General features: G+C 35.1%; 2 protein-coding genes across 8 annotated transcripts; both read right to left on the bottom strand.

The window, feature by feature from the left end:
* Positions 1 to 23778: 23778 nt before the first annotated feature.
* On the bottom strand, positions 23779 to 45339 carry LOC127086373 (uncharacterized). 7 transcript variants are annotated; one of them, XM_051027130.1, is made up of 14 exons: positions 44964 to 45339; positions 44644 to 44770; positions 43791 to 43858; positions 42802 to 42893; positions 41670 to 41815; positions 41105 to 41270; positions 40519 to 40632; positions 40015 to 40139; positions 39793 to 39908; positions 38452 to 38533; positions 37837 to 37896; positions 37647 to 37754; positions 29175 to 29220; positions 23779 to 24191 (listed from the first exon to the last, which is right to left on the bottom strand). In XM_051027130.1, exons 8-14 carry the CDS (start codon positions 40111 to 40113, stop codon positions 23977 to 23979), a joined length of 726 nt encoding a protein of 241 aa, XP_050883087.1. In that variant the 5' UTR covers positions 40114 to 40139; positions 40519 to 40632; positions 41105 to 41270; positions 41670 to 41815; positions 42802 to 42893; positions 43791 to 43858; positions 44644 to 44770; positions 44964 to 45339; the 3' UTR covers positions 23779 to 23976. The 7 variants fall into 7 exon arrangements, with proteins under 7 accessions (XP_050883087.1, XP_050883089.1, XP_050883088.1 ...); XM_051027132.1 differs by having other exon boundaries at positions 44653 to 44770; XM_051027131.1 differs by having other exon boundaries at positions 44644 to 44749.
* Positions 42852 to 59232, bottom strand: LOC127082041 (uncharacterized). The gene is made up of 17 exons (XM_051022263.1): positions 59092 to 59232; positions 58714 to 58981; positions 58537 to 58627; positions 58253 to 58380; positions 58078 to 58171; positions 57826 to 57964; positions 57586 to 57743; positions 57380 to 57500; positions 57126 to 57296; positions 56959 to 57018; positions 56731 to 56865; positions 44644 to 44724; positions 43954 to 44056; positions 43802 to 43858; positions 43320 to 43403; positions 43036 to 43094; positions 42852 to 42893 (listed from the first exon to the last, which is right to left on the bottom strand). The coding sequence occupies exons 1-17, from the start codon at positions 59230 to 59232 to the stop codon at positions 42852 to 42854; spliced, it is 1932 nt and encodes a 643-aa protein (XP_050878220.1).
* Between the last annotated feature and the right edge of the window lie 12857 nt (positions 59233 to 72089).

Here is a 72089-nt window from a genome sequence, read left to right as displayed (position 1 = left end):
TCAATCTCATTTAATTCCATACCGGGATTATACGAGGAGATTGTTGACGTTTTTCACCAAGGTGAAATTGCATCATGTGCCTAGAGAAGAGAATCCTTTGGCAGATGCTTTGGCTACTCTGGCCGCCTTGATTAAGGTGCAGTGGTGGAATCAGTTCCCCAGTGTCGAGGTAGGACGTCTGGATAGACCGGCTTATGTGTTTGCTGTTGACACAGCGCCTGATGATGAGAAGCCATGGTATTACGATATCAAGCGCTATCTGGAAACCCAAGAATATCCTGAGGGAGCATCCAAGAAGGACCGAAAGACTCTGCGGAGGTTGGCCATGGTGTTCTATTTGAATAAGGATGGGGTTCTGTACAAGCGTAATTTCGATTGGGTCTTGCTCAGATGTGTTGATGACAGAGAAGCAAGCCAATTAATGAAAGAGGTTCACGAGGGGTCGTTTGGTACCCATGCCAGTGGGAATGCAATGGTGAAAAAGTTGCTAAGGGCAGGATATTATTGGATGACAATGAAGGCCCAATGTTTCAACTTCGTGCGGAAGTGTCATAAATGCCAGATATATGCTGACAAGGTGCACGTGCCTCCAAATCCGCTAAGTTTGATGTCGTCTCCGTGGCCGTTCGCTATGTGGGGCATCGATATGATTGGGAAGATTGAGCCTACGGCTTCGAATGGGCACCGGTTCATATTAGTGGCTATCGATTACTTCACCAAGTGGGTGGAAGCAGCCTCTTATACAAACGTGACGAAGCAGGTCGTTGCCCGATTTCTCAAGAGAGACATCATTTGCAGATATGGGTTTCCCGAAAGAATCATTACTGATAATGGTTCTAATTTGAACAACAAGATGATGGCAGAACTGTGCCGGGAATTCAAGATCGAACATCACAATTCTTCTCCTTATCGTCTGAAGATGAATGGGGCGGTTGAGGCAGCCAATAAGAATATTAAGAAGATTGTCCAGAAGATGGTTGTAACCTATAAAGATTGGCACGAGATGTTGCCATTTGCATTGCATGGGTATCGAACCTCGGTGCGTACTTCTACTGGGGCAAGACCTTTCTCGTTGGTATATGGAATGGAAGTCGTGCTACCGGTTGAGGTTCAAATTCCCTCTTTGAGAGTCCTGATGGACGTAAAACTGCAAGAGGCTGAATGGGTAAGGACTCGGTATGAAGAGTTGAGCCTGATTGAGGAGAAGAGGCTGGCGGCCATTTGTCATGGGCAGTTGTACCAGCAGCGGATGAAGCGTGCTTTTGACCGAAAGATACGACCTCGTGTGTATCACGTAGGGGATCTGGTGCTGAAAAGGACCCTTCCTCCTCAAAACGATCGTAGGGGCAAGTGGACACCCAATTATGAAGGTCCATTCGTGGTCAAGAAGGTTTTCTCTGGCGGAGCCTTGTTGTTGACGACCATGGATGGCGAGGATTTTCCATCCCCTGTGAATGCGGACGCAGTTAAAAAATACTTCGTATAAAGAGACCCGCTGGACGAAAAGAATAAAATAGTCCAAGCAAAAATGGGCATCCCGGCGAACCGAAAAAAAATATAAAAAGGTTCGGGCAAAAATTAGGGATAAAAATGAAAAACTGTACACCCGGCAAGTCGAAAACCTGAAAAGGCGGCTTGGGCAAAAAAGGGTATTTCGGTGGACTGAAAACCCGAAAGGGCGGTCCAGGCAAAAGAGGGATTGAAACGAACAACCGCGTCTGGCATGATCGTTTACTTTGGATGACATGGGTAATCCCCGGTAGGGAGCAGTCGGAAACGTTTTGTTTAGAAGGCAAAAGCACGAAGAGTCTGAGGACATATGGGGTGTAACCGAGTTGGAACTCGATGAGATCTCGGTTTCACATTGCCATTAGGATAGATTTTCCTTTTGTGCGCAATTACCTCTTTTCAGGAATTGCTTCCTTTGTATTGCTCAGTTCTGAGCCACACTTTTTCAATCAATAAAATGCATATTCAGTCAAATAATTTTGTTTTTGTTTTTCATTATCGCTTTGATTGCAAAAACATCCAGTTATTTTTGATAAAGAGTCTTTGCATTTTAAGACATACAGGTCCCTTCCAAGGCATGCTTATAAGATTGAAAACTTGAAATCTTATTCGGAAGATTGAGTGACCCAAGTGTTGAAATTTTGGCACGTCTGGGCCACGTTTTTATCTAACGATCTCTTTTGCAGGTGTTGTTAGATATTTTTCACTCACTTGCAGATTAAGATGTGGAAGCTTTTGATAAAAGATCCCCGTGGAGTCCAATCAGGGACGAATGAATGGAAGAATGGTGGAAAGACGGCGAGAACGTACGACGATCCTGAATATTAATCAAGAAGACTCTTCAAAGTCTGAAGATTAGAAAGTTTGTACCAATCTAAGGAGTTCGCTCTCCGGGGAGTACGGAGCAGTCGAGAATACAAGGTGATGAATCAGAAAAGTCCAGACGAGTCTGGGAGTTCTCGAAATTGGAAAGCTGACATTAGGATTTAGATGGTGAATGCCATGGTTCGACGAGTCGACAGGTGTTCAGTACCAGATTTTCCTGGTCTCCCCTAGCAGGGTCGGGATAGTTATATCCCCAGCAGGTTGGAGATCGGTGTTTCCTCAGCAGCCAGGCCCGAAGGTTGCTATTTCCCAATGGAGGTGTCTATTGGTACTGGTTTCTCCAAGCAGAGTCAGGATTGTTATATCCCCAGCACGTCAAAGATTGCTATTTTCCCCGCAGAGTGTGTTGGTGGTTTCTTCCCCAGCGATGTCCCCCAAGCGGATCGGGTTCAGTGGAGTTCATCCCTGGTGAGGGTGGCCTATTTCCCAGCAGCGGTGCTATTCCCCAGCAGGGTGGAGATTAGAGTGTTGGCAAGTTCCTCAGCAGAGTGCCTCGAGCTCCCCAGAAGAGTCCCTTGAGGGGGATACTTTTTATGCATTCATCATATAGATAAGCATAGTATGTTGCATAGCTAATTGCGTGGCATTTCCATGATTATGGAGCATCACGCTAAAAATCATCATGCATAAGCATTGCAAGCATAAGCTAGTCTCAAGCCGTGGTTACTGTTTGAGGATTGGTTTCGCCAGGAGGTGAAGGTGTTACTATGAGGAGTTTGGCATCATGATTTTAATCAACAGTGTTCCCCAGTAGTGCGATATTGGAGGAAGGATTTCTGTCAGGCGGAGATGGAAATGATAATCAAGGAAGTTTTGGGGTCCAAAAAGAAAAGCAAAAAAGAGAAAGAAATAATCCCCAGCTGAGCGTAAATCGTTCGTTTGCTAGAGTTGAATAGAGGATAACATGCTCATGGCTTGTTACTCCCAGCATGGGTCGTTGTCACGCGTGCCGACTCATTTATCACTGTTCTTTATCTCTGCCGATGCTGACCGGCATGACTAATTTTCGGGTATGCAGACCGATACGGCATTCAGGCCAGGTTTCCGGTGTTCAGACCGAGGTGGTATTCAGGCCAGTTTCCGATTTTCAGATCGAAGAAGTTTCTGACGATCAGGTCGAAGAACTTGTGGCATTCAGGCCAGGTTTCCGGTGTTCAGACCAAGGTGAGTATTCAGACCAGTTTCCGATTTTCAGATCGAAGAAGTTTCCGACGATCAAGTCGAAGCACTTGTGGCAGTCAGGCCAGTTTTCCGGTATCCAGACCGAAGTGGTATTCAGACTGAAGTGGCGTTCAGGCCCGTTGTGTGGCATTCAGGCCAATCTCTCGGTGTTCAGACCGATATCAATACTCTCATATTCTGATACTCAGTATTCAGGCTTATGAGCGGCGTTCAGGCCATGGTTGTCCCTGTGTTATCATTTGTTTTGGTATACAGGTCAACATTCTTTTCGGTATTCAGGCCGACTTTATCCGTACCAGACGGATTTTTCTTTTGAGATTGCTTCTTCGCCGTTTCTGACAGGCATTGTTAATTATTTTCCCATCAGAGTGCAAATTATTCGTCTGTTCTTGGTATTCAATCACCCTTCACCATGATCATCTGAAAGCCGAGGCTATTCATATCGACGGGTTCATAGTGGATTGAATAGGGGCAGCTATAACACCTCAAAATTTGCCCTCCTCTCTTGGGACTAGCTTAGCATATTGCATTGCATTTTTTAGGGCATTAGGCATTACATCTTTTGCATGTCATGTGGAAACAATGAGCAAGTCATCCTCCTAGGTCTTTCTCAGAAGATGGAGAGGTTAAGAGATGCAAGCCTGAGGGTCTTATGGAATTGATCATTAATCATCTGAGGTTTGTGCTTCAATTAGGGTTCTTGGTTTCTCAAGGAGATTGGGTATTATCTTGGTTGAAAGGGTATGTCACCATCATTATGGTCTTGTCATTTTCAAGGGGTTCATTACTCCTGATCAGATTCCTTGGTATTAGGGTTTTGACCTCTGGTCAACCCTAATCAGTTGCATTATACCAATCCAGGTTTTTCAAGGAGATGGAGGTCATCATGTGATTTTATTGAGCTTGTACAAGCTAGGGTTTCATTTTGGAGTTATTTCATCAAGTGGTTGAGGCTCAAAATCATCTGTGCATGACAAAATCATCTGAAACCCTAAAAAGTCAACAAAAGTCAACTGTAAGGTCAACTGTTGGATTTGGAGGTGGGAAGTGATTAGAAATACTTCATTCATGTTCAAACAAGTCTCATTTGACATTTCAAACATCAACTTTGAAGAATTTGAGGTCCAGTCAAAACTTGCCAAAAATAGAAAGTGACCTATAATTTGAAATTGCCAAAAATGGAAAGGTTTTCAACTCAAGATTACATCATCAAGAAAGCTTCAAATGAAATTTTGTTGAACATGAAAGTTGTAGATCTTTCTCTCCCATTTATAAAAAGTCCAAGATCATCAATTTCTCATGTGTGGTTAAGGAGATATGATCAAAACTTGACCAAGTGTACTTGAAGATTCAAATGGGCATAACTTCTCAACCAAAACTCCAAATTGGATGGCTCTTTTTGCATTGTTCTTATTTTGACCTCTAGTTTCCAAATCTTGCATTACATGACATGCATTACATTCACATGAGCATTTGGAAATTCCTTTGATTTTTGGAGGGAAAATATGGAATTTAAAATTTGTGCATTATTTGAACATGCTACCATTGCATTTGGCTCCAAAACAGCATTTTGAGTGGAATTGGATCAAAATTCGTGCACTATTCACCATGCATTTTCATGCATAGGGTGAAAATCACAATTTGCCATAACACTCCATTTTTGTTAATTACACTTTGCATTGGCTTAAACTTGATTAAAGGGTGATTAGTGGAGCCTATATAAGCCTAATCTCTAACTGTTTTTCAGTTAACAACTCATAATTTCAGATCTAGATCTCAATTTCTCAATTTTCTCTCTCAAAAATTTCTTCAAATTTCTTCAAACAACATTCATTTCTCTTGCTTGATTCATCATCCTGAAGTATTATCAAGGAGATTTGCACGTGGAATTGAAGAAAACAGTGCAAGGTTGAAGCATACATCAAGATTGAGCAACAATGATGAATCAAGGTTCTGGCCAAATCGTGCACAATTAATCCTCAATTTCTCTTCCAATCACTTGTACAAGTATTATAGAGGAGTATTGAAGCCATCACAAAGCCTGAACCAAGCAAATTCCAGATTTGTTCTACAAGAGGTCACCAATCAAATCTCTCAATTCTCAATTATGTTATGATGATGTTGTAGATCTCTTTGCGCTGGTAACACTGAGCTTTGAATCGTGATTTTTCATGCCATATTCATTGAGTTATGGTAGATTAAAGTTCTATGCATGAAATTTGATTTGATCGATTCTATGTGTATGTGCTGATTCATGTTTAAATGTTCATTGATCTTGAATCTCCATTGAAGGATCTACGCATTAGTGTGTCTAATCATGAATTCTGGGACAATTGTTCTTGAGCGTGGTACTGTTCATGCATGGCGCGAGGTAGAAGATGAACTCTAACCTTAGGCCACGTTTTTGATCTCTCTGAAACACTTTTTCGTTGCCGTAGGTGTTAGTCTAGGGTTAGTACGCGATTGGTCCATGTATGCGCTTGTTTGGCAATATGAGTGGTTCACGCGCGTTTGACTTGCCACGCCTGCATTGACTTGCCAACTAGATTAATGAAACGACGCGTTTCATGTGTGTTTTGGCACCAGCGTTTGAAATGTGGTCGGGTTCGATCCTTGGCTTCATCATTTGTCAAATCATTCATTCATTTTCTCCTATTTCATATGCCATGGCTTCATGTTTTGTTTTCAAATTTTCTTCAACTTCATAAATTCATAATAAATAGAAAAATCATCCAGATCCATTCCAATTTTTTGCATTGTGTTGCATTTTTTGTCTATTATTTTTTGATCATTGATTCAAAAATTGTGCCTGGCCTGGAAATTATTTTGCCTAGAGAGTTTGAATACATGTCCATTTTGTACCTTGCCTTGATCATACCTTTGTGAAATGATGGATTCTTATCCAATGCTCATGAAATTTTGCATGCTACAATTAGACTCATTGCTTGACATTTTGGTGTTGATTTGGTTTTTTTACCATTTACCATTTCTATTTTATGATCATGCTAAGTTAGGTGTGACAATTTGTGTCACACCTTATGAGGATCAACTTGATGGATGTGTTTGCCTTACCAAATGATATCCAAATGTCCTGATTTTTTGTGTGATGTTTGATATGAATGCTGTGAATATGCATGAATTCTCTTGGAATTGTTTGAATCATTTCTGATTTAATTGAGATTTTTCATTCTGGGTGATCACTTTTGAGCTTTAAAATTGCCTTGAACTTCAATTGATCATGAAATGAATTTGGTAATTGATATTGATGTGAGACCTTTTGTATTGTTTCAAGATGTGATTGAAGTTGTTTCATGTTAAATTTCATGTTATGTTTTGAATTTTTTCCCCATCTTTGACCCTAGGCTTTGACCTAGTGGTTGGTTGCTTATGTTTGAGCTGTGATTTCAGGTTGAGCATTCAAGTTCCATAGTTGATGATGCTCTATCACTTGAGCATTTGATGTTTACTTTTGACTACTAACCTTGTGTGTTTTGTAGGGTTGTTAACTCATTTGAGTTTGACTTGTTGGCTTATGCCTTTGCTCATTGGGTTTGACTGTTTGATATTCATGATTGTCTGTTTGTCTGTATAGTTGAACTGACTTGTGTGATATTTCAACAGGTACATAAGTTGCTTAAGTTCAATTTGAACTTGCTTTTGCTTGGTTGCTTAACCACTTAGGTATAATATCTCTGACTTCATGTAGTTTGGAAGACCTGTCCTGTTATGTGGGAAGGCACCTGTCTGAAGCCCTCCTTAAGAGGCAATGTTTGTGAATGTTTATTTTTGTGCCAAGCAGGAAAAGTCCTCTTATGAGGCAATTGGCAGATATAAGGGATGTGCAATCCATCCCCTGCTATTCAGTTGAGTCATTAATCCTGCTCACACCACTGTGTTGATGCACTTTGAATCAAAACCCAAGATCCAGTTGTGTCAGTCATGTGGAGTAGAGTCCCACATTCTGGACTCCCACACTTTCATTTGTTTGAAGCTCTCCCAGGCCAGGGATAAGAGCTGTGAGGTCTCATCCTCACTTCCTATTTCATTTGCTTCACCCTAACTCTCAATGTTAGGGTTAAGAGCTAACATCACCCTGATACAGTGGCTTGTTTGTTGAGGTTGACATGACCCCTTGACTAAAGCCTAGCCTTGTGTGAGCCCATCTGTGTGTATATAGTGTGTGTGCTTGCTTTTGTGCTTTTGACTGTTTGTGCTGTTTAGGATAGCTTGCTGCCTGTGCAAGTTAGATGGAAACCTCAACCTAGGACCATTGTGGATTGCATGATAACTATTAGGCTCGAGTCAGTCTCCCTTCTAGTTTGTCATTTCCCAGTCTCTGGTTAGGAGAAAGTTTCTCCTCTGTTAAGGGGAACTATGTTGCCCTGATCCTCATACCAGATGAGGTACGTAGGCAGGAGATTGTGCGAGATCTCTCCGGGCACCCTTTTTTCCTTTTGTGTGTGTTTGTTTGACAGTTATTAGGCTCGAGTGCCAGACTCCCTATTAACTTGTTTGTTTGTTAACCTTTGTTGTGTGTGTTAGGAGATGGATGTAAGACCAGCGATTGGCATTCCGTATCCTATTGGTGTTTGTTGTGTGCTTGGAGTCTGACGTAAGTCCAGCGATTGGCAGTTGGTTTCCAGTGTGGGTTTGTTGGTTCGGAGTCTGATGTAAGTCCAGTGATTGGCATTCGGTTTCCATGTTTGCCCGTGTGTGTGGAGTCTGACATAAGTCCAGCGATTGGCAGTCGGTTTCCTGTGTTTTTGTTTTGTTTAGCGTGCGTGAGCCGAACTACGGTAGCTCTGATTCTCATTCCAGATGAGATACGTAGGCATAGGATGCGATATCCTATCGAGCCCGTTTCCCCCTGTCCCGAACTACGTTGACTCTGATGTTTGTGTCTGACAAACTACGTAGGCCCAGGATGCGATATCCTGCCGAGTTACCTTCCTCCGTCTTCCTTCCTGTGCTTTGTTCCGGTGTGTGTGCATGTTTTGAGCAGTTTTCTTTTGGCAACCTCATTCTATCTTTCTGAGCGTGGATCCCGTCGAGTACGACGGATGCGTAGGGATGCTAATACCTTCCCTTCGCATAACCCACTCCCGATCCCATCGATCTCCGGTCGTAAGACCATTTCCTTTCCAGGTTTACTTCGAGCATTTCCTTTCCCTCTTGTGGGATAAATAACGCACGGTGGCGGCTCTGTTTGTTTTGTTTTGCCCGCCGGTTGTTTTTCGTGAATGCGACACTAGCAAACTTCCAACCCGATGAAAAGATTGACCTTGAATCCGTAATATAGGTGGTTCACCTCTTTTTTTTAACACTATTATCCAACTTTGCACTTGTTGATGTAAATGAAAACATCATGTTTGTAAATGCAAATTTATTGTTGAAACTTCCTGCTAACTATATTGTATTCATCAAATAGGAGACGTGATAGTATCTTAGGTGGTTGTTTAAGTAACAGAAGTTCGACCTTTCCATTTCCACGATATAATGAAAATTTGGGATTAGATAAATGAATTTTTTTTTGTTCATTTTCTCTTGATACCACATCATGGTTTTACAATAACGACACTCGATCAGCCCAATGTCATAATATTCTGCAAATACATACATATATAGTGTTATAGACAGCTTGCTGTGTTAAAATAGAAGGTTGTTATTAGAGTACGATGTACCTTCAGAAGTTATAGGACTATTCCCATAAATTGAAAAAGGTTGTTGGTAATCCTCAAAATCGGAACTTGATTCATCCTCACATTGATGAGCTAGTATATAGTGAATTTAAACTGTTAATAGTAGAAATGAATCAAAAAAGGATCAAACTACATTGCTAATGTATAGGTGATTGGAATATTAGATAACATAATTGTTATGTGATTACAAGTTATAAAATAGCATGCATCCCACTTACTTGCAAAAGGGTCATAGTCAGAACCGTCGTCGTTGTCGCTATTAAAATTGGAATTAACAATTGGTGTAAAAATAGGACACATTGGCCCATCTCTTGGAATGGAAACATACTTGGGCACTACAACTTATTTTTCTGCCTCTATAACCGGATGCGATAAATCAATGTAGGATTTCCTATAACTTGATTAATGTATACACATGAAGTTGTTAATACTATATTGCTGCAAATTCAGGTGCAAGACAGCAATCATGTAATACCAACAAACATTGGAATCAATTAATATATTTTGAAATGTACCTATGGTGTGATGAGCATGGAGATTGCATGACAGATGTCGCATTAAGTGTGTCTATGTTGATTTCGTTGATTTGTGGAAGATTTTATGTAAGATTCATTGCTAGATTTGGAACTCCCAATGTTTTTCTTGGCCGACCACGAGGGGGTTTAACCGTTGGCGGGATGTTGTTTCATGAAAAACAATTACATGTAGGCCATGCATAACTGCATTTTTATGTTTTATACTTCGTAATGGCAATAAGTGAGTCCCAAATATAGAGGAATTATGCATATCCTCGTGTTGTTATGGTCATGGCAAGAAGGACAGTAACAAAACATAACTTCCTTCATAACTTATAAAGTTTATTCTAAGTGATAAAGACAGACGAAATATTGATGATATTTAATTACGAAAATAAATGAGTAAGCTGCATACCTCTGTGGGATTGACAAAAATGGTTCGATGAGATCATATGAGGTATGTTTATTATGTATATGTTGAGGCACTATAGCCGGTAGAGGCGATCTTTGAATATGAGTTATGTTTCTTTTGTGAGGTCTTCCACGAGCGCGTTTAGGAATTCATAATGAGCTACAATCAACAAAAAAAACAGAGTCACATTGCTGAGGCATAATAAACATACGTCCTTAAAAGAAAACCATGACAATATAAGGTACTATATGATTGTCGATTTGCGGACCTCGTGCCAGTTTGGTTTCCCTCTTCTGAAGCATGGTACTTCTCCACCATATGACTAAATAGGCTTGAGGATGCATGTTGAGGAGTCCTTAACATAAACCAAACATAGTACATTTATGAGAAATCAAATGAAAACCAAAAAAATATGAATTGGATTCAATGGTTCAAGTACAGGTTACTCCTAGACAAACTATGCATATCTTATAGAAACCTCTAGTCAAGAATCAAATACATAGGCAACAACAAATAGTGTCAACTCATTATCAGGTGTCTTAATTGTTGGTGTAAGCCCTAGAGGCCAATACTTTTGGTACTTGTATCGAATTAATAAAAGGATTTTTCTTTATTATATTTGTTTAATAAAGTCCCTGGAATAGATAGTCCGTTTAATGGATCAAGTGTGACTTGATCATGAGATCACATTAAACATAAGGACACTATTCTTAAAGTATCCATAGTCGAGCTTTATTGTGAAGTGGGATAACATTAAAGCATTGAGACTATTATGTATATAGACTGATGATCACATCTTATGGATCATGGATAAAGGAGTTATCAAGTCTTAAACATAGGTATGAATATTAAGAGTAATATTTATACTGGATTGACCCGCTATGAGAATACTATATAGAAAGTTATACAAAGTGTCATAAGTTATTCTCATGGTGATAATGGTGTATACCACTCTTCGACCTGAAACCACTATGGACCCTAGATGTAGAGTCGAGTGCTTTATTGCTGATCAAACATTGTCCGTAACTGGATAACCATAAAGATAGTTGATGGGTACTCCACGAAGCATGCTGAGGGACATGAGTGACTTAGATGGAATTTGTCCATCCTGCGTAACAGGATAAATGTCTATGGGCCCAATATTGAACTGGACAAGGATGACACGGTCTATACCTTGTGTTCAATATAGACATAAGGGCAAAAGGGTAATTATACACATAATTATTATCACGGAAGGATTTGTCAGATCACATGACATTTTCGTGTCTTGGGTAGCAGTGATGTGTTGTTAGATACCGCTCACTGTTTATTATGTTAAATATGTGATTTAATATAATTGCCAACGTCGCGAAAACCTATAGGATCACACACAAAGGACGGATTGATGAGAGATAGAGTAACTAAGGAACACCGTAAGGTACGGTGCACTTAAATGGAAAACGAAATATGGTAAGGTACCACACGCTTAAGTGATTTTGGGCATATTATAAGGTATGGGCCAAAATACACTTAAGCGGCCTTTTTAGCTTGAAGCCCACACAAGTGGTTCTATAAATAGAACCCTTGGGTAGAAGCATTGTCACTTTTGCATTCCATTTCTCTCTCTCTCAATCAAAGCCTTCATTCATAGCAGCTAACACTGAGATTGAAGGGATTCGTTCGTGTGGACTGAGTAGAGGCGTTGTCATCGTTCAACGTTCGTGATCGCCACAAGAGGTAACGATTCTATCACTGATCATGCCCATTCATAAGGATCATTAAAGGAGAAATTTTTAAATTCCGCTGCGCCTTGGATGGCAATTCTCCTTCAGTGGTATCAGAGCCACTTACGAAACCATGAATCTGATAACTGTTTATTTTCTGTATTAATACGATTAAAGACAGAATGAATCAAAGGTTAAATTGAGATCGATCAAGTTATATATATGATATATGTAATCCTGATGCAAAATACATTATATATGATATAGTGTTCTTGTTTCGTTCATTCAAACACTCAATGGTTGTTTTCCTTTGAGCGATCAATGGTCGTTTGCTTCTTGATCCGACATTAGTATGGTGAAGCAATGACATGTTGATCAATCATACTGAATCAACAATCGAGATGTGTTTGACGGTCTGAAATTGGTGCATCAGGGTTTGTGACGGCATAAGGGTTGTGTTGTCAGAGAGTTATGCGATTGGGGTTGTGACTGCACAAGAGTTGTGCTTTCTAAACACCTTTTTGAACAGTGTTAACCGGTTAACGCATATGGTTAACCGGTTAACGCAAGACGGAATACTGTTTTCTAAAAGATTTTCAAACAGTGTTAACCGGTTAACGCATATGGTTAACCGGTTAACGCGAGACGGATTACAGCTTCCTAACAGTTTTCAACAGTGTTAACCGGTTAACGTACTTGGTTAACCGATTAACGCAAAATAGAATACAAATTATGAACAGTTTTTCAAACAGTGTTAACCAGTTAACGCATATGGTTAACCGGTTAACGCAAGGCAAAATTCACCCGTTCGGCTAACTCTGCGTAATGTGATCGGTCATCGAGATTTAATTTGGTTTTAATTTATTAAAGGAATCAAAATTGATAATAATAATAATGTGTTTATTATTGTCTTGTGGTGATCAGTTATGGCCTTAGTTTTCCTTTATTTTGTTTTGAGTTTTAAAATACGACCTGCGTGTCGTGCCTCTCTTTTAATCTCTCAATGTAACTTCTTTTCTCATCTCACTCCCTCGTATGTAAAACGAGTTTCTTTGTGTAATGTAATGTTATGAAGAAAGCAAAGAAGCCAGTGCCAAAAGGAGGACGACCTTGAAGATCTTGCTTGGAGAAGCTTAGATCGTTATTAGGTTAGCTTAGGTTCTCTCATTGGCTTGGGAGAACAATTGCGCTAGGGGCCATAACTGTTTCATTATATATGTATGTTGATGCATGTGAATGTATATTGATGCATGTGAGAGACAATTTATATGATAAATAAGCCGGTGAGATCAGAACAATTGCAATTCCCTCTAACTAAAATATTAAGTTTATGCTTTTCAAGTTTTAGCACTCATCAAGACTAGTATCGGATAATGTAGGTTTCGCCTACGCGAGGTGCATGTTCTATATTGGTAGGGTGCGATGGGATAATTGTAATATCCAACTGCTAAAACAATGGGTCAAACTTAACTAAACAAATTATAATAATATTATATATGTTTGCTTTCCAAGTTTTAGCACTCATCAAGACTGGTATCGGATATGTAGGTTTCGCCTACGCGAGGTGCATGTTCTATATTAGTAGGGTGCGATGGGATAATTGTAATATCCAACTGTTAAGACAATGGGTCAAACTTAATTATAATAATATTATATATGTTTAGAAGCAAGACTTGGAAATGATCCATATGATGGATTGGAATACGGAGTTATTCACCCAACTGAAATTTTCGAGAGTTGTATGAGATACAATTGGAAGGAGTTCCTACATAAATAACCTAGTTTTGTGTAATCCTCCTACGCGGACTTAGAACGAAGTGAAATATGGATCTCGACCCACTAGAAAATCTTCCAACGGGATTTTCCGAACCAAATGATGAGGGTCATTTGTTTTGAGTAAAATAGTGGGAGCATGTTTAATTAAAGGCCTAATCAAATATGTTAATGATACTTATATTTTCATTAATCTCAACAAACAACAAACATTTTGCAATCAATCCTTGACAAAGATAAATTGTCTGGGACAAATTTTCTGGATTGGCACCGAAACCTGAGGATTGTCCTCAAACATAATAGAAAGTTGTATGTCTTGGAGACACCTGCTCCTGAAGAGGAACCTCCTAGTTCTGCACCTAAGACAGAAAGAGATGCTTATAAAGAAGCATGTCGATGATGCCAATGAAACTGCTTGTCTCATGTTGGATGTCATGAACTCAGAGTTGCAAAAGCAACATGAGAACATGACAGCGTTCGATATGATCGAACACCTGAAGATGCTCTATCAAGAGCAAGCAAAGAATGAGAGGTTTGAAGTTTCAAAAGCCCTTTTTCAAAGCAAGTTAGCTGAGGGAGCCCCTGTAAGTCCCCATGTGCTCAAGATGATTGGGTATGTGGAAAACCTTAAAAGGTTGGGTTTTTCCCTCGAAAAGGAACTTGCGATTGATTTGATCTTGCAATCGTTGCCAGATAGATTCAATCAATTTGTCCTAAATTTCAATATGAATGATATGGACAAATCTCTTCCTGAACTGCTCGTCGTGTTAAGAACTGCCGAGCAGAATCTGAAGTCAAAAGGGAAGTCCATTCTGATGATCGGAAATGGAAAGAGACAGAACAAAAGGCCCACTAAGCAGGGTGATAAAGGGAAAGGCAAGGAAGTTGCCAAACCCAAACCCATTGTTGCTGCTTTGAAGCCTAGTGGAGGCATAGCAAAGGTAGGCATCTGCTTCCATTGCGGTAAGACCGGACACTGGAAGAGAAACTGCCCAAAATACTTGAAAGATGACAAAATCTCCATTCACAAGAAAAGGTGAAAGAGCTAATGATCTTTTGGCCCTCATACATACTGATGTATGTGGACCACTGAACATACCAGCCAGAGGAGGTTTTCAGTACTTCATCACATTTACTGATGATTTCAGTAGATATGGTTATGTGTATTTAATGAAACACAAATCAGAGTCCTTTGAAAAGTTCAAGGAATTCAAGAATGAAGTACAAAACCAACTAGGTAAGAATATTAAAACTCTTCGATCAGATCGAGGTGGTGAATATTTAAGCCTAGAGTTTGATGACCATCTGAAAGAGTGTGGGATCCTATCCCAACTTACTCCTCCTGGAACGCCCCAATGGAATGGTGTATCTGAGAGAAGAAATCGAACCCTGTTAGACATGGTCCGATCCATGATGAGTCACGCCGATCTTCCAAACTCCTTTTGGGGACATGCACTATTGACAACAGTTTACACACTTAACCGTGTTCCATCCAAAAAGGTTGAGAAGACACCATATGAGATATGGAGTGGTAAGAAACCACATATGTCTTACATGAAGATTTGGGGTTGCGAAGTTTATGTGAAACAACAAATTTCAACTAAGCTTGAGCCCAAATCTGACAAATGCTTATTTGTGGGGTATCCTAAAGAAACAAGAGGGTATTACTTCTACAATCCTTCTGAGGACAAAGTGTTTGTCGCTCGAACTGGAGTTTTCCTAGAAAAGGATTTTATTTCCAAAGGAATCGGTGGGAGGAAAGTAGAGCTTGAAGAAATTCAAGAATCACAAAGCGTCGATACACCTATGGAGGAATTAGAGCAGGAAACACAGGTAGTTGTGGAAGAGCAACCTGCTCAAGTAGAAAAAGACCAACGTAGGTCAAGCAGGATACGTCACCTACCTGAGAGATATGGATATCTCATAACAGATCAAGGTGATGTATTACTCATGGATAAAGATGAGCTTGTGACCTACCAAGAGGCCATAACTGGTCTCGAGTCTGAGAAGTGGCTAGAAGCCATGAAATCTGAAATAGATTCCATGTACACAAACCAAGTTTGGACCTTGGTAGAGCCTCCTGTAGGAGTTAACCCTATAGGATGCAAGTGGGTCTTCAAAAGGAAGACTGACATGGATGGTAAGGTACATACCTATAAGGCAAGACTGGTTGCAAAAGGATATAAACAAATTCATGGGGTTGACTATGATGAAACCTTTTCACCAGTTACAAAGCTTAAATCTGTTCGAATTTTACTTGATATCGCTGCATATCATGATTATGAAATATGGCAGATGGATGTCAAAACTGCTTTCCTTAATGGGAATCTTCTTGAGGATGTGTACATGACACAACCTGAAGGATTTGACATACCAGAAGAAGCCCAAAAGATATGTAAGTTACAAAGGTCAATCTATGGATTGAAGCAAGCTTCCAGAAGCTGGAATCTTAGTTTTGATGAAACGGTAAAACAATATGGATTCATCAAGAACGAAGATGAGCCTTGTGTCTACAAGAAGGTTAGTGGGAGCATGATCGTTTTCCTGGTATTATATGTAGATGACATATTACTCATTGGAAACGATGTCCCTACCCTGCAACAAGTAAAGTCTTGGTTGGGGAAATGCTTTTCTATGAAGGACCTAGGTGAAGCAGCCTATATATTAGGAATCAGAATCTATAGAGATAGATCACAAAAACTGCTTGGCCTAAGTTAGAGTGCGTACATAGACAAAGTACTGAGACGCTTTAATATGCATGATTCCAAGAAAGGATTCATACCTATGCAACATGGCATGTGTCTATCAAAAACACAATCCCCTTCAACTAAGGAAGAAAGGGATCGCATGAATAAGATTTCATATGCATCTGCAATAGAATCTATCATGTATGCCATGTTATGTACTCGACCAGATATCTCGTATGCTTTAAGTGCAACAAGTAGGTACCAATTTGATCCTGGTGATGCCCATTGGGTAGCTGTCAAGAATATCCTTAAGTACTTGAGAAGGACTAAGGACTCATTCTTGATATATGGAGGTCAGGAAGAGTTGGTTGTAATTGGATACATCGATGCCAGCTTCCAGACAGATAAGGATGACTTTAGATCGCAATCTGGTTATGTGTTTTGCTTAAACGGTGGCGCTGTGAGCTTGAAAATTTCAAAGCAAGATACAGTTGCTGATTCTACGACCGAGGCCGAGTATATTTCTGCCTCAAGTGCAGCAAAGGAAGTTGTTTGGATCAAAAGGTTCATTAGTGAACTTGACATAGTTCCTAGCATTGTGGATCCCATTGGTCTCTATTATGAGAACAATGGTGATATCGCACAAGCTAAGGAGCTTAGATCTCACCAACAATCCAAACACATACTTAGGCGTTATCACCTCATTCGAGAGATAACATATAGAGGAGATGTGAAAATATGCAAAGTACCTACACTCGACGATATTGTTGACCCACTGGCAAAGCCTCTTGCGCAGCAGAAGCATGATGGCCATACTAGATCAATGGACATTAGGGGTATGCCTGATTGGCTCTAGTGCTAGTGGGAGATTGTTGGTGTAAGCCCTAGAGGCCAATACTTTTGGTACTTGTATCGAATTAATAAAAGGTTTTTTCTTTATTATGTTTGTTTAATAAAGTCCCTGGAATAGATAGTCCGTTTAATGGATCAAGTGTGACTTGATCATGAGATCACATTAAACATAAGGACACTATTCTTAAAGTATCCGTAGTCGAGCTTTATTGTGAAGTGGGATAACATTAAAGCATTGAGATTATTATGTATATAGACTGATGATCACATCTCATGGATCATGGATAAAGGAGTTATCAAGTCTTAAACATAGGTATGAATATTAAGAGTAATATTTATATTGGATTGACCCGCTATGAGAATACTATATAGAAAGTTATGCAAAATGTCATAAGTTATTCTCATGGTGATAATGGTGTATACCACTCTTCGACCTGAAACCACTATGGACCCTAGATGTAGAGTCGAGTGCTTTATTGCTGATCAAACGTTGTCCGTAACTGGATAACCATAAAGACAGTTGATGGGTACTCCACGAAGCATGCTGAGGGACAGGAGTGACCTAGATGGAATTTGCCCATCCTGCGTAACAGGATAAATGTCTATGGGCCCAATATTGAACTGGACAAGGATGACACGGTCTATACCTTGTGTTCAATATAGACATAAGGGCAAAATGGTAATTATACACATATATATTATCACAGAAGGATTTGTCAGATCACATGACATTTTCGTGTCTTGGGTAGCAGTGATGTGTTGCTAGATACCGCTCACTGTTTATTATGTTAAATATGTGATTTAATATAATTGTCAACGTCGCGAAAACCTACAAGGTCACACACAAAGGATGGATTGATGAGAGATAGAGGAACTAAGGAACACCGTAAGGTACGGTGCACTTAAATGGAAAACGAAATATGGTAAGGTACCACACGCTTAAGTGATTTTGGGCATATTATAAGGTATGGGCCAAAATACACTTAAGTGGTTCTATAAATAGAACCCTTGAGTAGAAGCATTGTCACTTTTGCATTCCGTTTCTCTCTCTCTCAATCAAAGCTTTCATTCATAGCAGCTAGCACTGAGATTGAAGGGATCCGTTCGTGTGGACTGAGTAGAGGCGTTGTCATCGTTCAACGTTCATGATCGCCACAAGAGGTAACGATTCTATCACTGATCATGCCCATTCGTAAGGATCATTAAAGGAGAAATTTTCAAATTCCGATGCGCCTTGGATGGCAATTCTCCTTCATTAATAGGTCATATGTATTTATTTTTAGGCATAAATAAAAACGGTTCCTATCAGGCATTTCATTTTGCCTCAAAACTTAGAAATGCATGTTAATATTCTAAACATTGTCAATGGTTTTAATGAAGTTTTCAGAAATTTGGACTATATATATGAAACAAATTATTACTAAGTACATCAAAATTATAGAAGTCTGAAACAGTAAAGAAACATCATAAATCCAATATATAAAACAACCTAAATAGTTTTATGCAACGTAACTTACCATGGTGTTGTTGAAGAGTTACCATTGTCTACAACATATGGTTGGTTCACACAACTTGTAGTGCTGCATGAAAAATGAGGCTTAAACGTAGACACTAATAATCTCAACACCATAAAATGTACAATAGACGAAGTGCTAAGTGATGTAAATTATACATTGAGAACACTTAGTTTCTTGCAATAGAAGAATCCACAACATCTAATATGGGGTTGATACGGAAGGCTTGTGTTGCATTAGGTGTTGCCATATTAGAATGTGAGTAATTCTCATTTGTTTCACAAGTGACGCCATTTGAGAACTTTGACAATAGATTAGTTCCTAAAGAGTGAACCTTGGAGTATTTTTGGTAGGATGAAACATATGTCTGATATGGCAAGGCTCTGAGGCTAGAACTCTTGCAGTAAGTAATCTACCTTCTTCAACAACTTAACCAACTGTTTTTTTATTTTGTTGTGAATGAGTGGTCTCAGATAGTGGTGTTCTACTTGGGATGACATATGGGGTAGGTTGTTGCTCATATAAGGTATGTTGTTGCTTAGGTGTATTTCGTAGCCGCTGAGAACGCGTCTCTTTTATGATCAGTGCCCTTCTCACCCTTGCTCTTTTTCCTGAGACAAACTTCGAGCCATGATCCATTTTGAGCAACATATTGATATTAGTGCAATGGCTGCAAAATATTAAAAAAAATACAGTTTGTCAACAACCATGAATGCTTGCTCATATACATAGATTATTCATTGAAATCTCAAATAGTAATACATATCATAATGCATAATCCCATTTATGAGATTCAAAATTGAGTAGTAATCTGGAGTATGCTTGCTCTGCATGAGCATATTACGTAAACACGCATATCGGAGTGTCTTAATGACCGAAAGTAATGAGTTACGAAATAAATATTGAACATTAATACAGTCAGAAGTTTTGCATTTATATCCATTGTTATAAGGCAAGGTGGCATTAATGATACATTCTAGACTGTGGATGTATAAATACCACTATTTAGCATACGCCGCACTAAAATGAGGATAAGTTGACCATGGAATAACCGTAAACGGTAGGATTTTCTTTCTAGGTCTTATCCATACGAGGGAAAATTCATACATAGCTACACCACTACTTCAGATTACACAAAATGTGTGATTATGTTATCAAATCTAATAACTATAATGTCAAAATTCCTTTGGATAAGGTTAGGTTATAAATGTTGAAACAAAAACAATGTTGTCAAGGTGCATATAAACATGTTCCTTAATCATAGTGTCTCAATGTGCATATAAACAATAACACAATGCATCTCATCCATGTATGTAAAGAATCAAATTTCCTGACAGATAATAATGCAGTTATAAGAATGTCTCCATTATGTATGTAAAGCATCGAAGTTCTTGTATTAAAATTTATGAGTTACTCACCTTAGAAAATAAGCATGACAATTGCAGAAAACCCACCTTGAATCTAACATTCTTGTGTTGTAGAGGACCTAAAGAAAATATTCTTAATATTAAGAACATCCTAATGCTTTCCCAATCGATTATTGAATTGTAAAATTATATTTGTTGCAAGATTTTAGGAAACAATGAGGACCAAATTGTGATATAATAGTAAATTGTATTAACAAAGTAACCCCTACAATAACTAAAATCAACTAAATTGTTTTATATTGATGTGAAAGTAATCGCAAAAGGTATTTAGTCTAATATAATGAGGTTTAGTTAGTTTAGTATGAAATAATGTTGTTGTGCACTCCATCACAATGCAAAAAGAAATGGTTAATACATGTAGGGCAGTGGTAAATACATATATTACTTTGTAAGTATTGTATTATTGCCTAATTCATAGCATGTAATGATAGAAACATGTCTTGCAAGTGAGGTTGCAATTCGATTCCATTGTTCACGATGTCATAATGAAATATAACAAAAAATAGTATTATATCCTTCGTAGACTCGAAAGTAAATCTAAAAAGATATTGCACAAAGCCTAGCATATTTGGTATTCATAGATGGTTGTAGGAGAAAAGGTTGATCCACCTTGTATCAAGACATACCTAAATTCGTGCAAAAACTAACAGCGTGAAATTAAAGGAGCAGGTTGATGTTGGTTCTATTAAATGGTGAGTTGATCATTAGTAGTATGTAATCCCAAAATCTAGCAGTCTGGTTGGTTGTCTCTGTTTGGTTTGCACTTAACAACCTGTAAAACTATGTTAGTACAATGCACCAAAAAAAAACAAATGAAAACAGCAGAATATGGTGTGACATAAAGCATCAGGAAGTAGATGGTCATAATATAAATTTATACATGGTAGAGTGTTAAAAAGGGCAACGTTATTCATAGAACCTTGAACACAATGTTGAACTAAGTCTAAGATTTAAAATGACGATTATGTAGTCATTGATCGTAGAAGTGTTAAACAAAAAAAAATTCAAGGAACATGGGTTGCCCTTGTGAGGTAGCAATTGAGTCCTATCATTTAACTATGGGGCATTTATTGATTAATTATGAATGTATAAGTGGTGAAGAAGTAAGGTTGTTGGACTGAGCCTACTATGGTCGGTAAATGCATATATTTGGGTGTATGGCCATTACGAGATGTTGCAATCCACTTTTCTCTTTCATAACCCAAAGGTCAACAATTCGAATTAGCATTTTCCACACCTGATTTTCTTTCACCAAATCCTTGATGAGAATATGTGGTCTTGACATGGTTGCTTATAAATCTTGCAAAATGTAAAGAACTCGGCATATGAAGATAAGTTAGACAAAACAATTGAGAGATATATGACACATAACATGAAAAACAAGAATAATATGAAGAGCATAGTAAAATCACTGATACAACTAAAACCACTTACAGAGCAAAGTAACATGCTATATGGAAAAATACCAATTAGATCTAAAACCAAAGACAGAGCAAAGTAACATGCTACATGAAAAACATACAAGTTACATATAAAATCAATGACAAAGCAAAGTAACAGGACTTGCAGAGAAAAGATTTCATCAGCTATGAAGAAAAACACAAATCCATTTCACTCCAAATAAAACTTGCTTCTGATAACATATATTATTTAAACACAAACATTTTAATATAAAAAGATTTAATTACAAAAACTCAATTGCTTAACACTGGTAAGACGAAACCAATAAATAAACAACAATGGTAGTGAATGTTATATCACAAATAGTCGTGCAAATTAGTCGTGCAAACCTTTCTCAACTATTGTGTTTGAGCGACGAAACAAATTGTCGGTGACACCGTGAATGAGAGGAGATTCTGTCTGAGAAAGAGAGACACCGAAAATGTAAGGAGATAAATGAAGGTGATAAAGTTGGAGAGATAGTCTTGCCGTGTGATTTAGTTTCGGTGGGAATGGAAAAAGACTTTGGTTTGAGATAGCCAAAGAATGGAAGGGCACGTAAGAGACATTTGGCATCTTAATAGAGGTTTAATTGAGATTAATTTTGGACATTTGTTGTTTACGATTTGTCCAATCGATAGAGTAAATTAAAATTAATGGAAGGGCACGTATGTTAAAGCATGTAATAAAATTTTGAAGGGTTGTTAATGGATCAGTTTGTTTTTGCTTTAAAAAAATGGATTTTTTCTTTGTATTTTTTAAAATAGATTCTCCAAAAATGTTTTTCAAAATATTAGAAATTTTTTTAAATTTATTTTTTATAAATTAAAAGATTGAATTGTTCTTTCAATAACATAAATATACATTATTGAAGATCAAAACATAGTTAAAATCACAATTTTTTCAAAAAATTGTATCTCAAAAATGATTTTTATGAAAAGCTATTTGAAATAGCTTCAAAATTAAGTGATTTTTTGAAATTTTGATATCCAAAAAAAATTTTGATAAAATGATGAAATAACTAAAATAACATTTTAAGAATAACTATTCAAACCAAATTTTCATTTGAAGCTTTTATGAAAAGTTTCTTTGTAAATTTTTTTTACACTAAAATATATAACACTATAAAAATTATTTTAAAAAAAAACTAAAACAAACGGGCCCAATAGATTGTTCTATCGAGTTATTTAAACTAAACTGGACCGGATGCAAATATTTTAATATTTATTTAGTTTTTATTAATATATATTCTTAATATTTAATTTGTTCTAATTCGGTTTATTAGTTTAATTAAATTGTTTATTTTTAATAATTTATTTGTTTCAAACAATTATTCTATTTTATAATTCTAATTTTAATAGATTATATCTTGCTTGCTTCAAAGCTATAAATCCTATTATTTATAGTATTTTAAAAATATTAATATAATATAAAATTTATAATTTACAATTTAAATATTAAAAACATATTTAAATTAAGAGTAATGCTAATTTGTGCAAATAAATTTTTCACTCAATCAATTCAAACTCGCAAACACTCCTAAAAGCATAAATTTGATTTAGTTATTTGGTATCGATTCTAAATTACTCCTTCCGTTCATTTTTAAATATCATTTTTTGACTTTTTACACATACCAAAATAACTAATAATTATTATTACTTTTTAAACAATGATTATTTTTTTCCTACAATACCCTTAATCTTTTAATAATTTATTTAATTTCTTCTCTTTATATAATAAATGATTAGGGATATTTTTTACAATACTACAATTAATACTACATTGAATTTTAAAATGACATTTAAAAAGAAATAATTTTTTTAAAAAAAAATGATAACTAAAAAAGAACAGAGAATATAATACATATCTTACGCGACATTCTATAAATCAGGATTTAGATGTTTACTTTAAAAAGTTATGATATATAAATAATTAATTTTATCTTTTGGTACACCCATGTATTGGTATTATTGAAGTACAATACAGCTAATATATCATGTACCTAATTTGGGCACACTCACACACATTTTCAACACTTTTGTTTATTACTCCCACCTATATAGAACATAAGAAAAAGTTACTTTTTTTTTTAATTCATTATTCAATGTATCTGACAAATATATTAATTATTCTATGAATTAAAAAATAACTTTTCTTATATTAAGAACCAGTGCGAGTAATTAAAATAAACATGGGTTCCACTAAATAATGATTTCTGTGGTTCAACGCATGAATTTTAATCGATAATTGAAAATGTGTGTTCCTAATATTATTCATCTAATTTTGCACATTTTCCTCTAAAGGAATTTCATTAGCTTTTGAGAAGCTAACTCCGATATGAAAAGAAAAATAAAAAACTTTATTTCCTAATTTAAACTTTAAAATTCTTGGGTGAGTAACCGCTTCTCTTCCTCTTCTAACCTTGCAAGCCATTTGAGTCCAAGATCACATCCTGCTTTTGCAGCTATCTGAAATTTTTCTTTAGCCATCTCTATAGGATCAATTGCAATACTTTCTTTGCTCTTTCCTCGTTTATGAGCAACGGGACCTCTCTTCAAACTGAATTTTATTATTGATTCCGGAATTTTGACACCTGAGGCATAATGTCCTTTCTTTTATTAGTAATCATACTCTAAACAAAACATCTTAAAGCTGCATGCAATCCACCAACCTTATCCAGACAGAAAACATAAAAATACAGTGAAGCAAGCCATCTAAAAACAACACAGATTATTTGTTAATGTGTCTAGTAATCTTGTTTCCCGATTATAACTCCCAAACCATAGTTTGAGACCGTTGAATTTGAGTTTTAGATTAAATGATGAGAGGAATAATAAGAGCTTGAATATTATTGCTAACATAATATTGACCTGATAATAGCTCGATACAGAGACTAAACAGTAATTTCGATTTATAGAGATACATTAAATAACTAAGAAAGCATTTATTGTTCTTCCCAACTTCATGCTTGTAATAGATAGAGATATCATTATATATAACTATTGTAATGATAGAAAGCGGTGTTGGAATAAAAGGGTAACTTAGTCAAATGCTTGTGTTGCTTAAAAACGCAAGCTAATAAATCCTCCTTTGCTGTGAAGAATGTGAAACAAGCAAGTTATTAACTAATGTGTTAGAAGTTAGAACTTCTGTTTATCAACAATATTGTCACAAGTAGTCTAGAATCTCCAGATCAACTCATAGACTAATTTTACTATGCCTGTTTTAACTCCATGCTTTTTGTCATCCCAGAATCACTCCAACTTTGCTATATCGCAAGCCTATCTGATATTACTTTCCTCTATACCAGAAGCCAACACCTAAGCTATTCATGTTTCTTACATATTTTTTGGGTGAATTATGGTAGAGACTCGAGCGATATGCATTATTTCTATAATCCTATTCATTTCATTACTTTTAGTTTAAGATAACATCGTTGAATCATCTGACTCGATTAGGAAGCTCTGTTGTAGAGTGTAATTGTTCTTCTGTGCGCATTCACCCACTGCTAATAAGTGTTCAATAATGTACTAAAAAGCTTTGGTGTCCGATTAATCTATAGACATTTTAGCCTCTTTATTTTTAGCCATCACAATCAAGTAGTCAGAACCACATTCCAATTCGTAGGTGTGTGCACGAGAACATGATGTTGCCACCTCTAAGCAGGCTCATGCCTGGAGAAAGTCTCATATGGTGTGGGTGCCGCAGCATTGCTACGCGAAGCTGTAAAATCGGCGAGATGGTGTAATTCTGGTGATTCAGCAAATATGTGCTATAATGGACGCACGGGTCAGGTATGCGGCCTTGTTCTGGAAAAATGCAGACTTGGGTTTTAAAAACCCTAAAAATATTTTCACAATAAAAATGAGTCTGATACTTTGTACTCTCTTTTTCTTTCGCAGGGCAACCAGTATTCTCTTTTACCTATAGGAAGAGTACTTTTTTTATTCTCACTTCTATTAAAAAGGTATAAACTTCTAACTTGTGACATTGATAGTCTGTTGATAGAGATATGGATAACGAGGTCGGCCTCAACTATGCACCTAAGCCAAAAGTGTGAAGGGTCTATACTAAAAGAATAAAAGGAATAATTATAGGAGTTTGTTATTGTTATCATAGGAGTTTGTTATTATAGGAGTTTGTTATCATAATTAGAGGAGTTTATTATTATAATTAGAGGAATTTGTTTCGATAAAATAGGAATAAGCTTGTGGCTATAAAAGAGGACAGAAAGGGTAGGAATGAGGTATCTCGGAATTCTATTAGGATTCACCATCTTGGTGAGGGAAGCACCGTGTGCTTAGGGGGCTGATAGGTATTCACCATCGGTTGTTATTTTCATCATTATTATTTTGTATCTATTCATCCACGATAGTACAATTGAGTCATTCTTTTATTGTTTCATTCATTTATTCTCTATTATTCAATATATTCATATAAGAACTCATCAATTGGTCCGACCCACCGGATCCGAAACCCGCACCGCGTCTGAGAGCGCTAGATGCCACGGAAACAAAAAATGGGAGACAGAATTGAAGCATTGGAGGAACAAATGGGTGAAGTAAAGACGACGTTATAGTCATTGATCGAACAAATGCAGACTCAAAGCCTGGTCATCGGTGAGATGAGCAAGCAACTGGACAAACAGAAGACAGCACCGGAGAATGACACGTCTGTCGAAGTATCGTCTTACAACGCATCACGTCTTCGAAGGTGATGATCCAGTTGCATGGATTACGCGCGCAAATTTATTTTAATGTGCGGAACACCCCGGATGAAATGCGGGTTAAGCTATCACATTTGAGTATGGACGGTTCAACTATACATTGGTTCAATTTACTGCTGGAAACAGAGGATGATCTCTCTTGGGAAAAATTGAAGAAGGCCTTAATCGTGCGCTATGGCGGTCGACGCTTAGAAAATTTGTTTGAAGAATTGTCCACGTTACGACAAACCGGAAGTGTGGAGGAGTTTGTGGAAGCTTTTGAGCTTCTATCATCGCAAGTGGGTCGATTACCTGAGGAACATATTTGGGTTATTTCATGAGTGGTTTAAAACCACAGATCAGAAGGTGAGTTTGAACATTGAATCCTATCACTAGGATGCAGATGATGAGGATGGCTAAAGATGTTGAAGGTGAACTAAAAGAAGATGGCGATGGGGAGCGATATTATGGGAAGAAGGTCGTTTCTGATTTTGGGGGCCGAAAAGATTGGGCTGGATCCTCACCCAAATATCGTAATGGGTTATATTTTAACCCTAGAGATCTGACCCGATCGACTAATACGGGTTGGTCCAACCCGACTCCAAAAACAGGTTTGGTGGGTTCCATGCAAAATTCCTCTTCGTTGTTGCTTTCAACAGGTAAGAAAACAGAAAATGATCGGCACACTAACTTTTCTGAGCGATGGAAAGGGGTTCGAAGTGTGCACAGTGATGAGATGGAGGAAAGACGAGCTAAAGGTCTATGTTTCAAGTGCGGCGGGAAGTATCACCCCACTCTTCACAAATGCCCTGAAAGATCAATAAGGGTTTTGATTCTAGGAGACGGCGAGACTCTAAACGAGGAAGGCGAGATCGTATCCATGGAGGCTCATAATTCCGAGTGAAGAGGAAGAGGAAGCGGAGTGTAAGTTCATTGGGGTGTTGGGAAGTATGGGTGAGCATCGAACTATGAAAATTGAAGGCAAATTGGGGGATGTTGATGTGGGTGTTTTAGTGAATAGTGGAGCTAGCCACAATTTTATTTCTCCTAAAACCACTGCTGCTTTAGGCTTGCAAGTCACTCCTATGGCTGCAAAGAGCATTAAGTTGGGAGACGGACATAGGGTGTTTTCTCAAGGGGAGTGTAAAGGAGTTAGGATACATCTGGGTCCAATGGTGATAGTGGTGGATGCCTCGGTTCTAGATTTAGGAGGACTGGATGTAGTACTGGGAGTTTCATGGTTGAGTACTCTAAGGAAGGTCGTTATGGATTGGAAGGCTCTCTCAATGCAATTTTGGCATAAAGATGAGCTAGTAATTATGAGCTAGTAATGTTACAAGGGCAGGGAGGGAAACAAGAACAGCAAGGTTTCCTCAACAATTTCTTGGAAGATAGACATGAGAGAATGGGTGAAGTGTGGAGTTGGTCCAAAGGTGAAAAGAAACTAGATGATGCTTATCTGAGGGGACAATTTCCCGAATTTAGCCTCGAGGACAAGACTGGTTTTAAGGAGCGAGGTGTTGATAGAGATATGGATGACGAGGTGGGCCTCAACTATGGACCTAAGCCAAAAGTGTGGAGGGTCTATACGGAAAGAATAAAAGGAATAATTATAGGAGTTTGTTATTGTTATTATAGGAGTTTGTTTCGATAAAATAGGAATAAGCTTGTGGCTATAAAAGAGGACAGAAAGGGTAGGAATGAGGTATCTAGGAATTCTATTAGGATTCACCATCTTGGTGAGGGAAGCACTGTGTGCTTAGGGGGCTGGTAGGTATTCATCATCGGTTGTTATTTTCATCATTATTATTTTGTATCTATTCATACACGATAGTACAATTGAGTCATTCTTTTATTGTTTCATTCATTTATTCTCTATTATTCCATATATTCATATGAGAACCCATCATTTGTTACGAGCTGTGTTACGATCCCTTGACCTACGATCTTGAGCCCCCTTTCCCAATCCTGGGTAGGACCTAGATTCTGACTACCTCTTTTATATTCTCAATTTCAACCACATTTTACATGGAACTGGTAGGCATTACGTGTCTATAGTTTCTGTGGAAATATGCCCCCATAAATGCTGAAAAATGTGCCACAAATACTGATTATTGAGCATTACTTTATTTCCTAAAATAAGAGGTATTAGGTAATTGTATTACCTTCTGATAGGGACTTGGACAGTGGGCCTGATGCATTTACTGATGTGTGTCTTATTACCAAGAAGCCTATTACTTGAAAGGTTTATTCTGGAAGAAAGGTGGGGCGGGAGAGAAAAAAGGAGAGGCTGGTGAGGGAGACGGCAGTAGGAAAGCCGCGATTCGGTTAGAGGGTATTTGGGCAGAGATTCACATGAGGGAATAATCATAATCATGCAGTCATCACTCTGTTCTGGTTAGGAGAATTGATATTCACAGTTGTATGAACAACCTGCTCTATTATCCCATTACATCATAAATAACACACTATTTCACTCCATTGCTACTGTTTTAGTCATGCCTTTAATGTAACTTCTCTTGTGATTGTTCTGTTTTCATCACCTTCTCTCCTCATTAATTGATTTCAGTTTTCATTTTCCTTGTTTATCAGGAATTATTGTATTTCCTTTTTGGTTCCCTTGACTGAGGAATTAATGTACAAAAATAAAATTTTACATATTCATCCAATCACATCTCACCACATTATATTTATTTTAGGAACTAACACAGTAAAGTAACATAATAATAATAACAATAACAATAATAATAATAATAATAATAATAATGAGATGAAATTTGATGCATAGGTAAAACTTTTTTACACCTACAGGCGACAATACACACCAAATAAATCCTAAATAAAATGAGGAGCACAGGAAGATAAGCTGACCTTTAAGAAGAAGAGATCCATACGCAATAGCTGCCCCAGCATGACCCTACAAATATATGGAATAAAATTTTTAAAAAGCATGGAAAAATCTTTAAACAAGCAACTACAAGGTAACCCAGCTCACATTTGTAAATGACATGAAAGCAATAAATCTATTCTGCTCAACTCGTATAGATTAAGATAAGTTTTCTTTATAATAATCAAACACCTTCATGTGTAAGATTTAAGCACTTAAATTGGCTGAACTGACAAATTAGATCATTTTATAAGTTATCAAAGGGAAATAATTGAGTAGTCATTAGCTAGGGTAAAACGTGATCATGAAAAATATATATCTAATACTTTAATCAAAATTCTTCTACCATTAATTGTGATTCGTCTAAAGGGTCGTCAAGGTTCAATATTTACTTCCTCGCTGATTACATGCTGATAGAGATATGGATGACAAGGTAGGCCTCAACTATGGACCTAAGCCAAAAGTGTGGAGGGTCTATACTAACAGAATAAAAGGAATAATTAGAGGAGTTTGTTTCGATAAAATAGGAATAAGCTTGTGGCTATAAAAGAGGACAGAAAGGGTAGGAATGAGGTATCTAAGAATTCTATTAGGATTCACCATCTTGGTGAGGGAAGCACTGTGTGCTTAAGGGGCTGATAGGTATTCACCTTCGGTTGTTATTTTACTGTTTCATTCATTTATTCTCTATTATTCCATATATTCATATAAGAACCCATCAATTGGTCCGACCTACCAGATCCGAAACCCGCACCGCGCCTGAGAGCGCTAGATGTCACGGAAACAAAAAATGGGAGACAGAATTGAAGCATTGGAGGAACAAATGGGTGAAGTAAAGACGACGTTACAGTCCTTGATCGAACAAATGCAGACTCAAAGTCTGGTGATCGGTGAGATGAGCAAACAACTGGGCAAACAGAAGACAGCACCGGAGAATGACACGTCTGTCGAAGTATCGTCTTACAACGCATCACGTCTTGCTTGGAAGAAAGTGAAGTTGTCAGTCTTCGAAGGTGATGATCCAGTTGCATGGATTACGCGCGGAGATATTTATTTTGATGTGCAGAACACCCCGGATGAAATGCGGGTTAAGCTGTCACATTTGAGTATGGAGGGTTCAACTATACATTAGTTCAATTTAATGCTTGAAACAGAGGATGATCTCTCTTGGGAAAAATTGAAGAAGGCCTTAATCGTGCGCTATGGCGGTCGACGCTTAGAAAACCCGTTTGAAGAATTGTCCACGTTACGACAAATCGGAAGTGTGGAGGAGTTTGTGGAAGCTTTTAAGCTTCTATCATCGCAAGTGGGTCGATTACCTGAGGAACAATATTTGGGTTATTTCATGAGTGGTTTAAAACCACATATCAGAAGGCGAGTTCGAACGTTGAATCCTATCACTAGGATGCAGATGTTGAAGGTGAACTAAGAGAAAAAGATGACGATGGGGAGCGATATTATGGGAAGAAGAAGGTTGTATTTGATTTTGGGGGCCGAAAAGATTGGGCTGGATGCTCACCCAAATATCGGAATGGGTCAAATTTTAACTCTAAAGATCTGACCCGATTGACTAATATGGGTCGGTCCAACACGACTCAAAAAACAGGTTTAGGGGGTTCTGATAGAAACCGGCTCTGAACAGAATAATTTAGAGAATAGGAATACTTTACTGATAATAATTTTGGTGGAAGTTCAAAGACCAAAATATTAGGCTTACAATAGTTATAGGAAAATAGTACAAAATATTATGACACACACCAAGATTCGAGAGTTTGGTTCTCTCCCTCCCAAGTGTCTAACACTCACAACTGCAGGATGATCAAAACACAGTTCTGTTTCCCTTCTTATATTGCCTAAGTTCTGTAACTGTTCTTAATAATAATTGTTACTCTAGTAATAATAATAATTGCTGCCCCTTAGAATCTGTAACTGCTAAAATGACTGTTTATATGTATTTTTTTTATTGGACAACATTTATCTTGCTTTACTGGTGCCCCTTCCTCTTATAAGTATTCTTTATAAGAGGTCTAACAATACTCCCCCCTAAAAGAGACACCTTGTCCTCAAGGTGAAATGAAGGAAATTGCTCTTTGATGACTTCAACAGGTTCCCATGTAGCTTCAAATTCTGGTAGGTCCTGCCACTGAATAAGTACTTCAGTTGAGCCATTAGCATTATTCTAGACAGCACTTACTGCAGCAGGTGATACTTGGAGTTCTAAATCCTCAGAAAGCATTGGCGGAAGAGGTTGTCGATTGCTTGTTGGAGCCAGGGCTTTCTTTAGTAAGGAAACGTGGAAAACCGGATGGATTTTGCTCTCTGGTGGTAAATCCAATTCGAATGCCACTGGTCCTATCTGTTTGATTATTTGATAAGGTCCATAGAACCTAGGACTTAGTTTCTCATTCCTCTTCTTAGCAAGAGACTTCAACCTATAAAGTTGCAGCTTAAGATAAACCCAATCACCGGTAGAGAGAGTAACTGATCTTCTGGACTGATCTGCATATGTTTTCATCTGAACTTGGGCTTTCACTAGATTAGACTTTAACTCATGTAACATTTGATCCCTCTCTTGAGTTAACACATTAACTTCTTCCACAATTGAAGGAATGGTAGAGCCCTTGCGTAAATGGGGAGGGTCTCGACCATAGAGAGCTTTGAAAGGAGTCAATTTCAAGGAACTATTATAGTTGGTGTTGAACCAATATTCTGCCCACCCTAACCACTTTGTCCACTGCTTCGGTTGAGTCCCTGTGAGACACCTCAGATAGGTTTCCAAACACCGATTTACTACCTCGGTTTGACCATCAGTTTGGGGATGATATGCGGAGCTAAATTTTAACTTGGTACCAACCATTTTAAACAACTCTGACCAGAAATGGATGAGAAATATTTTATCCCTATCTGACACAATGGTTGATGGAAAACCATGTAACTTAACCACCTTTTTGATGAAAATTTCAGCAACATCCTTAGCGATAAAAGGGTGACTTAAAGCCATGAAAGGAGCATATTTGGTAAGACAGTCTACTACCACCAAAATCACATTTTTGCCATGTGCTTTAGGTAACCCTTCTATAAAATCCATTGAAATATCAGCCCACACTTGAGTAGGAATTGGCAGTGGTTGCAATAGTCCAGCATGAGACAAGGTTTGATATTTATTCAATTGGCAAACTTCACAAGTGGAAACATATTGCTGAATATCTTTCCTCATTCCTTCCCAGTGTAGAATTGCTGAAATTCTTTTATAAGTTTTGAAAAATCCCGAGTGTCCTCCGTGGCTGAATCATGGAATTCTTTTAAAAGCTTCGGAATTTTGGAAGACCTTTTAGGTAGCACTAGTCGTCCTTTGAAAAACAACTTCCGACCTCTAAAAGAATATCCAGGGTGAGAGTGGCTATCCTTCAGCAAGTCTTGAATGATTTCTTGTAATTTTTTATCATTTTGAATTTCAGTCTCCCACTCCTCTAATTCGTCAAATTGGACTGTGGATAGAGCTGCATAACTCATTCTTCTCGAGAGTGCATCAGCCACTCTGTTCTGTTGTCCAGGCTTGTAGTGAATTTCAAAATCAAATCTCATCAACTTAGAAGTCCACTTGAATTGTTCCTCTCCTAGAACTCTTTGGTCACAAAGAAATTTGAGGCTCTTTTGGTCCGTAAGGATGATGAAATGCCTCCCCATCAAGTAATGTCTCCATTTTTGAACAACTGTCACAAGGGCCATCAATTCTCTCTCGTACACTGACTTGGATTGTGCTCTATCTGATAACGTTTGACTATGAAAAGCCATTGGTCGACCTTCTTGCAATAAAACAGCCCCTAATCCTTTGTTAGAAGCATTCATTTCTATGGTGAAGACTTTGGAGAAATCTGGAACTGTTAGTATGGGTAATTCTGCCATCAATTTCTTCAATTGCTCAAAAGCGGCATGGGCTTCGTCATTCCAAAGGAAACAATCTTTTTTCAGCAATTGGGTCAGCGGTCTAGCTATCTTGCCATAATCCTTCACGAACCTTCTATAATAACATGTGAGTCCTAAAAATCCTTAGTGCTTTGAGATCTTTAGGAATGGGCCACTCCATCATAACAATTAATTTTTTTGGATCAGCTGCTACTCCTTGCTACTCCTTCCCCTGAAATGATGTGACCTAAATACTCTAATTGAGTTTGGCCAAAAGTGCACTTTTTCAGGTTCACAAATAGTTGGTGCTCCTTCAGTAGCGCCAGAACAGCTTGCAAATGCTTATGATGTTCCTCATTAGATTTGCTATAGATCAATATATCGTCAAAAAAAAATCTTCTCAAGTATGGTTTCAACATTTCCTTCATTAACGATTGAAATGTGGAAGGTACGTTAGTAAGTCCAAACGGCATAACAACAAACTCATAATGACCCTGATGAATTCTAAAGGCTGGCTTTTGAATATCCTCTTCCTTTATCCTTATTTGATGATAACCTGATTTTAAATCCAGTTTAGAAAAAATATTTGCTCCCCCTAATTCATCAAGTAGCTCATCAATAATGGGAATAGGGAATTTATCGGGAACAGTAATCTTATTTAAGGCTCTATAATCTACACAAAAACGCCATCCTCCATCTTTTTTTTAACCAGAATAATAGGACTAGAGTAAGGACTTACACTAGGCCTAATGACACCAGATTTTAGCATATCATCTACTAACCTTTTGATCTCATTTTTTGGGTAATGAGGATATCTGTAAGGTCTGATATTGGGAATATTCGCTCCTTCCTTGAGTATAATAGCATGATCTTGTCTCCTTGACGGTGGCAGCCCCTTTGGTTCTTGGAACACCTCTTCAAATTCGCTTAAAACTCCTTCTAGCCAGTTAGGCGGTGATATTACTGAATCTGTTCCAGCCTTTAACATCTGGTATTCTAGGAGAAAAACTTGCCCTTCATCACGCATGGCTTTTAAAACAGACTTGAAGGATGTTGCTGCCCTCAATAATTCAGACTCTCCTTTCAACACATGATAGCGATTACCCCATGGGATCTTGATAGTTAAATCTTTGAAATTTGCTTTTATTTCTCCCAAACTGGATAGCCATTCCATTCCTAAAACACATCCACTCCACCTAATTCAAAGATGAAGAAATCCTGCTGAATGTCCAACCCTTGAATGTTGAGTTTCAGTTGGGGACACACTCCCTTACAAGAAATTTTTCTCCCATCCCCCACCTCTACGTAGTAAGAGGGTGTTTCTTCTACTTGCCATTTCTCTTCTTTAACAAGCACAGAAGAAATAAAATTATGAGAGGCTCCACAATCAATCAATACCACTACTTGTTTGTCGCCAATTCTCCTGCGGAGTTTGATAGACTTCTTGGTAGTAAGCCCTGAGATGCTATACATAGATAATTGCAAGGTTTTCACTTCTTTTGCTGGTTCTTCCTCTACTACTTCTTCCTCTTCTTCTGATTCAGCCCCACTACCTTCCTCCATCAAGATCACCCATAATTGTTTATTTGCACAGATGTGCCATGGTCCGAACTTTTCATCACACCTATAGCACAACCCTTTCTTATACTTCTCTTGTAATTCTACATTCGTTAACCTCCTAAAACTTCTCCCTTTAGATGAAAGATTTGTTCTAGAGTCACTTGTAGTGCTACCAATTGATGAAGCAGCCTGGTTTTAACTTTTAGAATTTCGTGCCCATGTCACTGTTTTGGTGCTATTATAGGTCCTAAAACCAGATTTACTTCCAGAACTTGTTCCACTATTACTCTTGTTCAGCAAATTATTGTTTTCATCAACCCCTTGAGCATAGTCCATTAATTCAGACAATGTCTCCACAGGATGCAATTTCAACTCTTGCCCTAATAATATCTTTAAGTCCATTCAAGAAAATACTTTTCAAATAGGATGGCTCTGTGCATTTTAGAGGGCCAGGATACATTTCAACTTGTTCTCGGTATTCCTCCACAGTCCCTGTTTGTTTGAGACTCAACAATAATTCAAAAGGACTTTGAATCATTGATGGTTGAAACCTTCTTAATATGGCAGTCCTAAAATCTTCCCAAGTGGGATTCTGAGACGAGAATTCCCACCATTGATACCACACCAGTGCCTTGCCTTCCATAGCCACCATCACAGCTTGTAATTTCTCGTTCTCACTCATCTTCTTCAAGTCAAAGTAACGTTCCACCCTGTTCAACCAACCATAGGCGTCAGTGCCTTCAAAAACAGGTATCTCCAATTTTCTCCACCGTTCTTCACGTTTTCAAAGATGGCTAGTGTGTACAGAAGCGCCGTCATCACTGCCGTTCGGACTCCCCGGTGTTGTTCGCATTGTGCGACGCATCAGGGCGGTTAATTCTGCTACTTGCTGACTCGTTTCAACTCTTTCCTTGCGATCATCTTCGAGGATTTTTTGCACATTTTCCCGCATGGCTAATAACCCTTCAAATCCACGTTCGAGAATTTCCAATTTGGCCTCCATTTCCCCTCGCGTAGATACCATAAAGCAGTCCCGGAAGGAAACTGCTCTGATACCCGTTGACAGAAACCGACTCTAAACAGAATAATTTAGAGAATAGGAATACTTTACTGATAATAATTCTGGTGGAAGTTCAAAGACCAGAATGTTATGCTTACAATAGTTATAGAAAAATAGTACAAAATATTAGAACACACACCAAGATTCGAGAGCTTGGTTCTCTCCCTCCCAAGTGTCTAACACTCACAACTGCAGGATGATCAAACACAGTTCTATTTCCCTTCTTATATTGCCTAAGTTTTGTAATTGTTGTTAATAATAATTGTTACTCTAGTAATAATAATAATTGCTGCCCCTTAGAATCTGTAACTGCTAAAATGACTGTTCATATGTATTTTTTTTTATTGGACAGCATTTATCTTGCTTTACTGGTGCCCCTTCCTCTTATAAGTATTCTTTATGAGAGGTCTAACATATTCCATGCAAAATTCCTCTTCATTGCTGCATTCAACAGGAAAGAAAACAGAAAACGGTTGGCACACTAATTTTTCTGAGCGATGGAAAGGGGTTCGAAGTGTGCACAGTGATGAGATGGAGGAAAGACGAGCTAAAGGTCTATGTTTCAAGTGAGGCGGGAAGTATCACCCCACTCTTCACAAATGCCCTGAAAGATCAATAAGGGTTTTGATTCTAGGAGACGGCGAGACTCTAAACGAGGAAGGCGAGATCGTATCCATGGAGGCTTATAATTCTGAGAGTGAAGAGGAAGAGGAAGCGGAGTGTAAGTTCATTGGGGTGTTGGGAAGTATGGGTGAGCATCAAACTATGAAAATTGAAGGCAAATTGGGGGATGTTGATGTGGTTGTTTTAGTGGATAGTGGAGCTAGCCACAATTTTATTTCTCCTAAAATCATTGATGCTTTAGGCTTGCAAGTCACTCCTATGGCTGCAAAGAGCATTAAGTTGGGAGACGGACATAGGGTGTTTTCTCAAGGGGTGTGTAAAGGAGTTAGGATAAATCTGGGTCCAATGGTGATAGTGGTGGATGCCTTGGTTCTAGTTGGTTCTAGATTTAGGGGGACTGGATGTAGTACTGGGAGTTTCATGGTTGAGTACTCTAGGGAAGGTCGTTATGGATTGGAAGGCTCTCTCGATGCAATTTTGGCATAAAGATGAGCTAGTAATGTTACAAGGGCAGGGAGGGAAACAAGAACAACAAGGTTTCCTCAACAATTTCTTGGAAGATAGACATGAGAGAAGGGGTGAGGTGTGGAGTTGGTCCAAAGGTGAAAAGAAACTAGATGATGCTTATCTGAGGGGACAATTTCCCGAATTTAGCCTTGAGGACAAGGTTGGTTTTAAGGAGCGAGGTGTTGATAGAGATATGGATGACAAGGTGGGACTCAACTATGGACCTAAGCCAAAAGTGTGGAGGGTCTATACTAAAAGAATAAAAGGAATAATTATAGGAGTATGTTATTGTTATTATAGGAGTTTGTTATTATAATTAGAGGAGTTTGTTTCGATAAAATAGGAATAAGCTTGTGGCTATAAAAGAGGACAGAAAGGGTAGGAATGAGGTATCTAAGAATTCTATTAGGATTCACCATCTTGGACTAGACGTGAAACTCTGACAAAATTTTAACTTCTAGAAATCAGCGCATGAGTAATCAATGAAACCCTATTGTAGTTCATAACTCATGAAACACTTATACATAGCTTTTCATGAAGGTATAAATACTCCGGCCTATTCGAAAACTTTGTCAGGTGATTTAACGTATGTGCTTAAAGAGCAAGTGCAAACTAAATTTCATAACAGCATAACCAAACGACATACAATGTATGTTGAACTCAGTCTAACTCACCACACATGAAAAAAAAAATCAATGGACAATTTGTCCATAAATATTAAGAAAAAATGTTCAAAGTCTAACGCTGCATGGTTTTGAAAGAAAATTATTTGTTTAACTTTGATTAATTGATATATTACCTTCTCTGAAGCCCTATGGAAACACCACAACGCCGATGCAATATCTTTCTTAACACAGTCGCCAGTCAAATATACAGCACCCAAAAGGTAAAGAGCATCTGGATGCAACTAGAACATAACACACACCAATAAGGATTTTGTCATACATTCTGAAATCATGGCAAGATCCAACTTTCATAGAGTAACATACCTGATCCACAGCTTTCTCCAAATAATAGAAAGCTTGTTGATCTGAATGGACATCATCATTCTGTCTCCAAAAAACATATATATTTAAAAATATCTCATTTAAAAAAAATCTAACAAAAATCCAGGACCTCCATTTTTCCTAAAGTATCCAGTTATGAAACATTAAGAGAAAAAAACTCAAGAAAGGTAAAAGATTACATAGCCAGAAGTACTCTACTCAAGTTCATCTTAGAAGTCAAATACATAATTGTACAGATGAAATCAGGCAAGAAAAAAAAAAACCACTACTAATTCGCCATTAAGAACAAATAATATCCCAACCAAGCCGGTTTGTATGCACATCAACCCACTATTGTCCTCCCCAAGGTCATATACCTCATCTGTTAACCCAAAACATTATAAAATACAACCAAAATCTACAATAAATAAATCCACAACACAATAGTAATGGATAGTCGTTGTGTCATGTGTGATAATGATTTAAGGAGGCAAAGAAAAATTATTCAAGTAATCGACTGAAAATCATGATTCAGGTCATTTACTCAAAATCTTTAAGTTTGGCTATAAAATGTACTATAACAGAGTCCTCACAATATAAGGTGTAGAGTAGCCCCACCTCTACTCTTAAATGACAACCCAGTGCATATTGTGCATCAGCATCACCCATATCAGCTGCTTCTACCAATAATGCTGCCGCGCTGTTGCCAAGGGAAAAAGGAAAATATGACTACATATTAGCAGTATTTTCATGTGACTTGAAAAAGAAACAAATTCAAAAAACTCAGCATAGCATCAGCGGAAAGGTTTAAATCAATGGGAACTTAGAACTATTTAAAAGGAAACAGAAAGAATAGGAAACAATCAAACGACAAAACTAATATGGATGCCATTGATGACAAAAGGAAGAACCAGTTGTGCTTTAAACAGCTACTTCATCATATTGCAAAAAATGAGATTTATAATATGTATTGAAGTACTCAAGTTCATGTAAATTCTGAGGTTTACTTTTCCGTTCTTGTGGATAGCTACTCAGCTGAGTTCACATCATTAAGAGGACCAGCACCACTTCATAGCTAAGCAGAGACTCCGTGTAAGGATTTTTATGATAATAATAATCAGCTTCGTCTATACCACGTTAAAAAAGGAGGTCCAAAAATAACTACCGATTTTGTGGGACCTTTTTTCTCTACAAATTTGCCTTAGAGAACACAATTCTTTTCCAAATTTAAATTCCAAAATATGGATTTCGAAACTGAAATTTAGATAACAGATATTATGAAATTGAAAACAAGCAAATCAAATTATACACACACACAACTAATGTCCACCTTTGTGCTAGTAATAATAAAAATAGCAAATTACATTGACCTCCCTTGGATCTATCTAAACATCATAAACACCTTTAGTTTTTAGATTGACACCAACCTCCCTTAATTTTTGTCAAATGCATTTTATCTTTTGTATTTTAAAGCACATTAATTTTGTGTTTTTATTTTCTATCGCCCAAATTTCATACCCCTAAAATCATACATGAAGATAATTGTAGAATATAAACATAAACACCAAACAGAATAGCACTATATAATGAACTTTGATGAACAGATTGATGTCCAAAATAGAGATCAGAGTAATGGAGACAAAGAGCTTTACAAATTGTTTCATTAGTGGAATATTGAAAAGAAGATGTGTAATAACTTTGATGATTTTTTGTTTCCTTTTACTAACGATAGTTTGATGGGGTTAAAATGAGGGAGGTGGGTGTATTTTGGAAACTATAGGGGATATGTTTAATATTTTAACATATTTCAAGGGAGGTCAGGATAATTTTCCCTCACAAAAATAATGAGAGATAATAAACTATAGATATGTTCTTGGCATAGTAAATATGCATTTCTTTGATGGAAAATAGGTAGAGCATGAAGAAACAAGACATAATGGTGGATAAAAGTTGACTTACACAGCCTTATTTGCTCCAGGAACATGGTATTTCATATGCAATCTGGACAGCCAATACCTAGCATGAGTATTGGTGTTATCCGCCTCCAAAGCAAGCTCAAAATTCTCCTTTGCTTTCTATTTATGAATCCAAAATAAGCAAGGGTCTATTTATTGCTCTCTCATATAAAACCTTGAGATAAAGAAGCATATGGTGGCAGCAGGTCAAGAAAGTAGTGATTACATTAAGAAGAGGGATGAGACGCCTATCATTGAGCTCACAATAATCAATGACTCTATCAACCTCCTTCAAAGCATTCCAGCCTTTGGCAATGAACTCCATGGCTTTCTTGTTCCTGCTATGCAATCCTCTCTGCATATAGTTTCCACCTTTGATAAGCAAATATGTTGAAACACAATCATAGTCTAGCTATCCAGAGCACCACACTTTAATTTTATTTTATTGTAAAAGGAAAATGTTAGTGGTTAGTTTGTTAGGGGAAAGGAGAAATTGTTAGCAACTAAACCCTGAACCTCTATCTCAATACTCCTTCAGTGTCCCAACTCATATCACCGGGCTACACCTTTGGGGACACTGAAGCTTCAAATTGATTATGTGTCTCACACATGTTTGAGTCTGATACCAACACGATAACGACATATGTTAGTACATTCAATTACTTTATTTTTCCCCCCAAATTATGATTAATGTGACAGTATGGTGTTTAATTTGTAAAAATGTAATAACATGCCTGTTGACTGAATTGGAAACGAGAAAAAGTGGAGGGCTTCGGAATGAACTTGGCCAATAATGCCCTAGGCAGCATCTTCTTAAAAACAATGTGATATCAACTGAGTTTTCCTGTAAGATAGAAACAACATGAGCATAAATCTGTCAATACAGAACACTATATTGGCGGAGCTTGACTATAAAACTTGGGTAGCAAAAATAAACTAAAAGTTTGACTACTCAACAATATCAAATCAGTTCAATTAGAAGTAGAAAAGTACCCAACTTATACAATGCAAGAGCAATAAATTACGCTAAAAACAGAAAATTATCCAGCCCCAAGTCATACCATCACAGTGAAATAACTCAATAGCAACAACATCGATGAACAACAGCAACAGAAACCCAGTATGGAGAACAGATAGGACATCGATACACAACAAAAACAACAACAACAACAACAACAAATCAAATCGCAGAAACCCAACAGCAACAGAAACAAATCAGTCGCAGTGAAGAACAACAATAACAAACTGTCTCATAAGTTCAACAGGGGAACAACCAAGCAACAACAAGAAGTTAATCACAAGGGAAATGAACTTACTGTTCCTTGAAGGACGAACAGACACGACAATGGCACGAGGTACAGAGATGCTCACAGATGGAGAGTAATGCGACGGCGGTGTAGCAACCAGAGCGGAGAGAGCCAGAGTCGCAGTGTTGCAGCACATATGAAAGTTAGGACTGAACCGGCTGTGCGGAAGAGTTTGCTGAGTGAGGATGATGAGATGTCGCGGGTTAAAAAAATGGAATAGAATTTTGCACATAGAGGTGGAGCCAAAGGTGGCTGTTGCTACTAGGAAGAAATGTGGTAAATCAATTGGTTATTGGTAAAGACGGACAAATTGACTAGGTTTATGTTTGATTATGTTGGTTTTTTTAGTATTAAATGTTGAGCAACAAGCTTGAGTTCATAGATAAATCATGTGTCTAGTGTGCAATTCGATTCCATTGTTCACGATGTCATAATGAAATATAACAAAAAATAGTATTATATCCTTCGTAGACTCGAAAGTAAATCTAAAAAGATATTGCAAAAAGCCTAGCATATTTGGTATTCATAGATGGTTGTAGGAGAAAAGGTTGATCCACCTTGTATCAAGACATACCTAAATTCGTGCAAAAACTAACAGCGTGAAATTAAAGGAGCAGGTTGATGTTGGTTCTATTAAATGGTGAGTTGATCATTAGTAGTATGTAATCCCAAAATCTAGCAGTCTGGTTGGTTGTCTCTGTTTGGTTTGCACTTAACAACCTGTAAAACTATGTTAGTACAATGCACCAAAAAAAACAAATGAAAACAGCAGAATATGGTGTGACATAAAGCATCAGGAAGTAGATGGTCATAATATAAATTTATACATGGTAGAGTGTTAAAAAGGGCAACGTTATTCATAGAACCTTGAACACAATGTTGAACTAAGTCTAAGATTTAAAATGACGATTATGTAGTCATTGATCGTAGAAGTGTTAAACAAAAAAAAATTCAAGGAACATGGGTTGCCCTTGTGAGGTAGCAATTGAGTCCTATCATTTAACTATGGGGCATTTATTGATTAATTATGAATGTATAAGTGGTGAAGAAGTAAGGTTGTTGGACTGAGCCTACTATGGTCGGTAAATGCATATATTTGGGTGTATGGCCATTACGAGATGTTGCAATCCACTTTTCTCTTTCATAACCCAAAGGTCAACAATTCGAATTAGCATTTTCCACACCTGATTTTCACTACAACAAAAATGAGTTTAAGCAACGACCAAAAACCGTAGCAAAAAGTTTAAAAACCGTAGCAAAAAGCTAAAAAGCGTAGCCTATTACTTTAGGCGACACTTATCCAGACGTGGAATATGCAGCCGTTGCCTATTCCCATACACCACGGTTTTTGGACTTTCACCCACGAAAGAAGAAAACCATCGCGTAAAGTATGTCAATAGGCTACGGTTTTTGAATAAGATTTAGACCGCGGTTTTTATTAAGCTACAGGTGTAAAACTGCAGTGTATTCATTAGACCACGGTTTTCTGAGACGGTTTTAATTCATGCTTCTTGTTTAGACAACACAGTAAAACCGTTGTATATTCTCTATATACAATTTATCAAACTATTTACTACTTTCAGCTAGACTATTTGTTTAAATATTAATTACAAAATTTATCAAAATTAAATATATTAAACTAGTTTTTATATATTAAATATTATAAAATTACAAAGTAAACATCCAATCTATCTGTATATCATTACCTTAATTATTGAAATAATTTTAAAAAAATCCAAGCCTTCTATGTATTCTTTTAGCTTTGTTCAACATCTTGAGGCTGATCTTTGTGTCCAAACTGCAAACAATATAAAGAAACAACATTATATGTAATAGTAATAGCACTTGAAAAAGTTCAAGCTAAACAGATTAATATTTGAATTGGTATATTGATTATATAATGAATTGCTGTGCTAAGTTTCAAAAGAGAGTGGATTTACTCCAATATTAAAAGTAAGAGAACAAACCAAAGCAACGAAAAACACAGCAAACACTACATCTGTATCAATTCAAACCACCAAATAACTATTAGATATCCAAGAAAATTATACATAGAAAAAGTATTGTCAATATATCTAAAACATAGCTATAGGAAGTTCACGTTTTATTTATACTCACTTATACAATTTTACAGTCATAAAGAAGTTGGTAGAACTTAATGACACAGAGGTTTCAAGTGCATATTGCTAATCTAATGTTAAGGGTATAGAATACTAAACCATACACTCCAAAATCTTAATACACATATTAGTTGTATTAGTAGGCTTCTTGCCTCCATTAACTTTTATCTCTAATCTAATATCTATAACTGAAAGTATTTATTAATATAAAATAAAAATAGTAATTTATATATGGTTAAACTATTCTAGCTAATATTATTTATATGGTAATTTATAAAAATAGCATTCTTCTTGGCACCATGTTGTTTGTTTGATGATTATTTTAATGTAGTTCAAATAATTCACAAAGTTATAAGGAAATTCATCTAGTTGATGCAACTCCATTGAAGGTCATTCTTTCAAATGCTTCTTAGTCAGAAATGTAGTAGTATTTTCCTAAAGAAGTTAGTTAAAACTTCCATACATGTTAACAATTATAAGACAAATCAGGGTTGCCAAAAAAGTTAACTAATCCATCCTGGGCTTTCACTAGAGATATTATATACACATAAAGAGAAAAGTACAAGAAAACTTACTTTTAAAAGACTAGTATGCAGTATCGTTATGGATGAATATGTTGGAGGAGAACTCAAGTCTTCATCAACTAATACACAAAGCCAACAAATATATTAGTTAGTATATTTTCAACTTTAAGACACTATTATCTTAATATTAAAGAAATTAAATAATATTATATACAAACATTTACTTCACTCCCACCACCTTCAAAGTTAACAATCAACCATGCTTCATAGTAAACAAGTAAAGAATCACACAAACCCTCTAAAAGGGAAAAAAATCTCTAAGTATTGAATATGTGATACACTAAAAATCCCACAGATTTTTTCTACTCCAACATAAATCTCCACTAAAAATTCAAAGCAACCCACAAACACATGAAATTTGGAAATAGAAAATTAACATCTCATGATATAGTTGTACTCTTCTAATCAACATTGTTAATGAATCATAAAATGGTATAATATCTAATCAACTTATTCAACCTTGATAAACTTCTCTCCACTTTCAATATCGAAATTATGAAATAGTTAAATCTATAAAATAGTTAAATACCATCAATGTATTTCCAAGGTAAAAGCACAAAAATCAAGCAACAAAGATGTAAAATTTTCTATAAAATATGATGACTAAGTTTTAGATTAAGACCAACACCATAACTTCCGAATTTCCAATCCATCAAGAAACACAAGAGTAGCCTTAATTCCAACACAAATCAACAACACCAAATTTGGTCACACATTCCTAACCAAGTCTAAGGCAACATGAAATCTATCACACCAAACAACTTAGACATAGCATTATTGCAAGTTTACAACCATGTTCAGAAAAAGGTCTCAACAGGACACCTGAAGAGAAATCACAACAAACCTTTCTTACTTGCAATTTCCCTCTAAATTTTGCCCAGAATATCTTGTACATTGTGAGCAGTATATCATAACCAAGTAATTTCTATACATTTAGTGCAATGATGTACCTATTTAAAATATACCTGAGTCTGAAATAAAATGAATTGAGCGAGGGAAGAAGGAAGAAATATTAGGAATTCAAAAAAAAATTCAATAGAAATTTAGGGTTCCCAAGTCTCTACAATTACCCAACAACAACATAAATATTTCTCATTGAAATTGAGTAGAAATGTATTGTTCCAGACTAAAATTATTACACAAGAATTGGGAAATCAGTCATACCTATTATCCACTCTGACTTTGTAAATCATGTGATTCCTAGTTTCGAAGATATGGCGATGGTTGTTATTCCCCCTTGAGTCAAGTCGACCTTTGCTCCATATAAGATGGTGATGAAGGTTGAATGACGAAGGTTTTGGGGAATCTAGTTAGAATATGAGGTCTTAGATCTATCGTAGGTTTGTATGGTTCGATTTTGAGGTGTGGGCAATAGATAGGCTACACGAGACTTAGGAAAGTTAACAATGGAGAGAAAAGATGAAAATAAGTGAGATCAAACGAGAGGAATGAGACCGATTTTGAGGAGGAGGAAGATGAAAGCTAAGTTCAATCCCTAATTTCTCATTTAGATATGTTTTTTTTTTCTGAGTTAATTATTTTTTGATAAATTGCTATTAGTTTAGGCGAAAAAAAATAACATGTTTTAAATCTTTTAAACGAAAAAAAAATGAGTTTTGGTTTTTATTTTATACAATTTCTATTTTATTTTGTAAAGATTAAAAACAAAATTACCAATTTAAACAAATACTAGTTTAACCGTTTCAATGTTAGCTAGAAAAGGCCTAATTTTTAGTATGCTTTAACTTCTTTTTCCATTTTTTAATTTAAAACAAAGTTGTATATATTTTTATTTATTTGCATTAAAATAATAGAACAATAAAACATATAATTTATTTTCTTAACACCGTGCATTTACATTGATATATATTAAAATAATTTTTTTATGAAAAATTATTTAAATTATATATCTTATTTAGTTTTTATTTTAAACTCTTTAACACAAACAAACTTAATTTTTGAAATTTATCATCTTATATGCTATTCTCTATGATTTGCAAAACATAAATACTATAACCTTTTAAATTTTTATTTTTTAATAACTTTTTTATTGAAAATGGAAAGGCGAATAATATATATATAAGGGTAATGCTAAGAACCAAATGATATATCTTAAATAAATAAATAAGAAAGAGAAAAAAAATATATTTTATAAAATTTCAAATGTATCTGGCCGCTTAGATTGTAGTTTCGCAAGCTAAAATATATAAGCTACGATTACTAAGATGAATCTATTAAATAAGAAAAGACCACACTTATGTTTTGTGGTCTAATACATCTATGACATTGTTTAAAACCTATAGACTACGGTTTTGTTATGCCAAGACTTTCAAAACTGTTGCTGAAAGTGAATAAGCTATGATTTTAATTAAAATATTAAAAAACAGGCAACGCATACAAAACTGCAACCTATTACATCTTTTGGCTACACTTTTTTTGCCGTTGTCTATTTATCCGTTGCCTAAAGTCAAAAATGTTGTAGTGAGGGGTTAGAGGAATTCTTAATCTTTCCTAAAGATATAAAGGATATGATCGTTGGAACCCGGTGGTTGGACCTAGGGTTACTACAAGTTTGGTGCACGTAAGTATATTTCATTACGGTACATTCATTGTTTTGTATAAAAATAATTTTCCATGTGTTTTTTGTATTTTGTTTAATCATTTAGGTACTTTCGCTGTATTTGTATAGAATTAAATAAATCGAATAATTATGGATTGTTGGATCCAGTTAGAGTACGGTTTATAGGTAATTCTACAAAAAAATATTGAAGAATACTTAACATCACAGATAGCGCGTGGGCGAAAAGAATGTTACTTAGCAGTATTCATCAATAAGTGATTAATTTTAAAGTTATAGTTTCTCTATTGTAGTTAATTTTTATGTTTTACAAAATACTAATTATATATACTTGTATTGTTCATTCAAAGAACATTATCAATTGATCATCATATCTCTTCGAACGAATATGGTAACTACATTATGTTCGTTACACTATCCACTTGAACCTATGATGAAACAAATTATTACTAGGTAACTTTATGTTTATGAGACTTTTAGTAATATTTCCTTTGACTTTGTAATTATCTTAGCGAGTAATATTTCTAAATTATTTTCAATATACAGGGTTGGGGAGAGACATTGTAGGTTGAACAACTCTAGAAAAAAGTTTGCATTTTGTGAGTCCGAGGTAAGTGAATTAATTGTGACATTCACCTATATATATTCATGAAATGTATGGTTATATATTCATGAAATGTTTAAGTTTGTAGAGTAGGAAACAAGTCGAGGGATACGATTGTGGGTATTATGTAATGAAACACATGTTTAATATCGTCTCTGCCGACATTGTTGATTTGTGGAATCATGTATATATAATATCATGAAATGCTTACAATAATATATCAATGTTAAAATAATTTTCTATAATTCAAATCACGCGATATTCAATTTTTTCACTTGTTTACGTAGACGTTTAAAGATAGGACACCTTTCTCTCCCGATGACTTAGACGACGTCCGTAGACGTTGGACATTTATTTTCAATACGTCGGTTGAAAAATGAATGGTACTGTATGACTTCGTCTTTGATGGTTGTAAATACATTTTTATTACTTCATTTGATATTTTATAAATATTTAACTAATATATGTATAATATATAGGTAAAAAAATACATGTTTGTAATATATGAAAAAATCAAAAAAATTAAAAATTTAATCACTATTATTTATATCAAGAAAGTATCACAATATCCTATATCCATGGTGGAAGCTTCGTATATCTTATAGAAGTGGAGATTTCCAAGAAAATTACATATTTTTAGATGGAGGCTTATTTTGAACAAAACTTAAAAAAAAAAATCTTGTCAATCGAGGAGTAATGGAAGGTTCTCATAATCTAGTTTGCCCATTTTATTGTGATGCAAATGAGAATGCAATGCACTTGTTACTCATTTGCGGAGGAACATGAACAATTGGCTCGGATTGCAAGACCTAGAAGAAACAGCTTTTGAAGTTGGCCACCAAATGACTTTCGGCCATTTGCTCAACAAGAAAATCAAGAACGTGAACTAAAATGATATGATAGGATAGAAAGTTAAAACTCTAAACTAAGAAAAACAATAAAACTAACTAATACAAATAATTAAACATTCATTTTTCATTCATTAGATGATTTCTAATGTGTCAAACACATTATATATATATATATATATATATATATATATATATATATATATATATATATATATATATATATATATATATATATATATATATATATATATATATATATATATATATATATATATATATATATATAATACTAATGGATAATTAATTAAAAATTCAATAATATTTAAAGATCATAAGAATATTTTAAAAACATTAGAAAATAAAATAACAATTTTAGTTCTAATTTAATATTTAATCTATAACTCTATCGTATACTCTATCATAATACTTGTACAAGCCTTTCATCCAATTAGGTCATTGGTCTTGTATGATATAAAAGCAAACCAAAAGTTTATAAGCTGTCAAGATTCTTTAGATCCATGATTATGGATGATTTAAAATCCATCAGAATTGACATATAGGTAATATATACCCAGTTGTAGTTTTCGACCAGAAAAACTAGTTGTACTTATAATGATATAGTAATATAAAGTACGCCATTAGCGATGCGAAGCTTGAACATGTGGGAGATTCACGGGATGAATGACATATTTAATTTACTAGTGGTATTTAAGATAAGCCAACTAATCCAAAATCTGAACTTCAAGCTCGACTTAAATTTTTAAGGTACATAATAAAATTAAAAACCCAACTAGTAATAATATACTATTAAATTTACGATGACAGACCAATCCAGCAAATCTGGTTTTTATTAAGAAATCCTATGTACAGGGTTACAACATTTTATTATATATATATAAAAAAAAAGTCATTGATATAAAAAAATCATTGTCACAATGGTTTGTCTCTTGTTCTGGACCGTTCACAAGGTCATGCATAAAGGTTAAATTGCAGACACCACGAGGAAAAATGCAAGTAGAGAAGGAGAGACAACTTTGAAGGGGAAGCTCGAGAGACTTATCCTCAGATTTTGCGATAACGAAAAGGTGGAGGAATCTCGATTGAAGTCTTTCTTTTGGTTATAACGGTAACTATGATAAACTTTAATATATCTAGAATCCTCATAGATGGGGGAGTTCATGTGATATCCTGCATTATTTTTCGAGAAGTTCGGGCTGAAGGGGAAAAACTGTCACCTTACGAAAGATTTGACCTACATGCCTTTAACAACACAAATAATCTCCTTTGGGATTACGTCGTACTAATGGTCACCCTTGGAGAAGGAAGAACACTAGGACGATCAATTTGTAATTTTTGGTAGTTTCCAATGAGAGCGTTTTAAGTAGATATTTTATGATGACATTGGACCTGATGGCCTCTCTAGTCCACCTAAAGATGATATACGATAACGTTCAAGACGAACCAGTGACGATATGTGTCGATTTGTCCGAAGTCCGGAGGATACACAAAACCTTGCAGTGTGACAAAGACAGGGATGGTGAAGAAAACACAGTGGAGGTCAACACGACCTCCCTCAACAAACAATTGGGAGAGATGGTGATCGACCACCAAAGGGAAAGACTGAAGTCCACCAAGATATGGCATAAATGATTATAAATTGACAATTTCATGAGACAACTACGAATGACCATGACACACCACACTAAGATGTTGGGAGATCAATAAGTAGTGACTATCACTACAAGAAAAAATAAAATTAGTCAGGTAAATTTGCTGGGTGAACTTCACCTCGCAAAAAAATGACGTTTGATGAATGAAATTCACCTCGAAAGTCATTTCTCCAAATAAAAAATAATAAAAAATTATTAAATATATCACCTCGCAATGCACTTGAAAGAAAATGAATTTTTTTAAAACAATATTTGAGAGGTGTTATTCACCTCGCAAGGTTTTTTTTCAAAATTCAAATTTTCGGTGTTATGACAAGTCATTTCAATGTAGAATTTGGCAGAGTTGTATCAGACATTGCGAGGTGCGTTCCTCCTAACAATGCTTACATGCATTACGATGTGTCAAGCATCCAACCACAATTGACATTGCAAGTTTACACACATCCTTCAAAAGCTCAATGAAAATGTTAACATTGCAAGTTTACACACATCCTTCAAAAGCTCAATGAAAATGTTAACATTGCGACATGGAAATTACTCAGCAAACTAGGTGCGTAGAATTCAAGAATCAGCCCAACGATCATAAAGACAACATGATGTATTTATTCAATATTTCCCTTATTAAGTTTCCTCACACACTCATTTCATCATCTCACCTTTCTTCTTCCTCATCCATAAGCACACAAAAACTACCCTTTTTTACAGAAGCACACATAAATTTTCTTCCCTTTCTCTAAAATTCTCTCAACTTCTCCATTCCAGTATCAGGCTTTTGATTTACGGTTCAGTGTTATTATAAGATACACACTTCATTTCTAATTTTTTTCTTATCAATATTAATGTTTGTAAAAATATATATGCATGTTAGTGTTTAAATAATCATGAGTAGTTTATATAACTATTTCTATTTTTTAGTTAGTGTTTATTATATATGTATTTGATATAGTTGACCAAAATTCTCAATTTGGTCAATTTATTAAAATCTTTTTGCGATTATAATGGCGACAATGTTGTAAACATGCAATCTGGATTATTATAAGTACTATCGTAGTTGGATGTATGGTCGAATGTAACCTGGACGACGCAGACTTAAACCACATTTTAAAGAAGTTAACGGGTTTATTATATTTGCATTTGCTCAAGAATGTTGTCAAAGAGAATGAGGAGTAAGATGTTCATGTCTTAAATGTGGATGTAGATGTATAATCAATGATCCAAAAAAACTAGAAAACCATTTGAAGAGAAAGGGTTTTATGAGAAATTATTGGGTTTGGATATCAAACGGAGAAGAACTGTCGAGTAATGTACTAGAGACTAATAATACATAAGCTTCAAGCAGTCGATTACATAAGAAATATGATGAACAATTTAATCTAATCGAATATATGATTGGTGATGCTTTTGGGGTGAACGTGACCTACGATGAGCAACAAGATTTTGACGAGGAACAATTGCCGAATGAGAAAGCACAAATTTTTTATCAGTTGTTGACAAGAATAAATACGCCATTGTTTGAGGGTTCGTCAGACTCTAAGTTATCAATGTGTGTGAGATTATTGGTTGCGAAGTAAAATTGGAATATTCCTAATCAATTTTTGAAATTCTTTACTCAAATTATGTTGGACGCGACTCATAAGAAAGACAATTTGCCTACAAGTTTTTATGATGCAAAGAGGTTGGTGTCGAAGTTGGATTTAGAAGTAAGAAAGATTTATTGTTGCATTGGAGGTTGCATGTTTTTTCATGACAGTGAATTTGGTACTAACGATGGGGCGTTGAAGGAATGTAAGTTTTGTAAGAGTCCAAGGTATCAAGTTCGTAGTAAAGCAATTGAACATAAATAAAAATGTGTAACAGTAAAATCCATGTTTTATCTACCGATAATACCAAGGTTGCAGAGAATTTTTTTCTTCGATGTATAATGCTAATCAAATGACATGGCATCATATAAAAAAATTAGTTCAGGAACGATGCGACATCCATCTGATGGTGAGACATAAAAGCACTTTGGTCGGATGCATCCTGAATTTGCTGCGGAACCCAGAAATGTCAGACTTGGGTTATGCTCTGATGGTTTCACTCCATATGTTCAAATGTCAGCAATTGGATGTTCTTGTTGGTCAAATATTGTTACCCCTTATAACCTCCCTCCTGAGATGTGCATGACAAAACCTTACATCTTGTTGACTTGCCTCATTCTAGGACCGTCGAGTCAAAAATCAGGAATTAATGTGTATTTACATCCCTTAATTGATAATTTAAAGAGTTTGTGGATTGGAGAATGGACTTATGACATAACTCTTAAACAAAACTTTAATATGTGAGCTGTTTTGATATGGACAATTAATGACTTTTCTGCATATGCTATGTTGTCTGGCCAGGGTACACATGGTAAAATGGGATGTCCCTATTGGATACAGTACACAAAGGTGTTTACATTGCAAAAAGGAGGGAAAAGTTTGTGGTCTGTCATTGTAGATTCATACCATAAAACCATGTCTTTAGAAGAAATAAGAATGCTTTTAACAAAGGTGAACAAGTAATCGGTCAGCCTCCCCCCGTTTGACATTTTGGTTGAAGTATGGAACATGGTGTGTTATCTACCAAAATTCACAGACTATGGAAAAGCATGCAAAATTCTAGGATACAGGGACACACACAATTAGATAAAAAAAGTATTTTTTGGGACCTCTCATATTGGAAATTTATTTTTTTGCGACATAATCTTGATGTTATGCACATTGAGAAGATTTTTTTTATAATATTTTTAACACAATGATGGATGTCTATGGCAAGACAAAAGATAACAAGAAGGCTAGAATGAATATGGATATTTTGTGTATTCAAAAAGACTTGGAGTTGAAGATTCAACCAAATGGGAAATTATTAGAATCCAAGGATAATTATAGTCTAACTCCTCAAGAAGCTAAGACAGCGTGTCTATGGTTAAATGAATTGAGAAGGTATGATGGTTACGTTTCTAACTTGGCAAGGTGTGTTGACGTAAACATTGGGAAGTTGCATGGAATGAAAAGTCATGATTTCCATGTTTTCATGGAACGATTGCTTCCAATTGCCTTCAGCTCATTACCGGGACATTTGCTTAGTCCATGACAGAAATTAGTCAATTTCTTAGACATATTTGTGTGTCAACTTTAAGAGTGGATGCCATGATTAAGTAGGACCAAAATATTCCTTTCATTCTCTGCAAGTTGGAATAAGTTTTGCCCCCTTGTTTTTTCAATTCTCTGGAACATCTCCCTATACATCTTGCATATGAAGCTTGGATTGGCAGTCCAGTTCAATATCGGTAGATGTATCCGTTTGAAAGATTCATGGGTGATTCAAAGAGATTAGTGAAAAAAAAGCTAAAGTTGAGGGATCAATATGTGCACATTACTTGCATCGGGAAACATCATATTTTTGCTCTTATTATTTCAATCACATGATGTTAACTCCAGCAATCATAAGGAATTGAGTTAATGTTATAGAAAAGAAGTCAATTTACCTTATCATTGTTCGATCTTTATGGTCATCATACTGGAAAGAAGAATGTGCATTGGCTGACCAAAAAGGAATTGCCATCTGCTCATGTTTATATCTTGATTAATTGTGTTGAAGTTAAACCATACCTTGAGTAAGTATACCAAGTGCATATTTATTTTAGACATATTGGATATAATCTTATTACCTTCTAACTTACTTTTAATGTGCTTCGATTCAGGGCATTTAATACCTACTATGTTCAAACCACCGGTGAACAACCAACAACCACTCACATACATGCTTATTTTCCATAATGGTTTAGGCAAAGTGGCATGCAATGTTACACCGTTTCCATAAATACTCCATTTGAGAAACTTGTCTGAAGGCCATATTTAATGTGTGAACAAATGACACACATACTTTATAAACGGATATAAATTTCACACTCGAACATGAACAAAATGGAAGGAAACCATAATTAGTGGTGTATTTGCAAAAGGAGTTACAGATGATGGTGAAGATGACTTCTATGGTGTCATTATACACATTTATGAGTTGATATACAACTATTTGGACTTGGAAAACAAAGTTGTCTTGTTTTATTATGATTGGTATGATCCATCTGCTAGAGGCACAAAAATAAATGAAAAACATAACATTGTAGAGATTCGAATGGACCGAATGTACAAACATTATGACCCTTTTATCATGGCGTATTTTGTAAGAAAATTTATTATGTCCCTTATCCTTCAATCAACGAGTTAAGCGTGGCTGGTGTGTTGTAATCAAATCAATACCATTAGGTCATACAGAAACTGGAGATATTATAGAAGACGTTGCTTACCAAGTTGGTGAAATTTCAAAAATTAATGATGTGATTGAAGTTGAACAAGTTACAAGTTTGTGTGATAATGTGGTTGAGGGTCAGCAAGTAGATGCTTCTTTTTATTGTCAGCAAATAATGTGGATGGTGATGACGAAGAGTTTGAATCCGAAGAGAATGTTGAATCAGATTACGAGGATACATAATCTGAATATATCGTTTTTTTAATTTATTGTATATATATCAAACCCTTGGTATGCTCAAATAAAATGATATTTTACTTATAATATATGTTATTGCATTGATTTATTAAGTATTTTATATTTTTTTCTTTTAATTAGACAAAATGTCACCCCATCCTGATAAAGGTAAAGGTAAGGCACGCCACACGGGGGTAACTATACTTGAGATGCCTCCTTCTTCTATGCATTGTTCTTTGCTTCAGTCTAATCAGGAGGCTTAGCCGGCTACGAGCACTTCTCCACCTCCTACATCTTTCACTTCATTACTAACCACACAAGATTACCTACTAGATTTTATACCAACTACATCATCCCATCAAATATCCCCACCATACAAGCAGTCTCACTACACCAAAAAAGATATTTAATAGTGTTTTCTTAAACTTTTAATAACACTTAAAAGCTATTAAAGATTCTCTAATTATGATAGCTCTTTTAAAGCTCTATTAAAGGAATAAGTTTAAGATACCGCTCTCTAAAAAATACTATGGTAGGCTAGTTTTGTGTGTCCATTCTTTGACAAGATTTAATAGAGCTTTTATTAAAGCGCTATTATTAGCCCTATTTTTAATAGCATTTTATAATAAAATGGTATTATTGACCTATATTTATTAGCATTTTTTCCATAAAATTATATTAAAAGCCTCTATTTTTCTTGCTAGCAAATGATTTTTTTTTTAACTCAATACTATACCAAATTAATATCCTCATAAAACTAGCACACAGTAGACACGTACACATATTATAGAATTTGCAAACTAGCACACAGTAGACACGTACACATATTATAGAATTTGCAGCTCATAATGGATCTAAATTGTTTAATATGTACTAGTGGGATACCCGTGCTATCGCACGGGTTCCGTCGGAATTTATATTATATGATTGTCACTATTACTTTTCAAATCTATATATATTTATTAAGTTCATTAATATTTATATAATTAAAAATATATTGCATAAACAATTTTTTTATAAAATATGCGAGTGAACATTTTTTTGTTGTCAAATTAATGAATCATTTAGTATGTGAGAAACATTTGTGTGAAAATGTTGGATAAAATAAAAGGGCAGATTTATATAGCTATTCTGGACAAATAGCATAATAAACTTTTGTTCGAAAAGTATTCTGGATCTTAAAACTAAAATGAATTTAAAACTAAAATAAATTGAAATTTGAAACATTCTTAAATAAAAAAAACAATAGAAATTTCAACCATAGTCCAATTATTCAAAGTAAAAAAATTGCTATCAAAAGTTAACAAACATCTGTGTCTTTGGCCGAATGAGGATCAAGTAGTCTCATTCAATTGAATTGTGTGTGACCACATGATGGCTAGCATGCCTGCATGACAAACAAATACAATTCATGAGTTTAAGTGAATGTCTCATAAGATGAAAAGTAAAATAACATTAGTAGCATAAAGCATTAGAAGGATGTTCATACAAAAGAACCATTTGACTCATATACAGTAAGCATGATAATTTATTTAATTTCATATAGTTGAGGTAAGCAAAAAAGTTATTGAATAAAGTAGAAAGTAATTAAATTGTTGTCAAAATATAATAAGATAAAAAGCTTACCGGTTAACCAAGTGCTTCGAAGACCTCCTTGTACACATTAATAATTAGTTTTTGTTACATTAATAATTGGTAAGCCTATTCAATATATTATGTGGTATTGGTTTTCTAATTATATATATAAGACATTATTATAATATAAAGTTATGATTAATGGTACATAGGTAGACTAAAAGACACACTTAAAAAGTAAAAAAAGCATTCATAACTCATTATAATCTTAGCATTGTAAAACGCAGAAGCATTGGAAAACATGAAAAGTTTTTGTGTGCATTAGAAGTAATATTGACACATGCAAAACCTTATAGTGACACTTATTTTATATTCTCATCATTCAATACTACAACATAGCTACACTACCTATAAGACACATTGTAATATCACATCAAACTTTCACTTTTTACAAACAATGGGCTAATCTACTTTAAATATCCAATAGAAGATTTAAAGACTAAGCAAGTAAGATAAAAAATATATACTCCCTCTGACCTTATAAAAAAAATTTAATTACTTATAAAAAATTTATTTTAAAATTTGCTAAAGTATAAAGAATATTTAAAAATATGTAAAGTTATACTAAAAAATTTAATTACTTATAAAAAAAATTATTTTAAAATTTGCTAAAGTATAAAGAATATTTAAAAATATGTAAAGTTATACTAAAAAATTTGCTAAAGTTCAAACGGATGAAAATGACATTTTTTAATATCCTGGCCATAGAAAAAATAATAATTTATTACTCTGTAGTTTTATAGACTATTAAATGTTGCTACAACAAAATACTGTTACAACAGTGCTTCAATTATAAAACTTGATCCTAAAATGTGTCTCACATAAGAGATATATTATTTCCATGATGAGAATCAGGATTTAATCCAAACAACTATAACATTATTTCTGATATTTTTGTTTGAAGAACCAAAAACATCATAATTGAAACGCATAAGATAGACAAAAAATCAACTTTCAAATAGTTTGGATTGTCTTGAAACATTTGTCGATTTAAAACTAAAATATAACAAAATCAAAACTATGAAATTCCATGAAATATTACAAATAACTCAATCATCATCTATCGACCATCTTCCTTTTTTACAGGTTTCATCGTCTTCGTAGAGGAAAGTTGAACACTTTCAACATCTTCTGACGCTTCAGGATTTATACGTTTACAGGGGGTCATCACAGAATTCGCAGCATTGGGGTCGAAATCAGCAAATACAGATAAAGGTTCCTGAAAATCATGTGTGTCTTCAATTAGATATTGAAAGCAGGAATATATGACAACTAATTCGATATAAGATATAAAATATAAAATATAACTTACCGATAAACTCTTCATATCATCTTGTGAGGAAGCCAATGAAATTGGAATTTTCGATACATCCTGCAGAGAGATAATGGAATTATTAGGGTATTTTTGTTAACTCAAATCAGAATTAAGATACAAATCAATGAGATTGAAACATTTGCCAATAATATGTTAATACATACCTCATGAGACTTGAAGGTGTCCTTAACTTTCTTACGTGAATCTTCATCGTCTTCAAAGCTAATAACCGAAAGACGATTAAATTTCGGTTGAAAAACAGCTCTAATTGCCAACTCCTTCTTCAACATAGCATCAAGACCAAAAGGGAATTCTAACGGATTGTCTTCACCGGCCTAAATTTCAGCAAAAAATATACATATTAACAAAATATATTATTAGCAATTTCTTGTACAACATTTGAAGACACTCATATTACCTCCACTAATTCATTTTTCATCTGTAGAGCAGATTTTCCAATTAACTTGAAACAGTCACTATCCCAAAAGACGAAACGGGACTTGAATTTACCATCAACTCCCAACACTTCAAGCTTGTACCTATATATAAATCCCATTTAAATAGATTGAACCCAATTTATAACTCCCATTGAAACAGTTTCATAACACAACGATGAATGAATACCTTGGCACGGGTTCAGAACTTATGTGATTTGCATAGCACTTAAGTTTGCCATCTTTTATAGCGACGCTCTTGGTACATTCGGCACAACCATCGTAATACCAACCGGAATTACCAACTTCAAACTTCTCCAACTTCGCTATGGTGACACATGTTGTTTCCTGTAAAATGAATTTTCACTTATATTATATAAATAACATAAAGATTAAGAACAGATTAAAGTTTCATGTGCAGCCTGCATACTTGTTTAAGCATCGCGATCTCAGCCAAACTAATGACTTCGGCCTTCCATATAAATTTATCAAAATCGGAATACTGTGAGGTTTGAGTTGTTTCAACTTGCAAACTTGATGAAGAAAGCTTTGGCAGTTCAGCATTTAGGCTGCGAGTCATTATATAAAAGAATCAATATAGAGTAAAATTCTATCACCATGTACGACATTGTACGAAAAAATCATAAGGGAAATCTGATACGCCAAGATGTTTGTGAAATACCTATCCTTCAGCTTCTTAATTTCAACATTACTAATATCATTAATGATCAGCTTTGTGCCACTCCAAGCATTGGATACATTTAAAGGAAAACCTCCTTCAACACCAACTAAATATCAACATAATGAAGCAAATACATTGGGTATTTAAATTATCAACAGAACACGATAACGTTTACCTTTCGCAGCCTTTATCCTTGCGTTTTGTAATAGAACAACAATGTTCACATCTTCCCCATGGTTCTTGTAGTATTCATAAAATTGCAATGCAAAATTACCCCATAGTGTACACTGCACGACAATTTTGCTACCAATAAAAAAAGCAAAGATGTTGTGGTTCAATTACACCACAACAAACAAAAGCAAAACACTTTATGATTTTTAACAGAATGGAAACCAACAAAAAGGAAACGAATACAATGTAAATAGTTTTTTGAGTATACGAACTCAAATGTTTTCATACCTCATGTCAGTAATCATAAACACAAACTTGCTTTTGTTGTTATCTGAGTTTATCTGAGTCTGCAGAATTTCAGTAACTCCTCCAACTACGTCTTCAAAAGTTTGATTAACAATGTAAGCATACATACAAGATAATCCAAATAAAATAGGTGAATAATATATATAAATATCAACGTACCAACCAATACATTAGGCTGAAATTTTCCATCAACAATGGACGCCAAACCAAGAATGTTGAAATAATCTATAGGAATCTCCGGGAGCTCTGTTTTCTTAACATAAGTTGAACCACAAAATACCAACTTGTATCCATGAGTAGTAGACTTAAAGGAGAAATCGTTGTTTGAGACTTTAAAGTTCTGCATGATATATGAAGCTCCTACGGCAAGATCACCCACATATTTCGACACCAGATGGGATGGTACAATTGCTTGTATCATATCCAGCTTTTAATCATAAAAAATAAAAATGTGCCAAATTTGTTTCAGATAATCATTAACTATATAGAAATAAGTACGAAAATTAAAACATAAACAACTAACAGTGAAAATAATACCTTAGAATCAAGCAAAATTAGTTCAAGGTGTTCTTTGTTTGACGAACTTCTCACAGTCCAGAGATGTCTACAACGAACAACAATCTTCCACAAATCTTTAGAATCGTTAATGTCCATCACGAATTCAATCGGTCGCGCCATCGTTGATGTAAATTCTGAAAAAATCTGAAACCTAATTAGTAGGTTACAATACGTTCAAAAAATAGAAGAAATATGATTATCAATGAAATTGTGGAAAGGTTATGGAGTTTACCGAATGGAAAAGTTGAAAGAGGAAGAAGAAAGAATTTGTGAATGAGTGACGAAAATAGGTTTTCAATTTGTGAATGAATTGAAAGGGGAAACAGAAAGATATCATGAATGAGTTGAAAGGGGAAGAAGAATGAATTTGTAAAGCCATGGTGTAGATAGGGTTTTCTAATTCCCAAAACAATTATAAATGAAACTCAATTTTCCAAATTGAATTCACTACGCCAAATAAGGGAAAAGAGGGCGCTTATTTTGGCCTATAACAGCGCTTTTAAGCGCCCTCTAATCTGGCGCTGGCATAGGTAAAGACAGCGCTTTGTTCTCCTGGAGAAAGCGCTGTCTAAAATGGCCACATTATAGTGCGCTTTAAGAAAAAAGCGCCCTCTGGAGTGGTCCATTCAGGGACACCTTAGAGGGCGCTTTCTGGTAAAAGCGCCCTCTAAAGTTGTCAGTGTAAAGTGTTTAGAGGGCGCTTTCAGGAAAAAGCGCCCTCTAAAGTTGTCATTGTAAAGTGTTTAGAGGGCGCTTTCAGGAAAAAGCGCCCTCTAAAGTTGTCAATGTAAAGTGTTTAGAGGGCGCTTTCAGGAAAAAGCGCCCTCTAAAGTTGTCAATGTAAAGTGTTTAGAGGGCGCTTTCAGGAAAAAGCGCCCTCTAAAGTTGTCAATGTAAAGTGTTTAGAGGGCGCTTTCTGGACAAAGCGCTCTCTAAAGTGTTAGTTATTTTAAAAAAATTTGTTTGAAAAACAGTGGATATATATTTAATTGGTAACCTGTTCGCATGCTGCAAAAGTGTAAAATTCATATTGATTTCATCCTTTAATCCAATGTTATACACCATTAATCCATTGATATATACAACATGAATCCATTTATATACAACATTAATCCTCCATATATACAACATTAATATATGATTCTTTGATCAACAATATACAACAACATATTCTCAAAGTACTACAATTAAGAGAATAAAACATAGCAACCAACACCCAGTGACCACTGTATCCAAAAGCTGTCTAGTAGTTCTAACCAATACTAAACAAAAACGCCCATCCACCCATGGTGGCAAACATGTTCTGTATATCCAAAAGCTGTCTAGTAGTTCTATCGCACATCCATACAAAATAAGGCTCAACCAAAACAACAGATGGCAGCATAAGTAGTCCCCTGCAAAAAGAACACGTCCAAATGCAAATAACACAGAACTGTCAAAAGGCGATTGAGCAACAAATAGTAAACAATGGCATAAAGTTAAATGACATAGCTAATATTACCTGAATTCCTGCATGGCTGTTAAGGTAAAAATCAAATTCCCTAGGGTGACAAATGCCGGTGTCTACCACGGTTCCTTTGACAATTTAGAACAACAAAATCAGCAAAAAGTGATAAATTCAAATGATAATATATACCAGCTGCGTTGAGAAATATATTGAAGAAACCTGGCATAATTTTTCCACTTCTATCGGTCTCTTTGGGGTTGACAGGAAAGAGACGGGTGTGATGTCTCTTTTGGACCACTACAAAAGTAACTTTAGGTAGATACCCATCCTCTATTGAGACACAAGCCTGTATCTCCGACCATATTTTTTCTTTGCCAACCTTCAAGTCCGGACTTCTCCAATTATCACATGTAATCGGAATATGTTGTCGAACAAGGAAACCAATGTAACTTGCCAACATTGAACCCTTATCTTTTGAAGATAGAATTGATATATGTTTAGATGGACATGTTCCATTGTCGTAGAGGGATACTTTCAAATATCCAGCATCATCATCTACGCGAACGAGGCTTGACGATAATAGAGCATCTCCATCTAAACAAATATCAATTGATACTTTCGAGCATCCCTTGCCCCTTGCACGAATGATTGACTTCATAATAGCCATTTTACCTGTAAAAAAGAAAACAATTAAAATCAGATGACAAATGTAAAAACAATTAAAATCATAAAAGTCATTTTACCTGTAATAAAGAAAACAATTAAAATCAGATGACAAATGTAAAAACAATTAAAATCATAAAAGTCATTTTACCTGTAATAAAGAAAACAATTAAAATCATTTGACCTGTACCTTTTTCACTAAGTTCTCTTTCTTTTCTTGGTTGGAATATGTTCTACATGTCTCTTAACAACACGGACGGTTGGATTGATCCAAATACCCTCATTATGATCATTTCTAATATATGAATCATTTGATATATTATTCTCATCTTGATCATTTCTGGTAAACGATTCAATCTCAACATCAATATCATCACCTTGATCTCCAGTGTTTTCATCAATTACTTTGTTGGAAAAAAGAACTATAGACCATTTCGTACTTTTCGGATCATTGACATAGAACACTTGTCTAGCTTGAGAGGCTAGAATAAAAGACTCATCTTTGTATCCCACCCTATTAAGATCCACTTGCAAAAATCCTGAAGTTGAAACATCGCCCTCAAGTTGAAACTTTATTTCCTATATCCATCATAAACCTCCACACCGGTCTCCCACAAAATCTTTAAATCTTCGATTAAGGGCTTCAAGTACACGTCTATGTCATTCCCTGGTTGTTTAGGTCCAGAAATCAACATAGACAACATCATGTACTTACGCTTCATACATAGCCATGGAGGTAGGTTATAAATCATAATAATCACAGGCCATGTACTGTGTGAGATACTCTGGATACCGTGTGGGTTCATTCCATCAGTAGATAATGCCAAGCGAAGGTTTCTTGATTCTTCTCCAAATTCAGGATAATCATTATCAATTTTCAACCACTGTGGTGAATCTGCCGGATGTCGATACTTTCCATCTATAATTCTTTCATCTGCATGCCAGGTCAAGTGTCTTGAATCGATTTCACTACGAAACATGCGTCTAAATCTCGGAATAACAGGAAAATACCACAAGACCTTTGCTGGAGACAACTTGTTCTTATATCGCGAGACACCGCATTTAGGACACTCATTTAACGATGCATACTCATTTCGAAACAAAACGCAATCGTTTGGACATGCATGTATCTTATCATAGCTCATGCCAATAGAGCACAACATCTTTTTGGTCTCATATGTTCGATTGGGAAGAACATTATCCTCAGGAAGCATATCTTTCAAAAGGGCTAATAACTTTGTGAAACTTTTATCCGACCACCCATTGCCCGCCTTTAAGTTGTACAACTTTAATACCGCAGACAATCTTGTGAATTTAGTGCAACCATCATACAAAGGTTTCTCTGCATCACTTACCAACCTCTCAAACATTTCGGGACAATCCTTAAGATCTCCTTCAAGTGCTTCTGCAATCTCTTCAACTCGATCACAATCGTATGTATCTGCGCCACTATAGTTTGAGGCATAGGTCGTACTATCCCCCGGTTCAACATTCTCGTTACTTTTCTCACCATGCAAATTCCAACATGTATAACTTCGATCAATTCCATGCCTCATTAGATGCGATGTCAACTGAACTGCGTCAACCCGTTTCCCATAACAACAACCCAAGCAAGGACATATCATTCTACTGGGGTCTTCGGCGTGCGCAACGGCAAACTTAACGAATTCTAATACCCCATTCTCGTACTCTCTCGACAATCGATTGGAAGACATCCATGTATTATCCATTACTAATTAGAATAAACAAAAAACAATTTCAGAAGAGTTCAAACACATTCGGACCTAGGTTTCTAATGATACTGGTGTTGACACAAAATCAGATATTCATAGGGCTTGAAATTGCCTAATAAACCCAAACAAACGTAGGGCTTGAAATTTAACGCATGCGCTATCAAATTTAAAATGACTATGAATATTGAAACTTTACAGGTTGAAACAAACGTAGCATAGACAACAATAACATAAAACTGAAATGGGGCAAAGCTAAAACAAAGCAAGAAATAGGGCAAAGCTAAAACGAAACAAACGTACCTTTGGTGCCAGAAGGAGGAAACGTCGTAGATCTAACAGAGGTGGAAGGAGAACGCCTTAGAACCCTAACGTGAAAAAGAACGAAAATAACAGAGAGTGAAATAACAAAACGCGCAGTATGTTATAATTTTAATGTTTACTAAAGGGGACCTTAGAGGGCGCTTGTGGAAAAAAAGCGCCCTCTAAGGTGCGCTGTCTATTGCTCCTTATTTTTTTGCTTCACTTTAGACAGCGCTTTTGTAATAAAGCGCCCTCTAAAGTGCGCTGTTGTACATGGACTTAGAGAGCGCTTTCTTAGAAGCGCCCTCTAAGGGTATCCTTAGAGGGCGCTTTCATAAACGCGCCCTCTATTGTTGTCCCTCCATTTCCTCATTATTTTTTCGCTTCACTTTAGAGGGCGCTTTGTTACACAAGCGCTCTCTAAAGTGCGCTGTTGTACATGGACTTAGAGAGCGCTTTTTTAAAAGCGCCCTCTAAGGGTATCCTTAGAGGGCGCTTTCATAAACGCGCCCTCTATTGGTGTCCCTCCATTTCCTCATTATTTTTTTGCTTCACTTTAGAGGGCGTTTTGTTTCAAAAGCGCCCTCTAAAGTGCGCTGTCTATTCCTCCTTATTTTTCTCTTCACTTTAGAGTGCGCTTCTTTAAGATAGCGCCCTCTAAGGTGCGCTGTCTATTCCAGTTTTTGGCGTAGTGATTATAAATGAAACTCAATTTTCCAAATTGAATTGGAATTCAAAGAGGCATAAAATGAATTGGTGTCTGCGTATCCCAAAGCGTTCCTCGTGTATCCCATTTTGTATTTTGTATAAACCATATATGTGAGAATAAACTAAGAAATGACACCTCAGCAAAATTAATTGCCAAATCTCTAATAGTTCAGGAATTTTGAAAAAGTCAGTAATGCCCTTTTGTTTTAGTTAAAAATAGATTTGATCAAAAGGGTAAATTAGAGAGTAATTAGGGATTGTTTTTATTAGTTAGATACTACCTCCGTTCCTATTTGTAAGAGACAAATTGTAACTTTCTTTTGGTCCTTTTTATAAGAGACACATTATAAAATTAAATTTTATTAATTGAGAAATCTCATTTATACCCTTAGTAAACAAAATGCAATATTTATTATTCATTGGGCATTAATGTTTTGAAAAGAACGTGCTATGTATATTCCCCATACACATAATGGGTATCTAAAGCCAAACCTATTCAGTTTTCATATATGTGTTGCTCAATCAAATTAATAAAAAACTAAAAGAAAAATGGTAGTGTATAAATATATTAATGGATATCATCATGTATATTACCATGCATATAACTATATATGTTAGCCAAGTATATTAACGTGTCACACAGTAATCAATATATAAAGAGATTGCTCACCATTTTCATCTGCCATGGACTTAATTCTAGTAGATGAAAACTAAATTTCTAGTATGATTGAAATGAAACACCAACTCTCTTTATATAAAAAAGACAAATATACTACCAAAATTGGTGGGAAGATTATTTTGGTTTTTAAAATTTGGTGGGAAGATGTATAAAAAAAATAGAGGGAAATTTAATTTGCATCTAATTTTTCACGATGAGAATGTGGAAAGCCAATTTTTTTGTTGTAATTATTTTTGGATAGAATAAATGCTGACCAATTTTTATTATATCAACATTTGGCTTAATTATAACATTAATACTACTAAATGTTTAACTTAGGGGTATTTTTGGAAGTACAAGTTTATTTTTCAGAAAAATTAATTAAAAAAAATATTCCTTGGTTTGTGTGATTTCTTATGTTTGTCTCTTACAAATAGGAACGAAGGTAGTATTAGATTGCAACTCAGTTAACACACAAAATCGATGCACAAGTTTTAAGTATGATTTGGTGGGAATCTAGATAGTTTAAATTAAAAACACATTACCAATCATAAATTATATATATATATATATATATATATATATATATATATATATCAGCCAGGGCTGGGCATGTGCAGCATGAGCTGCAGCACAGATCCCAAATATTAGAGGGTCCAAATTTTTGAAAATTTCGATTTTTTTTCATAAATATTAATAAAAATAAATAAAATGTTATTAAAAAACTCAATAATTAAAAAAAATATTATGATAAAAATTTAATAAATACAAAAATCAAGATTGATCAAAATTCAAAATAATTATAATTAAATTTATTTTTAATTTATATATAAATGTATTTTTGATATTTTTTTTTATTATTATAATTATGTTTTAAAAAAAATTGAGTCCATTTTTGAAATTAGAACTGGGCCTCCGATATAATTGGACCGACCCTCCCTGATCACGCCAATACAAACAAACAATGTTACCACCAACATGTTATTTAAAGTTTGTCAAAAGAGAGTCTAAACTTCCAGGGGCATATAAGAACCATGATCTTTTCTTCTAGAGCAAAAATTGTAGCAGCAGGCCATGTATAACTTTAACCAAAAAGATGTTATATCAATATTAGGAACATTCAAAGTAAGCATTTCATAAATGAAAACAAGTCATGATAGGTGCAAAACAGCTTACAAATATTGAAGCTAATTAGGAAGAATATGTTGTCAAATCACATCCAAATTTTAGGTATCATTTTCATCATCTCCCTTGACAAGTTGGATTCTAACTTTGCCGGAATAGTTGAATCTCATTTCATTAGGATATTGACCATGAGCTTGAATACTACCTTTGCAAACAGGAAATGGAAATAGACAAAATAATTAGTTGCACGTTAGGAAATATAAGATCTACAAATAACATCCAAAGATATAGCAAAGTAAAACATGTTAAATAATTTATATAAATTATAACTCATAATCCTATAGAAATAATTTCTTCTTGTCAATAACCATCACACTAGGAATGCATAACCACACCAAAACGCTTCAACCTACAATTAGATCATAGTAATGAGATGTATGAAGTCTACTTTCTTGGAACCAGAAATTGTCATCGTCAGTATCTGATTTGTCTAAGTGTCTAATAATACCAACTACCAACAATATCAAAAGGTTACAAGTTCATTGTAGGAAATAACTCATTAACATTTTGAATTGAGTATGATTATGTTAATGAATTGATTGTGATTAAATTAATTAATTTGTTTATAAGTATTTTTATTTTCTTGCTTGCAGAATGTTCATGATTAACTAAGCGGAAGAATACTTAGGCCTCTTAAATCTCCAGAAGGACTAAAAGCTTTAGGTTGTTCCCAGATATAATTATTGTTTTTATTTAATTAAAGATAAGTTTTTCTCTATTGAGAAGATGTACCAGTTCCATCATGTGTTAACTAAACCTCAAGTAAGAAAGATATATAATTGGTTTTTCTAACATACCAGTGCTAACTAAACCTCAAGTAAAGCTTGATAGAGATAGTAACAATGAATTCATGGTTATGCAAACAGGCAGCCACGTGACATAAAGCTTGATAGAGATAGTAAGTATACAATACATGAACTTGAGTATGTCCATCTTATTGGTTGAGAATTTGCAGAGACAATGTGCCTTGAACATAAGAATTATAAACTCCTCCATATTGTTTCAGTGTCACATTCAATTTGCAGAGACAATTTGCATAGATGAGTCATTTAAGCAGTATTAGTTTTTGATGGAATTTTGTTTTTTTTAGTATAAACTTTTTGTTATTAAGACAATAGAATGAAGAGATTAAAAAAGTAATACAATTTTAAGTGAAAAAGAAAATGTTAGAATCATGTAAATACAAGATAAAATATTAAAATTAAAATTGAAAATGTAAAATATGTGTATAAAATTTTGTTATACTCTTTAAGAATGTTTCTTCTTCATTGTGTGGATTGAAGATAATTTAAATTCTAAACTTCAAACAACATATAAATAATCATCATACTAGACATTAAAATTTAAAATAAAACTCTCAATATTCTAATATATTTTGGTAGTTATAAAAAAAACTAAGTATGACTTTTAAACCAAGTATAATGATATTTTTTATGTGTATTTGAGTATGTCCTTTATGTGTGTATATATATATATATATATATATATATATATATATATATATATATATATATATATATATATATATATATATATATATATATATATATATATATATATATATATATATATTATTGAATTCAATTGAATTTTTATATAATGTTAATTAAATATAATTTAATAATATATTGTAGAAAATTTATATATAAAGGATTATGTATTGTAACTGAAAAATGACTTTTAAACCAAGTAGAATGATATTGTTTGTGTGTATTTGAGTATGTCCTTTATTTTTAACATATATACAAATTATTTAATTCAATTGGATTTTTATATAATGTTAATTAAATATAATTTATTGATAGTCTAATTTTTTATTTTTGAATTTAATTTTGTAACATGTAATTGTAGATATAACTAAAATTATATTTTAGAAAGAATTTATAATATTTATATGTCTATTTAAAAGTTATAATTAAACTTAAAAATATTGTATGACCATTTTATTTTAAGCATTGCCATAAGATTTTTTTACTATAGTTTTAAAACGGTTAAATATGAACTATTATTCATTCACTAAAAAAAGTTATTTACAATTTTAGTGGAATATAGAAATGTAGTTTTTTTTTTATAGATTTTATGAATAGAAGGTTACACATTATAGTGAAATGAATATTAGAAGTTTTAGATGGTTATATTTTGAAGAGTGTCACATTAGATTTTAAATGATGTGGCAAGTTAGATGATGATTTGTCAATTAAATAAATTGTGTTTAAATTTAATATATTAGAATAGATAATAGATTAGACTATATATTTTATTTTATTTTTATTTTTACATTTTAAGAAAATATGACAATATTGCTTTGATATTAAGCGCTAATATCTGCTTGTTGTTTATTTAATGTTACACCCTATAATAGTGTTTTAGAAAAAGAGCTATTATAGGATAATATTTATGGTAGCGACTGACAACAAAGCGCTTTCATAGGTAGTTGTGTTAAAGTTTTAATAGCACTTTAGGAAAAGCGTTATTGTAGGGTTACACCTATAATAGTCGCCAATAAGAAAGCACTGTCATAAGTGTCTGTGTTAAATTTTTAATAGCATTTTACTAAAACATACTATTAGTATTAATTTAGTGCTATTATAGGTATAAATTATTGTAGTGTCTAAGGGATCTAGTTTTCCATTTCTGTCACATGTACCACCACCATACATGCAGTCAGATGGATCTAGTTTTCCATTTTCGTCACATGTACCCCCACCATACATGCAGCCACCCACGTCCAATCAGTATGGGGGATCCCGCACCCCACATCTCTCACATGTACCCATATCCCATCAGCCTGAGGGATCCCACACCCCACATCTCTCACATGTACCCACGTCTCATCAGCCTGGGGGATCCCACACCCACATGTACCCACATCTCATCAGCCTGGGGGATAATGCACCCCATATCTCTCACATGTATCCATGTTCCATCAGTTTAGGGATAAGGAGGATGAGGAGGACGAGGAAGAGGAGGACATTGGGGAGGTGGATGTGGCTGTGATGGAAGTCCAGTATACGAAGATTAATGGAAGATGGCTTATTGTGCCTGAAGGAAGCTCGTAAGTTTCTTTCTTATATTTTAAGTATATTTACATGTTATCATTTTTTAAAATTTAATACTTATTCAAGTTATTGTTGTTTAGTTTCTTGCTGAGTAGGCCTGCTGCAGTAAGCATAAGAGAGGTCATTCAGGAGTTATATAAACATTCTTGGAAGTCTTTTGGACAACTTTATCATAAGGATAAAAAATTGTATAAAACTTGTTTTGAAAGAAATCAGGTATCTTTTTTAAGTAATCATTCATCTTAAGTAATTAATTTTTAAGTTACTATTATTTTTCCAATATTGCAGGAGAAGTGCACATGGGAAATAATTGATGAGCCAAAGATTGAACGTAATTTTAGGAGGAGAGTATCAACCCAACTTTATGACATGCTTAGGTGTGTTAGAATTGGTTAGGAACAAAAAGCAATCCGCCCTCTATGGATGGGTCAGGATGTCTTTGACGAAGTGCTTGCTTATTGTAATTTATATGAGTTTAAGGCTAAATATGTTAAAGCAAAGCAACATTGGAGCCCTTAATTATAGAGCTAGAAGTATTAGTATCGCCAAACTTGCTCAAAATATGATAATTATATTTTCATTTCACTATTTTTTTTTAATTATATTCTTATTTATTATATTTTTTTAATTAAAGTTAATTATTTTTTTAAGACTATTCAGAAGGGAGGAACCCCATTATTGATCGAGGTTCATGAAACGCTTAATCGTTAAATTTGCGATATCTATAACCGTATGCTTAATCCGGCAATAAGAATATATACCTTACAGTGTCGATCACGCTTGTTGAATGATATTGTGTTCAAATAGGATAGAAGTCATAGTTGTAGCAATCGATGATAAGTTGAACCTGACACAGTGAATCTGTTTGTTTTATAATTACCTATTTCATAACAGCTTATTTCAATAATCACTTATTTAACCATCGTTTTTTTCCTTAATCGATCCTGAATCCACCCCCCCCCCCCCTAAATCGACTTACCTTTGGTTAGTAATAATCAAGAATCCTTGAGAGACGATTCGAGTCATTGTCGCTATACTACGTTTTCAAAATAACTCGGTTTTGATCCGCGCGCGACAGCAGACCAAATTGGTGCCGTTGTCGGGGATTCTTGTGATTATTAATCAATATTAGAGTCATATGTTTATTGTTCTTGCGTTTAGACCATAGGTTCCTCTCCATTACAGTTCTTTCAAGCGTAAGAAAAATAATTCGTGGATAGTAAAAAACCGTGAATTGTGTTTTCGGCTGCTAGGTATTAGGGGAAAACCAAGGCAATCCATTTACAACCCAACTGGGTCAAATACATAACCCAGACCCAAAACTAATGACCCAAAACTAAAATAAAACTAATGCTCCAGCTTCAAACGAAATTCTGGAAGATAAGCATTCTGAATCTAACTTCGACTCCAACACGAAAGTTATAGCTCTTTCTCTTAGCTTTCCGGTGATTATTAGAACGCGTCAATCGGATTCCCGGAGCTCCAGTTATGGTCGTTTTAATGTAGACTATTAAAGCTGAAAATTAAATACGAAAATCAAATAACAATACAAATAAACTAAAATATAAAAACATTATAAAACATAAAAGTAAGCAAAGGAAATCAAAGAAATGCTTAAGAACAAACATAGGAGAATGTGCATTAAAATGCACTGATCAATACTCAAGTAAATTGATCTCAATATTTAAATATTTTATTTAATTCTTTTATTTAACTAAATTGTATAAACTCTATTATTTAATTTAATTTTCTAGTTATGTGTAGAAGGAGTATCGTACACGGGTCGAAGAAATTCAATCTCAATATCCTGAGTAAGTTGTTCCTAGGGGTCTAATGAAAGTCCGTCATTACATATAATTAGGCGAAGAATCAGGGAAAAACGAGCAAAAGATGAGCCAAAAAAAAGAAGGAAGACCCAAGAACGAGTGAAAAATGACCAAGTATGGAAGAATGGGACTTAGTGAAAATTCTGGTCAAAAAGGGTGATTTTTTATGCAGGTACTAGAATAATCACGCGCGTCATCGCGTGTGTGATATGACTGTTCATGATGCATCTTGTGAGCGATGCTTGTATAATGCACACGGTGGAGCTTTTTCAGGGCTTTTTCTGACGCATTCTAAGTGCTTTTTAAGGGAATTTTCAGTAGCTTAGCAAGGGTTACAAATTCTTGCACTTGAAGCACGATTTTACAACATCAAAATGTGATTTTGAGAGCATTGAAAGTCATTGGAGGCTAATCCTTCAAGGGAATTCATATGTTATTCTTCTTTATTCAATTGGTATTGTAATTTTCATTATGAATAACTAAAGATCCTCAATGTTAGATTGTGTGATGATGAACCTTATTTAATCTTGTTGGCATTATATGTTGGTTTGACTTTGTATGAATCCTTTGAATTATAATTTTATTCAGTTGTTTCTTATTCTTAATGCGTTTTATTTGAATACTTTGTTAATCTAATATTGGACACATATGGAGTCCTGACCCGTAGCCTATATGTTGGACCTATGGCAACTGTTCTACTTACACTAGATAACTAGGGATAGGAGACCCTGAGTAGTGGCATAGGGAATTAACGGTTTGTACATCGCTTAACACTGCTTACATTGGCGGACTAGGAATAGAAAGCTCCAATTAGTTGGTAGTAAGTTATTTCATGAGGGACTATCTATAACGGTTTTGTTAATTCGTCGTGAGACTATAAGGATAAGACCATTCATACAAGGCATCATACATCAACAAGATAGAATAAGGGGATTCTAATACACAACCTAACCTTCTTAATTACTTCTGTTTTAAACTCTTATTTGGTTTTATGTTCTGCAACCTGACCCCCCCCCCCAATTTACTATTTTTCAATTACATTGCACAATTGTTGGTTTGTTCGAACACATTTCTCATGGGTTCAATCTTTTTTATTACTTCGGCATTATCTATACACTTGTTGAGAAATCATCAGGGTCCACATCCTATTGATATAACTCTGGATGTTTATATTTGGATAGATATAATTGGCGGAAAGAGAAAAAAAATGGGAAAATTTATGGTGTTGGATCTTTGGCTGCCAACTACAGAACCAGTAATAGAACTTTATTCACAAGAATTACATATGGGGAAGGGTCGTCATGTCCCCCTATATTAACCCCTGAAATGGCAGAAACCATAAGACAATTAGCTCAGGGTGAGGCAGCACGTGAAGCAGTAGCACGTGAAGCTGCGACA

Source organism: Lathyrus oleraceus, chromosome 5 (assembly GCF_024323335.1).
Source record: "Lathyrus oleraceus cultivar Zhongwan6 chromosome 5, CAAS_Psat_ZW6_1.0, whole genome shotgun sequence".
Taxonomy (NCBI): Eukaryota; Viridiplantae; Streptophyta; class Magnoliopsida; order Fabales; family Fabaceae; genus Lathyrus; species Lathyrus oleraceus.
Note: the sequence above shows the minus strand (reverse complement) of the source record. Positions and strands in the feature narration are given on the sequence as shown.

What these genes read in the sequence shown, in the direction of transcription:
- LOC127086373 (XM_051027130.1), bottom strand. Translation starts at nt 40,113, where the DNA reads ATGGAGTTCATTGCCAAAGGCTGGAATGCTTTGAAGGAGGTTGATAGA. An exon ending in TCCATAGGGCTTCAGAGAAG is followed by an intron (nt 29,221 to 37,646) that starts GTAATATATCAA and finishes ATATATTTGTAG; the next exon opens with GGTCATGCTGGGGCAGCTAT. An exon ending in TGGATCTCTTCTTCTTAAAG is followed by an intron (nt 24,192 to 29,174) that starts GTCAGCTTATCT and finishes ATTATGCCTCAG; the next exon opens with GTGTCAAAATTCCGGAATCA.
- LOC127082041 (XM_051022263.1), bottom strand. Translation starts at nt 59,232, where the DNA reads ATGGCGCGACCGATTGAATTCGTGATGGACATTAACGATTCTAAAGAT. An exon ending in CTACGAAGACGATGAAACCT is followed by an intron (nt 44,725 to 56,730) that starts GTAAAAAAGGAA and finishes CTAAATGTATAG; the next exon opens with AAATTACTTGGTTATGATAT. An exon ending in CTCTTACTTTTAATATTGGA is followed by an intron (nt 42,894 to 43,035) that starts GTAAATCCACTC and finishes TATTGTTTGCAG; the next exon opens with TTTGGACACAAAGATCAGCC.